This window comes from Saccopteryx leptura, chromosome X (genome assembly GCF_036850995.1).
Source record: "Saccopteryx leptura isolate mSacLep1 chromosome X, mSacLep1_pri_phased_curated, whole genome shotgun sequence".
In the NCBI taxonomy this organism is placed as follows: Eukaryota; Metazoa; Chordata; class Mammalia; order Chiroptera; family Emballonuridae; genus Saccopteryx; species Saccopteryx leptura.
The window spans coordinates 67,285,783-67,357,871 of NC_089516.1; the positions used below are offsets into that span (position 1 = coordinate 67,285,783).

A 72,089-nucleotide genomic window follows, 5' to 3' on the forward strand; every position below is an offset into this window, starting at 1 on the left:
GTCCTTGATATATGGGGATTTGGCAGAGATGGAATAGTTACCACTGGCAGAAGAGAAAATTGACCTGCATAATGACAGGATTAAAGCTTCAAAGAGAATGATTCAACTCTTACAGGATAACAAGAGGTCCTTGGGATAATTAAAGAAGCTCTCTAATTTTGGAAAAACAAAACAGGACTTTTTAAGATTGAGTTACAACTGACACCACAGAAATACAAAGAATCGTTAAAGGTACTATAAATATGCCAACACTCAACAATCTTGAAGAAATGGATAAACTTCTAGAAGCACATAACTTTCCAAGGAACCAGGACGAAATAGAAAAATCTAAACAGATGGATTACTACCAATGAAATTGAAGCAGCAATAAAAAAAAACCCAACGAATTATGTGATTATGATTGTGTGGCAAAAGTCAATGTTGTTTTCTCATATGCTTTAGTTAGGAAAATTATGTTTTTTTCTCAATGTTTGATTCCTTTCTTGTTCATTCTAAAAATTAATGCACATTTGCAATTATTTACACATTTTAAATTTAAATAAAAATATTTTCCACATTTTCAATTTTATTTCCAAAGGCAAAGTTCCAGTCAAACTCTTTCTCTCTTTTCCCCCTTCTCTGTTGTGAAATGTTGGTCTCCATTTCATGTGGAGTCATGGGAAGTGGCTCTTGTCTAGCACCACTTATCTTCATATAACAAGAACTTCGTATAGTTCCAGCCTTCTCTTCATCCCATTATTGGGAGGTCTGGCTACACATTGGAATCACTGTGGAGTTTGTTAACAATACTGAAGCAGGACTCCAACCCAGACTAATTAAATCCAAATCTCTGCTGGTCGGGCCAGACTGAAAACTCTCCAAGTGACTCTGTTGCACTTCAGGGTTGGGAGCCACTGATGCCACCCATCCTGGCAATGCTGAGACTGGCAGAGGCTGAGGATGTCTGCAGTTGGATTGGACTAAAGGGAAAAGATCAGGGCCTGCAGGAGTCAAAGGACAACATGTGGTTGATAGGACTACTTCCGTGGCACAGTCACTGTACCCTTTACTACCTTAGCACTACGGGTTTGTAACCTCCTCCAATCCTTTATGTATCTTTCCTATGCCCAAGACCAAGAGAGACTGGCTCTCCTTGTGGACATGTAGTGAGATAAAAATTTGAATGTCATTGTTCATCACAGCATTAATCACAGTGGCCTAGACATGGAAACAACCAAAGTATCCTTCAATAGAGGATTGGATAAAGATGTGGTACATATATACAGTGGAATACTACTCTGTCTTAAGAAATGATGACATATTGCCATTTTAAAAATTTATTCATTATTTTTTTAGAAAGAGAGGAGAGAGCTAGAGATAGAGAGAAGGTGGGGATGGAGCAGGAAGTATCAACTCCCATATGTGCCTTGACCAGGCAAGCCCAGGGTTTTGAACCAGTGACCTCAGCATTCCAGGTCGACGCTTTATCCTCTATGCCACCACAGGTCAGGCCAACATATTGCCATTTATGACAATATGGATGGACCTTGAGAACATTATACTGAGTGAAATAAGTAGATCAGAAATAGTTATGAACTGTATGATTTCACACATAAGTGGGATATAGAATTGAGACTCATGGACATAGATAAAACTCAGGGGTAGTCAACCTTTTTATACCTATCGCCCACTTTTGTATCTCTGTTAGTAGTAAAATTTTCTAACCACCCACCGGTTCCACAGTAATGGTGATTTATAAAGTAAGGAAGTAACTTTCCTTTATAAAATTTATAAAGCAGAGTTACAGCAAGTTAAAGCATATAATAATAATTACTTACCAAGTACTTTATGTGGGATTTTTGCTAAGTTTGGCAAAATAAATCTTTATAAAACAACTTACTATAGTTAAATCTATCCTTTTATTTATACTTTGGTTGCTCCACTACCACCCACCATGAAAGCTGGAACGCCCACTAGTGGGCGGTAGGGACCAGGTTGACTACCACTGGATAAAAGTGAAGCAGTTACCAGGAGAAAGGGAATGTGGGGGAAGCAGAAGGAGATTTGAATGAATGGGGATGAGGAGGAGGGTGGAGGACAAGGGAGTAATGAGGAACAAATCTATGGTGACAGAAAATCATTTGACTTTGGGTGAGGGGTACACAACATAATCAACAGTTCAAATGCGATAGAGGTGTTTACCTGAAATTTAGATATTCTTATTGATCAATGTCACCCCATTAAATTTAATTTTCTAAAGAAAATAAGAAAACCTTGAATTTTATAGTAAGCATATTATGGTGGCTGGATGTATAACATCATGTTATGCTGTGGATCCATAAGGTGTGTTTGACTGCTGTATTCTGAGCATTCAGCACAGTGCTTCACATATGTAATTGCTCCATAGGTATGTTTTAAATGAATGAATAAGTTGAATACAAGTAGGATATAATAAGTACCATGATTAAGGCACAATGTGTTTTAGAAGTACAGAAAGGACAAGATTGTTTTTGGTTTGGGAGGAGAGGATATGGAAGTCTTCATAACAGAAGGAGTATTTGAGCTGGACTTTGAAATCTGCGTGGGGCAGTGATAGACAGAAATGGAGAGAAGGAATTTCAGGAAGAAGAAACAATGTAAGCAAAGGGCAGGCAAAAGGCTACTGAGCTCATTCAATGAATGACCAGCAGAGAAATGTGGCTGAGACACAAGTGATAGCCTATGGTGGAAGGTCAGACTAGAAGGATAGGATAAAAGTACAAAGGGCCTTGGAAGTCATGCTAAGCAGTTTACACTTGATTCTACATGCCACGTGGAGCCATCTGATGTTCTTGATCATGGCTGTAATGTATTCACTTTAGGAAAATGAGATGTATAATTTATGGCAGCAGTTCTTTCAATAAAGTATTTATGGAGTGTCTCCTAAGAGCCTAAGCACACTGTTCTAGGAAAAGGTGGATTGGATCGGGAGTAATTGGACAAGAGATTACTTGGTAGGCCACTGCACTAGTCCATGCAAGAGCTACTGAGGGCCTGAGGTGGTAAGTGGGAGTCAGGGTGGAAAAGAGAAGGATTTGGCACATATTACAGAAGTGAAGTTGACTTGGTGACCATTTTAGGTGGAGATGAGGGAAAGAGAAAACATATTATTATGACAATAATGACAATCAGTATTCAAACAGCTGCTTAGTTCTAGCTATTGTGTAAAGTGATTTGTGTACATCATCTAATTCTCACAATAACCCCCCCCCTTTTTTTTTTACAGAGACAGAGAGAGAGTCAGAGTGAGGGATAGACAGGGACAGACAGACAGGAACGGAGAGATGAGAAGCATCAATCATTAGTTTTTTGTTGTACATTGCGACACCTTAGCTGTTCATTGATTGCTTTCTCATATGTGCCTTGACCATGGGCCTTTAGCAGACCGAGTAACGCCTTGCTTGAGCCAGCGACCTTGGGTCCAAGCTGGTGAGCTTTACACAAATGAGATGAGCCCATGCTCAAGCTGGCGACCTCAGGGTCTCGAACCTGGGTCTTCTGCATCCCAGTCCGATGCTCTATCCACTGCTCCACTGCCTGGTCAGGCAACAATAACCCTTTTGATAGATGGGAGGACATTAAGGCTCAAAGAAGTCAAGGAACTTGTGCAGTCATACCAGTAGGTGATGGTGGTACTAGACTTTGAACTCATACACTCTGGTTCTGAGAACCACTCCCTAACCTCCATGCAATGCTGACTTCAGAGGCATCAGGGGACTTGTGTTTCCTTGGCAAAGGAATTCAGCAGTCCAATGAGGACACCAGGTTCTCTCTTAGCGCATTCTCCCTTTCCCCATTTCTGTAAGAGGCTCTGCTGTCACCTTTCTAGCAGTTCTTCCTGAGTGCCTTTCACTGTTGTGCTGGGGAGGTGGGCTGGTGAAGCAGTGTAGGAAATGAGGCCAGTAGACTAGAACCAAAGGCTGCAACAAACGCGCAACACTAGTCGTCCCCAGGCTATGTGGGGCCTGCAGATGCATTTAGTCCACACCCAGTTTGTTTGTTTGTTTCTTTGGACTGAAACCAACATTTAGAATTTAGAAGGCTTTGTGCAAAAACCCTGAGTTTTAACTACCTTTGAAGAATGAGAAAACCTGGCAACATTGGGCCCACAATCCCGAAGACCGCCCTGAGCTTAAACTGTGTCCAGCATCCTGCATGTGTCATGTACTTCTCATTGCTCACAATGCTGAATGAAGTCTGCACTTCACCCCTGCCCAGGCTACTTCACTTACTCATACTTATCTGCCTAATCCCTGCAGGATGTTTAGTCACAATTCTTTGTCTAGAATGGCCTCCTACAGAGCTTCTCTTTTTTTTTCGCCTCAACACTTGAGCCATCAAAAGACCAGGTACAGGTTAAGCATCCTCTGGTTCTACGTCCATCTCCTCCCCAAGCCATAGATTTTTTGTTTGTTTGTTTTGTTTTGAGAGGGAGAAATGGGAAAGGGGAGAGATGAGAAGCATCAACGCATAGTTGCGTCACTTTCGTTGTTCATTGGTTGTTTCTCATATTGCCTTGACCGGTTGCTCAAGCTGAGCCAATGATCCCTTGTTCAAGCCAGAGACCTTAGGATCATGTCGATGATCCTGCACTCAAGCCGGCAACCTTGGTTTTGTTGTTGTTTTTTTATTTCCTGAAGTTAGAAGTGGGGAGGCAGTCAGATTCCCGCATGCACCCAACAAGGATCCACCCTTTGTGCCCACCAGGGGCCGATGCTCTGCCCATCTGGGCCATTGCTCTGTTGTGGCCAGAGCCATTCTAGTGCCTGAGGCGAGGCTATGGAGCAGTCCTCAGCGCTTGGTTCAGCTTTGCTCCAATGGAGCCTTGGCTGTGGGAAGGAAATAGAGAGATAGAGAGGAAGGGGAGGGAGAAGGGTGGAGAAGCAGATGGTCAGTTCTCTTGTGTGCCCTGGCCGAGAATCGAGCCGAGAACTTCCACACGCCGGGCCCCCTGAGCAAACCAGCCAGGGCCAACCTTGGGGTTTTGAACCTGGGTCCTCAGCATCCCAGGTCAACGCTGTATCCATTGTGCCACCGCTGGTCTGGCCAAGCCATTGACTTTCTCTTCGGGTACCACTTGACTCCACAGAACACAGCCATAAAGGGAGGGTTATCATCAAGTCTTACCATTTATTTTTTTATGGGGTTAAACAAGAGCAGAGAGGCCTCTGCCCCACAATGCAACAGAACAGAAAGCAGTACACATACAGTGACTCTCACCGAAACACAGAGGCAGGGGAAGGGGTACAACTGAATCATAGCTGTGTGAGGGAGGAAGGGACGGGGACTACGAGGAATCCAGCTTGGAGACTCAGTCATAGAAACTAGTGCAAGAAAGTCCTACTCATGAAGCACAGTGTAGAAAATGGCATAAGAAAGCTACCCAGTTCCACTGCCTGTGGCAGAGGGCAGGGAAGCTTGAGGGGTGGTGTAAGATCTGGGTGGTGGGGTGGATAGGGACAGTCAAATGACTTTGAGGTGGAGTGAGGTGCCCCTTTCGCCTGCCACTGGGCAAGGCCCTGGGCTGGTGTGAGCCAGGGGTCTCCTGGGCACTTGGTGAGGGGGAAGAGAGGATGGGAGTCTCCAAGGGTCCATTCCCTAGGGCCCTAAGGTCCTCCTTTACTTCCCAGTCCCCTTTTCCCCTCCTGAGGATGCAGGAGTTAGAAGGCAGTACCTAGGGTCTCTCATGTCTACATAAGCATTTCTGGAAAGGAGCCAGCACCTCTTTCCCTCCCCAGCTGAAAAGAGCACTCTAAGGATGGGGTATGTGGCTAGGCCCAAAGTGCTGAGGGCCAAACATGGGAGTGTGTGGGCAGGGCACATGGGTTAAGGGAGGGGGACCCTGTGAAAAATGAGAAAACTGGCAGGGAAGGCCTCCCCCTTCTCAAGAAGTCTATTTGGGACACAGCTGAAGCCCTTGAATGATTCCCTCTCTACAAGAATAGTGTCCCATTCATCCTCTCCCCTCAGTCAACAATTTCAGCTGTCTCTTTTCGATCCCCTTCTTTGTTTATCTAATGTGGCTCCAGGCACACCCCTCCACTTAACTCACTGCCATAACATCCTTTGGACATCAACTCTTCTGGCACCAAAGCCTCTTGGCCTGTCCCAGGCAATGTGGCCTCTCACTCCCTAGAGACCAGCATGAGACTAATGGCCCTTGGAGAGCTCTCGACGCCTCTTCTCTCACTCAGCCCTCTAACCTAGCTGAATAGTTCAAGTCTGTCAGCCAATGATGAAAGCACATTCTCTTTATTCAGTGGGTCCTTTTGCCAGTTTCCTGATGTTTTCCAGCAAGGGGCAGGGGTGGCTGGATCAGGTAGAGGGTAAGGAGGAGTCTGGTTGTTCCACAATTGAGATAATAACTCACGGGGTCAGGGATGGGAAGGGCGAATACTCTTTGGTAGGCTGGGGACAGGGCCAGGTTGGGGGTGAAGGAGGCTCATCTCTGGAAAGCCCTGGGGGAATGCCACCAGGTTCTCCTTCATGAAGGCCTGGGCTAGGACAAGACGGGAGAGTATGGGAACCCAAGCCAGGCCTGACCCACTTGAGCTTAAGTCCCTCCTCCCCATGGAGATCAGAAATGGAAAGGTCTTTGGCCCCAAGGCCAAGATCTTCAGGGCAAGAGTGGCCCTTGGGAGTGTTTGCACCTTCTGTAAGATATGGCCCTCCAGACAGTGGCAGTCTGACCACGTGCCCTCAGCCCGGTTTTAAGGCCCAACAACCCAGTTACTGCACTCCTTCCCCAGAGGGCTCCTTATACAAACTTTTTTGGTTTGGAGAGCTGTCCTTGAGCCTGCCTCAACAGTAATCATCCACCTCCCCAAACCAATAACCAACCCATTTATTCATCTCTCTAAGTCCTCTGGCCACAACTCTCCTCTCCCTCTTCCCTGTCTCCACTCTGTCACCACTCCATCTGCACCCCATTTCTACCCATCATTGCCTAGGGTAGTGGGTCATAGTTTAACTGGGTTCCAGACCCAGCTGTGACTGTGCAACTCTTTTCCCAGCCTGGCACTTCCTGTGGCGACCTCATGCAGGGCAAGGTGCGCTGGAGAGGGCCACTGCACCATCTGTGGCTGCCTTTAGGGGTATGGGCAGAAGGGAATTAAGGATCTTGGCAACAAAAGGAATGTGGAGGGGAGAGAGAGCTTCTCCCCTCTGAGCCCTCCAACATTCCCTGCAGGGCCAAGGCTGGGCATGCAGCCTCCTTCCCTGGGGTCAGGGCTCTAAACAGGGGTGGGCATTTCCAGCCCCCCATCTCCCTCTTTTTGTTTGCTAAGCCCCACAGATGCGGCCCCAGGAGGGGTGCCTGCTGCTCCTGCCTTTTTCTCCTGGATGAGTTTTGCAGCTCCCTGGGGCCCTCTGGCCAGTCTGTTGGAGCTACTTTGGGGGTGGCGGTAGGCTGGGGATGAGGTATAGTCCCCATTTCCCCCCGCCTCCACCTGGTACTATGTCTCCCAGAGGAGGAATCCCTTCCATCTCCCCTTAGGGGAGCTGGAGCTGATGTCAGTGTGTGGTGGAGGTTTGTCCTCCCTCCTTGCCATCACTCTTCCCGAGTCAGGCCCTCATCTAGGGCAGGCAGTGTCTCCAGGCCCAGTCCTCCACCACTCTGGTTGCTGGAGAAGGACACCATGGTATGGAGGAGCATGAGAACAAGGACATAGAGTCGGATCCTGCTGGGACTGAGGCGGGAGCCCCCAGAGACCGGCAGCAGGGAGGACTTGTGGCTGATGCGGCCTGGGGGGTCATGGCGGGGGTGGTAGTGGTGGTACTGTTGGTGGTAGTGGTGGAAATAGGAGTGGTGGAATTGCTGGTGGTGGGTTTTGGGGGCCTCAGACTCCTTGAACTTCTTCTTCTCCGATTCACAGGAGACCCACTGCACGTCACAGCACTTGCTCTCCGGCCGCTTTGGTGAAGTGTCCAACAACCCTGCCAATGGACAAGGAAGGTGTAATGGGCTGCTCAGGGGCTGAGGCCTGTGCTTTTCCCAGACATAAGCCTTTCAAAGCTGAGACTGACTGGTCTGGTAGCCGGGCCCAAGACTCCTTGACCCCTGCTCCTTCCCACCTTCCTTTTCCAGACTTCTCTCTCCCAGGGACCCCAGATAGGTTCTCTGGGATGTCTCCCTGGATGGGCATGTTTTGGATAGAGACGGCAACTCTGATTTCTGCCCCTATTCTAATTGCTCTTATCTTTGTTTGGGTACTTCACTGCCCACTCTTCCAGCCACCAACCTTCTTCTAACCTGACATGACTGTTGTCCTATCTGCAACCACACTCCAGACCTGGTGCCTGCCTTGGGCCCCAACCTCTTCCCACCTCCCCAGTGCCCTGCCTTTACCTGTACAGATAAAGCCAGGGAGCCCTCCGTACACCATTTCCTCATTGTCAGGGAGTATAAAGGGACACCGGGTCTGCACCTCCAGGCAGTACTGCTTGCAGGGCACCCAGCGCTGGCATTCCTGTTGGGTCACGCTGAAGTATTCTGAGCACAGCCAGGCCTTGTACACAGCCTGTGGGGAAAGAAAAAAGTGTCAGCTTAAGCATCAGCCCTTCCCACCTCAGAGTAAAAAGATGAGTAAGGGTGTGCCTGTAGTCTGTTGGGGAGTCATGTGCTCACCAACCCAACCCAGGATACAGCAGAAGAGTTTTGGTCAAGACCACTATTTCCTACTCTAAGTTCTCCCACCTCAGATCCAGGACTCCCGAGTCCCTGAGTCTGAAATTATCTAAGACTTAGGATTTGTTCACTGCTAAAAATTAAAAAAAAAATTACTCCTATGTCCAAGCTGGAAGGGGCCCCCCCAATCATTCCATCCAACCCTACCATTTACATTTGGCCCAAAAAGGTGTCCTGACTTGTCTGAGGTCACCTATAATGGGGTCAATTTCAATTCTATTCAATTCAGCAAACATTTATTTTGCTGATGATGGTAAATTTCTAAATTCAACAAGGAGAATAATCCTTGCTCTACTTCATTAGGGTGTGGTGTGGATAAAACAATGCAGTGCATATTAAAATGTTTCATATAGTCTAAAGTGCAATACCAATGTGCAAGGTTATTTTGAATAAACACAGAAATCTGCCTTACCAGGAACCACACGTTCTCCAAACTCTACCTCATCCATGCTCAACCCCACTATGGGGCAGATAGCATGTTTCACTGGAAACTTTGCTTTGCAATTTCACTTCATGGGTATACTTCTTGTTCCTCATTTACCCTGCTCCTGTCAGGTGCTGGGTCCTAGCTAAGAAAGGTTCCCTGCTCTGGACTCTTTGGCTATCATCCAGCCTAGAGTTTCTCAACAGTCACACCACTGGCATTTTTGACTAGATAACTCTTTGTAGTGGTCACTATTCTGTGCACTATAAGATATTGAGAAGCATCCCTTGCTTCTACATAGTAGTTGCCAGTTGCACCCCTCTTCAAATTGTGACAACCAAAAAGTGTCTCCAGCCATTGTCAAATGTCCACTTGGGGGGGGATCATTTCCTATTGAGAACCGCTGCTCTAGCTCCTTGCTACTGGAAGTGTGGGCCCGGACAAGCAGCAATACCATCTCCTACCTAGAAGTTCTTAAGAAGTACAGAATCCCAGGCCTTGCCCTGGACCCAGGTTACATTTGCATTTTCAAAGGATTCCCTGGCAACTCTTACGCTTGGGGTCAGAGCCCTGCCCATACCCAGTCCTCATCTCCTCAGGGATACCTTCTCATGGTTGCTTCTCACAGCAATGGTGCTCAGGCTTCAGTGTGTCTCAAAATCCTATTTTTGGGGAACTTATTAAAAATGCAGCTGGCCCGGCCCCTCCAGTTCAGCTTCAGGAAGATTGAGGTGAGCTCAGGGATCGGTGTTTTGAACAAGGGCCCAGGTCATTCTGCTGCCAAAGGCCTTTCGACCACACTCTGAGCAACACGGTCAGAGCTTCTTACAGCAACTTCAAACATTTACACTAAAGCCTGACCTGTGGTGGCACAGTGGATAAAGCATCAACCTGGAATGCTGAGGATGCCAGTTCACCTAGGCTTGCCTGGTCAAGGCACATATAAGAAGCAACAAGTATGAGTTGATGCTTCCTGCTCCCAACCCCCCTTCTCTCTGTCTCTCTCCTTTCTCTAAAATCAATAAAATCTTAAAAAAAACATTTACACTAAAATATAAATAGCTTTACTGTGAGCGTGAACTCTGGCAATGTAATTCCACATTGGTCTTTTTCAAAGCTATCTGTGATGAGTGATAGTGAGTTGTAGTGCAAATCAACCCCATGAGAAACAAAGCATTGATTGGGAGTGTGATCTCACTGTCATCTGAAATGTAACATGCTCTAAATCCTAAAATAAAGGTCTCATTTTCTTATAATTTCAAATCTTGCTCTTACCCCCCAAGACTTGGCCATTTCAGGTAAGTGTCATGACCATCTACCCGGGTGTTCAAGCTGGACACCTAGGTGTATGCCTTCATTCCTCTCTTGCCCTGCATCCCCACATGCAGTCACCTGAAAAGCATAACAATTCTCATTCCACTTCTACAGCTTGGTGCAGGCCACTGTCATTTGTTGCCCGATGACAGTTTCCTATCTGGCCTTCCCGCCTACTCTCTTGGTCTTTCCAGTACACTGTTCATACAGGAGGACAGATGATCTCAAAATGTGCCATCACATCATGTCACTCCCTTGCATCAAACTCTTTGAAGCTTTTAGACTAAAGTCTAAAATTTGACCACAAACTTTAAGCCCCTGCATAACTCGGCCCTTCTCTGTCTCTCCAGATTCATTTGCTACCTCTCCTTTCAAGCTCATCATGTTGCACATGCAGAGATTACCTTTCTTTTCCTTGAACATGACCTACTTCCTCCCACCTTGCAGCCTTGGCACATAATGTTCCTTTGGCTTGGAGTGCCCTCCCCCTACTTTGGCATAGCTGAGTCCTTCGCAACTTTCAGGCCTCAGTTCAAATATCACTTCCTCAGAGAGGGTCTCTCTGACCACTCTAGCTAAAGGATGCCCTCTCATCATTCTCTCCTTTTCCTAACTGTTCACCACAAGAATGACTTTGGCTACATTTTTTTTTGTTGTTTTGTTTTTCTCTGTCAACCTCACTAAAATGTCAGATGCATGAAAATAGACATGAGTTTGTTTTATTGACCATTGCACACTCAGCACAATATATGTAAAAAAATGTCTGGTCATTGAATGAACAAGACGAGTAAATGAGGACAGATGTCTACTCTCAGACAAATTCCAGTTTCGTGGGTAGAAACATCTAATTTGAATCTGTGGCATATGATTCAGACTTTGGAGAGGTTAGGCCACCGGAGGGAGGCAAATAGAAAAGCTGGGAAAGATTGCAGCGAGGGGATAATAGCTGAGCAAAGACTCACAGTAGGATTTTAGATGGTTAGGTAGAGATGAGACAAAAGAGCATTCCAGGCTGAGGCAACAGCTTCAACAAAGCTATGGAGGTGACTGAATGCATGGTGTGCTAAAGGAACAGAGAATGATTTTGTGTGAATGGAGTGGAAATGGTACTAATCTCCTGTGGATGGACTTTTAAGTTATTGTCTAGTTTTCACTATTATAACAATGCTTCAGTGAATATCTTTGTACACATGTCTCTTGGATACCTGCATTACATTTTATTTGTATAAACTAAAAGGAAAATTATTTGGATAAAGGTATGTGCAGCAGAATGAGAAGGTAGAGAAAGGAGGGTGGAAAAGAACACGTGAAGGTAAGAGGGAGGGTAAGGAGAGCTGGAAGGGTCAGAGACGGGCCGAGGAGTAGGTGACAGTGGCAGTGGGCTAAGAGGGTACAAAGGTGGAAGTATGTAAGAAAGAAAGCGTGGAAAGAGTAGAGAGTAAAAACTGGTGGTGAAAACGGGGGGGGGGTAGGAAAAAAGAGGGCTAAGGAGAAGGAGCAGGAGAATAAGAGCGGGAAGGTGTAAGGGAGTAAAGAGGTGCAGGGAGGGTGACAGAAGATGAAGAAAAGGCAGGAAGCAAGGGGTAGGGGTCAGAGGGGGTTGTGAAGATGCGGGACAAGAAAGAGGGAGTGAAAAAGATGAGGGTAAGATTGAACAAGGGAAGGAAGGTGGGTGAAGAAGATGGGAATATACAAAGCTAGAGGTAAGAAAGAGAGATAGGAGGGCAGAAGGATGATAGGAGAAAGAAATAAAAGTGAGGCAGGAAAGAAAAGGGAATTCCTAGAGCTAAAGGCCCCAGAGTGCCAAATGAAGCTCTCTCCACAGTCCCTGCCACAGTCTCTGCAGCCTGAACCCGGCGTCCACCTCCAGCCTCATTCAAACCGAACCATGAGGAATCAGCCCCTCTGCCATCAGAGGGGTTCAGAGGCCCCTAGGGTTCTTCCTGAGCTCTTCCAGTTCAACATTTCTGTGCCTTGCCTTGCCTTGGTGAAGAGACTCCACTGGAGTTCCAGCCCTTCTCCCAGGGCAGCTGCAATTGGCCTAATGACATGCTGTGGAGCCTAGGCACTCCCTGGCCAGCTCAGGGAAAGAGGAGGGACGTCCAGGTAGGGAGAGGGAAAGCAGTGGGGAGAGCGCTGGCTTGACCACGGCAGTGCAGGAGTGAGGACTTTCTCCTTAATTAGACGACCCTCCCTCACCCCCCCCAGCCAGAGTCACCATGGCAACAAGTGGGCGAGCAGATTGCCTAAAGAGGACACCAGGCTTGTGGGTGGTGAGGCAGGAACAGGCAAGGAACTAATGAGGGGAATGGAAGAGGAGCAACAAGGGACTGAGAGGTAATCCATTTCCTTGAACCCACAGACGGCCAGCTGAGGCCATTGCCGGCCCCCTTCCCCCTCAGGTGAAAAGTCTGGCTCTCAGCGCTACTGCCTGGGCAGCAAGCCTGCCTGAGTCTCTGCAGCCTTCTCCCCTAGATAGGCCTAAGGAGCTCGCCTTGTCTCATCAGTGTTAGGACTGCGCCAGAGAGGCCCTGGGCACTCATCCATAAGGATGAGGAGAAGGCAGGGTTAGGAGAGCTGAGGTGATTGCTGGAGCTGGAGCGTGCAGGGAAAAGGAAATGTCTTAGAACCAGACAAGTCAGTTCAGAGACCCACCGAGCCAACACTCAGGGCCAGAGGGTTAGAGATCTTTTGCTCTACTTTCTTGACTCTGGCTACATATTAGAATCACTGAGTCTTTAAGATGCTCCTGTTTGGCCCACATAACTCTCCACACCAATTAAGTCAGAATCCTTGTGGATGGGGCCCACATAACTGTAGTTTCTGTAAACACTGCAGGTAATTTTAATATGCAGATAACTGTCAGTTTAGCCCTATTACATCACTTTATGGATGAGGAAACTGAGGCCTAAAAAATTGGGGAGGACCTGTCTCTAGTCACAGAGAATTGTGGCAGAGCGAGGAACTTGAAACCTGGTTTTTCAACTCCAACTCCAGGGGTTTTCCTACTGGGCAATCCTACCAGTGGCTCTGAAATTCAAAGTCAGAAGGCAGGACACAAGGGCATGGGAAAGGGAGGAGAGAGCTAAGAACCAGGCCTGCTCTGGGCTTTCAGGCTCTTTAAACTCCAGCCACCGCAGAAAAAACTTTTGCATCACACCCTATTCTCTGAGCATACCCACCCTAGACCCTCGGGTAAGTACTACAGGTTGGGTGCGGTGGGAAGCCTTGGCCTAGAAGTGCCTTCCTTTCCCTATAGAACCCCGTTTCCCACTTCAGTCAGGGCACCGCTGGACTCAATCAACTTCTAGCTGCTAAATCCAAGTTGCTATGGGAACTGGGAGGGGATGGAAGCAAGGAGTAACTACAGGGAACACCAATTAACCCAAAAAGGAAGCTGGAAAGGCTGTCCCACCCCTCCTCCCAGCTGGGCTGCTAAACCACTCTGGAAATGCAAGCTCGCAGCAAGATGAAGGGGATCCCCACCCCTCCCTGGCTCTGCAGCTGCCAGTTTAGGGAGGAGTGGAAGGACCTGGAAAGCCTCACCTTCCTGCTCCCTGGCTTGAGGCCCTGGCCAGGGAGTTCTCATCCCTGATTTCTGGCCCTGGTGCTGCATGAATGCACACAGGTGTATGCATACACACACAGCCCATAGCCAGGATTCAGGGCCAGGTGTTTATAAATAGGAAGTTATCCTGGACTCCTTGGTTTGAGGGCTGGAAAACCCTCTGGAGAAGAGAGCTCAGTTCCTGCCACCTAGGAAGCCAGCCTTCTTGGATTCCAATGGGCTCCCCTCCTTAAGACCTGTTTCCCTATCCAAATCCCCCCTGCAGATCTTGTCTTCATGGCTGCTTGTTTTCTTAATGTACCCCTCGGGCCCTCAGTCAGGGGTTGCAGCTGCAGGGCCTGTGGAGGCAGAGCAGCCATCTGAGCTGGGCTTGGGAATGAAGGCCACTGTTCACAGCACAGATGTAACCATCTCGTCCCCAGATTTTACCTAGGGGAAAGCTGAGGCTCAGAAAAGCCAGGGTTAGGAGGGAGCTATTTTTTAAAAATTATTTTTATTTATTTATTCATTTTAGAGAAGAGAGACAGAGAGAGAGAGAGAGAGAGAGAGAGAGAGAGAGAGGAGAAACAGGAAGCATCAACTCCCCATATGTGCCTTGACCAGGCAAGCCCAGGGTTTTGAACAGGTGACCTCAGCATTCCAGGTCAATGCTTTATCCACTGCGCCACCACAGGTCAGGCGAGGGAGCTATTCTGATGACTAATCTGATGCCTCTGCACTGCACCCGTCACCACACGTAGAACCTAGAACTGTAGAACCGTGCTCCTATTCCTGATTCTGGGCTTTCAGAGGGTTAGATCAAAACAGGGTAAGGTCAAAGTCACACTCTCCAACCCAGGGGAAGTGCCGTATTTCCCCATGTATAAGACGTGACTTTTTTCAAAAAATCCGGGGTCGAAAAACTGGGTACATCTTATACAGTGGTTGTGGCATTTCAAATGCCATAGATCAGTGGTCCCCAACCGTTTTTGGGCCACGAACCGGTTTAACGTCAGAAAATATTTTCACGGACCGGCCTTTAGGGTGGGACAGAATAAATGTATCATGTGACCGAGATAAGCGTCAAGAGTGAGTCTTAGACGGATGTAACAGAGGGAATCTGGTCATTTTAAAAAAATAAAAACATCGTTCAGACTTAAATATAAATAAAACGGAAATAATGTAAGTTATTTATTCTTTTTCTGCGGTCTGGTACCAAATGCCCCATGGACTGGTACTGGTCCGTGGCCCAGGGTTTGGGGACCACTGCCATAGATGGAACTGAGGAGGAGGCAATATATGAAAACAGTGATTTGTCATCGGACACAGATGAGGACAAGCTAATGGATGGGAGTTCTGACAGGGATGAGAAGTTCTATGAGTTTTATGATGAATAAAACTTGGGTTCAATAACTTTATGTAATACATTTTTTTAAAATTTTGGGCCCCAAAATTAAAGTGCGTCTTACACATGGGGAAATATGGTACATCACGGACATAACTCTGGTGATAGCAGTTCACTGGGATTGGCAGAGTCATGCTGGGATTAGAGGCATTATGGGGTAAATCCAGGTGTGTGACATGGCTTTACTTAAGTGACTATAAAAATAAGCAATAGCTTTCCTGCTTCTGAGAATGAGCAGTTAGGAGTCAAAGTGGCCAGGACTGGCTTGAAGGAAAGGTGAAGGAGATGGCTGGAGATGTGGTGAGAACTTACAGCAAGTGCAGTTCCAGAGGCATCAGGGCCTCTGGAACTCTTAGACCCTCTGCTCAAAGGCCAGTGGCTGGGTGGGCCTGGCCTGGCCAGCACCAGCCTAATCAGTAGAGAAGTGGTGGTCCTAATGCAGGGGCAGCTCTTAAGGAGCCTAGATGATCCATATCAATCAGGTGAGCAGAGGAAGCAGGTTAATGAACACTCCAGAATGGAAAGGACTGTGGGAAGCATCATTCCACTTTCCTATCTGCTGTTGGAATTTCCACTCCAACATCACTGTCAAGTTCTATCCAGCTATTAATTGTGAACCTCTTGTCAAGGGGTACTCGCTGTCTGCTAAGACAGCCCGTATCTTCAGATAACTTTAGCAGTTAAAGTTCTTCCTCCTTTTGAGCTGAGATAATGCCTCTGTGGCTTTATTCATAGCTCCTACTAGCTCTTCTGGAACCATACAGTATAATCAGCTTCCTGTTCCTCATGCCAGCCCTGTAGGTATTTGTAAACTTCCAAGAATCAGGTCTTCCCACCCATTTGTTTGTGCGGTTATCACTTTCTGAACATCTTCTGAGTACCTGACACTGTGCTAAGGAGCTACAGGTCATAGAGATGAGTAAGACAAGGTTGCTATCTTCAAGGAGCAAGAGACAACCCATGTGAATCAGTCATTATCAGTCACAGTGATATGCAGAGAAAGGCCATGGCCTTATTATGATAAATTCTGGTTGCAGAGGGAGAGCCTTTTACAAATTTTAAGTAATGGCTTTTTAAAAATCAGCTAATAACTTCATGACTAACTTTTCAGACTATATGGGGAGTGTAGGTATCAAGACTGGAGGAAGCAAGACCAGTTAGAAGACGTAACTTATGGATCTGGGGAATGGGGGAGAAGTAGGGGTCCAGGGTGACTACCAGGTTTCTAACTTGAGTGGCAGGATGAGTAGTAGTTTCATTCATTAAGGAAAGGAAGAGGAATAGATTTGAGGATAAAGAAGATGAATTCAGTTCTGGTCATGTTGACTTTGAAGTATATGTGAGTCAGCTAGGTAGAAATGTCAAGGAGGCAGCTGGACATAATACTGTGAGATCAGAAGCAGGGTCTGGGCTAGACATCAAGGTTAGAGAGTCCTGAGGAGCTAAGGGGTTAATCATTAGGAACATAGTAAGACTTTACTTTCCCATACTTTTTTTTTTGTATTTTTCTGAAGTTGGAAACAGGAAGGCAGTCAGACAGACTCCCGCATGCGCCCGACCGGGATCCACCCGGCATGCCCACCAGGGGGTGATGCTCTGCCCATCTGGGTTTCCGCTCTGTTGCAACCAGAGCCATTCTATTGACTGAGGCAGAGGCCATAGAGCCATCCTCAGTGCCCGGGCCATCTTTGCTCCAATGGAGCCCTGGCTGTGGGAGGGGAAGAGAGAGACAGAGAGAAAGGAGAGGGGGAGGGGTGGAGAAGCAGATGGGCGCTTCTTCTGTGTGCCCTGGTGGGGAATCGAACCCGGGACTCCTGCACGCCAGGCTGACACTCTACCACTGAACCAACCGGCCAGGGCATTTCCCACACTTTTTGAGGTTAGGCATGGACAATGAAGTGTAAGTTTAGTGACATAGATCACTCTTGGGAGAAGGTCTAAGAGCTGGTATGATTTCACATATTCTCTCCCCTCTGCTGCTGAATGTGGAAGCAGTGTTGAGACGAATCCTTTTCTAGCCTGAGTCTCTTGGTTTGGACATGAATTGTGAGCAAGCAATAACTGTTTGTTGTGGTAAGCCTCTGCTATTTGGAAGTTTTTTGTTACCAGAGCAGAAACTAGATTCCCCTGAATGATAAAGCAACAGGGGAAGCCAAGGAAGTGGATGGACACAGAGAGAAAAAGGATCAACAATGGATAGTTGGGAAACACTGCCATTTGAAGGGAAGATGGAAGAAGGAAATCTGATAAAAATCAAGGAGTGGTTTAAGAGACTGCAGGAGAAACACAAGAAAGTGACATTCTGTAAATCAAGGAAGGATAGAGTTTCAAAGAATCGAATGTGGTCAGCAGTTGAGGGCTTAGACAGGATCATGTCAGTTTCTCACTATGGTGAAACAGTTTCAGTGGGACAGTGGGGACAGAAAGCAGACTAGCCAATTTAAAGGGGAGTGTGAGGGAAGAGAAATGGAGATAGCTAAGTGTAGACTACTCTTCCAAGAAGCCAAAGAGTCCTGTTTTTTCAACTACTTCATGGGATTTGGCTTCTAGTTCCCTCTTCTATCTTGGGTATTCACAATCAAACAAGTTCCTATTTTTCTGTGTCCCTTGCAGCTGAACACAATCTCCAGGTAGACTTTATCAACACAGAGTCAAGTAGAAGTATCAACCCTCCTGTCCTAGAAGCTCTGTTTCTGTTAATGTAGCCTAAGACCACATTTGCTCTCTGGGGGACAGTATTGTATTCTTCTGGTATTCACTGGACATAGAGAAGGGAAAACCTCCCTGGAGTGTGGGATCAAAGATAGCTTAGATAAAAGTCCCTGCAGGGCCTAACTCGGCAGTGGCACAGTGGGTAGAGCATCGGACTGGGATGTGGAGGACCCAGGTTCGAGACCCTAAGGTCGCCAGCTTGAGTGCGGGCTCATCTGGTTTGAGCAAGGCTCACCAGCTTGGACCCAAAGTTGCTGGCTTGAGCAAGGGGTCACTCGGTCCCGGTCAAGGCACATATGAGAAATCAATCAATGAACAACGAAGGAACCACAATGAAGAATTAATGTTTCTTATCTCTCTCCCTTCCTGTCTGTCTGTCCCTATCTGTCTCTCTCTCTGACTCTGTCTTTGCCACACACACACAAAAAAAGTCCCTGCAGGGAGCTCAAGCTTTCTGGTGAGATATCTGTCTAAATTAAACATCCTTGAGAGAGTAGGCTCCCTGAAGACAAGGATTGTACTTTATTTATCTGCATTGCCCTCAGGGTTTCACAGGGAGCTGAGTATAAAGAAGAGGTGCTTGTGGGAGTGAACACAACACAACACAGGGTACAGAAGTGTAGTAGAATTGTACACATGCAATCTGTATAATTTTGTTAACCAGTGTCACCCAAAAAAATTCAATTAACAAAAGAGGTGCTTACTAAGTACTTGAAAACCAAGCCTCCATGATCTAGCCCACATTGGAAAAGGGTGAAGCGCTCCAAGAAAATGGTGGAAATAATGAATTAATCATTGTGTTTGCATGGACTTTTATAGCTGTGATGGTGAAATTGAAGATGCACTAGCAAAACATCATAAAAAACAAAAAAAGAGGCAATTATGAACTCCAGGAAAACAAGTTGACCAAGGAAAAAATGTAATCACAGTATTCTACATGACTCAGCTGTGAACAATGTTTATAATCTTAATATTGTAAACATGAACTACTGTTAAAACAAGAAATTGTGATATGTCCATATTGGATGTCTGAGGGGAGGGGAAGTATGTGTGCACATAAGATACTGTTTGTAGTAAGAAAGCTAAATCCTTTAATAAAATGAAAAGTCAATAGATATTTAAAACAGAGAAAAAATTAAAAATAGCAGCATTGGCATGCCATTTAGAGATATGGAGGTAAATATCAAAAGAAACATCTAAGAGATTTGCAAATATTTAACTCTGAAGAATGAGGCTCAGGGGTAAAGCAGAGGCTTTTAATTATAAGCATTGATATCTATATTTATATTTAAAAGACAAGTAGTACAAGCTACAAGGATATATATCACATATATATTAGCATATGCATATGCTAACAAGGATATATGTAGGATAGATATACACATGTGTACATATGTATTTGTATATACACATACACACAGTTATTTAAAACAAAAAAGTCAAGAAATAGCAGTATTGCTATACCATTAGAAATGTGGTCATAAATATCAAAAAAGAAAAAACTAAGAGAGTTTCAAGTGTTTAATTCTGAAGAGTGAATACATATATGTAGCTTATAAATATCTTCTTAAATTATGAAAATATATTATTCTGATAAAATAAACTGACTTATAGCCATGAACCTCAAAAACAATAAAGAAAATCCCTAAGACTTGACCTGGGCAACCTCACCAGACTCAGCTCCAAAGTCTGAAAGCCCCAGGCCCTGCACTGCCCAGTCCTGGATGACTGCTCCATCATCACTTGTCTGGACCAAGGCGTGGGCCTGGCAAGTTTACATGCCAAAAGAATGAGTGAATGGTCCTATCACTAAAAAGAGGAACTAATCTAAGAGAAGGGGCTTCTGTGCATGATGGTTGTGTAGGCCACCACAGGAATGCTGCTTATGTGACAGTGACAACCATCGCTCCTTTGAGCTGAATACAGACATGCATGGCATAAAATCCTACTGCTCATCTCAAGCACGCTTGTCTGCCATGCATTACTAGTCCTGAGCCAAGTTCCCAGAAGTAATCTCCAGTCTTCTGCATTGTGAAACCAGCTTCCTGCCCCTGCCATACCTCCTTCCCCAAATGCTATGCCTTGCTGGACAGATGAGAGGCCAGGGAGAACAGAGGGTTGCTAAAAGGACCTGTCAGCTGTGCTTGGTCTCCAGAGCTTAGGTAAATCAAAGCATTGGCCCACCTAAGCATGTGTTTGTGCCCTCACTCACTAGAATCTCTCCAGTTGCCTCTGGCTCCTGGATCCCATCCCCACATCACACACTTCACCCCCTGCTCCCAAATTACCTTTCTTTTGTTTTAAGCAGACCACCCCAGTGCTGTCAGTCTCCATTGGGTTTTAAGCAGTCATTTGGGTTAAACATATCCAAGTAAAGTGAGAATAATAGGTACCATTTATTAAGTGCTTATTGTATACTAGACTTTGTTATAAGCAACTGACACTTATTAATTCACTGAATCCTCAGTAACCACTTCCTGAGGTGGAGTTATATTTACAGGTGAGGACAGGAAGGACAAGAGAATAAATTGCCCAATGATGGGCACATGATGCAGTGTGCAGATGATGTTTTGTTGATTTGCACACCTGAACCTGTACCCCAACATATTCAGTTAAAAATATATATATTAAAAAATAAATGAACTTGGTCAAGGCCACGCAGGCAATAATTACAATGGCAGTTAGAAGTTCTTGAACACTTTGTTTCAGACACTGTGATCTTAAGAGATTAGCATGCTGTATGTCATAATGACCCCATTTCTTAGTTTCAAATACAAAGAAAGTGAGGTTTCAAAAGAGATGAAAGAAAATATTCAGGGTTTTAACAACTATGTTATGGAGAAGACAGATTTCAAACTGGAATTTGAAGCCAGGTGTACCTGGACTTCAGTGCCCAAGCTCTTGTATGCCATATTGCTCCTTGGACAGTTCCTCCAATTTCACTATCATTGTGGCAGTAATTAGCTTTTCAATTAAACACGTCTTTTTGATGAAATTTCAGATCAAGTTGGGGGAGACATTTCTAGGACTGGATGGGAGGGTACTTTTCTAAAATCAGTGTATTCAGCCCATTCTCTGTATGATAAGGTTTTATTTGTAAGGGTGTATGTGGGGGATATTTGGGTACTAGAGGCTACAAGATGACCACTTCCCCCCATCAATGCACTCTTTTCTTCTTTCCTTTAAACACATACACATGCACACACACGCGCTCGCGCACCCCTGTACCACTGGTAGATAGAGATGTTGGAAAGAGGCAAATGTTGCCTTATTTCTTCCAAACCCATCAGCTACTTATTTGGAGCCCCGGGCTCACTAGTTCTGCTATAATCTTTGGCAACTGGTGAAGGGAGGGCAGCTGTCTCCTTGTGGAAAGGTTTTCCTGCCTTTGGCCATGAGTTCTCCTGTCCCAGGTCCTATTATTCAGGGACTTCTGGAACTGCCTTGCTCTGGAAGACTCCAATGCAGAGTCCATTCATTCACAAAGGTCTCAGGGCAGCTTCACACTCTACCTCATTGCTCCTTCTCCCCAGTTGCCCCATAGATGTTCTTCATTGCAAATCCTTTGCTCCAGTTATAATGGACAGTTAGCCAGAACTGGGCTCAGATTCTGGGCCACTAACTAGCTGTGTGGTCTTGGACAAATCACCTACAAAGAGACAGGGACTCAGCCTCTAATATGCCGTGTGACTGTGAGCAAAGTACTTTCCCTCTCTGGGCCTCAATTTGGATCTAAAAAGATGGTTCCTAGGCTGGCAGCATATGGGGAGAAAACAGGGTCAAACATTTTCCAATTCAAGCAGTCATGCTCTTACCAGCTATGAAACCTCAAGCAAGTTGTTTAAATTCCCTGATCTACACTTTCCTCATCTGCAAAATGGAGAGAATAAAAGCACCTATCCTTACCTTTCTGTAAATGATGTCTGTAAAGCAACTAGCACACGGCTTTATCTATAGCATAATTACACTAACACAGATTGGGTAGTACTATTGCCTTCTGGCAATCAAATCCCTGGATTTGACCTGGATTCAAATCTCAGCTCCAAGTCTTACTAGATGAATGACCTTGAGCTAGTTATTTAACCTCTCTGAGCCTGTCTTCTATGTCAAATGGAGATAGATACAAATGCACCTCACAAGGCAGTTGGAAGAATTAAGTGAGGCAAAGTATATAAAAAGTGGCTGAGATAGTTCCTTTTTCCTATTCCCTCCTTTCATCTCTATGATTCAAATAACAAATGAAAATAAAACTGCCATATATGTGATGAGAAAAAGTTAAAACCATTAATACATAGAAAAGAGTACACACAAATCAATAAGAAAAACACAAGACATGAACAGACAATTCACAAATCAGACAATACAAATGGACTACAAACAAGAAAAACAAATATTTGACCTAAGGCATGCAAATTAAAAGCCAACACTGTACCATTTTCAACTCCAAATTAGTAAAGCTTCAAAAATATGATACTCAATACTTAAAAAGAGTGATACATTAGGTCCATAATTTTGGCGAGGGTGTAAACTAGAATAATTGTCTGGAAAGAAATTTGGTAAGAAAGAAATCTGCATGTCAAAAACCTTAAAAACGTTAATTCTCTGATTCTGTAAGACTAGTCCCAAATGTTCATCCTTACGAATTAATGTTTATCCTCCTATTTGTATGCAAAACAAAAGCAAGCCAGGCATTTTGTGTGCAAGTATTTCTGCAGCCCTTGAGAGGGGTTCCACAAATTCTTAACATCAGTAACCTCAGGGCAGCACACTGGGAGCGGAGGGACTGGGAGGATTATTAATGTTTCTTTATAAGCCTCTGTATTGTTAGACTTGGTACAATGAGTATGGATTATTTTGTGATTTAAGAAACTCAGCAAAGTAGAGAAATAAGAAAAAAATAACTGAAATAGTATTTATTTTAGAAAGAAAACATAGGTCTGGCAAAGATTTATGAGCAAAGATATTCATCACAGCATTACTTACAATAGTAAAAGTTGGCGGTAAACTAAATATCTAATAATAGAGGACTATATTGCATTATATATAAATTGCACTATGTTCATGTGATAAAGTATTGTGCATTCATTAAGAATGATGTTTATAAATACATGACTACATGGAAATATACTCAGTATAACTTTTAATAAAACGTTTAAAAGAGCAGGGTAAAAAGCTATATGATTTCAACTATGTAAAAATATACAGTCACACCTACTACGATGGCGATTATAAAAAATAACAAATAAATAACAAGTGTTGGTGGGGATGTGAAGACACTGGAGCCCTCCTGCACTGCTGGAGGGAATGGATAATGGTACGACTGCTATGGAAAGTGGTCTGGCAGTTCCTCAAAGAGTTAAATATAGAATTACTATGTGATCCAGCAAGTCCACACTTGGGTATATACCATAAGATCTGAAAGCCGGGGTTCAAACAAATATCTGTATACCAATGTTCACAACAACATCGTTCACAATAGACAAAAGGTGGAAGGAAATGAAAACAATATGTCCACACGAAAACTTGTTCATGAATGTTCATGGCAGCTTTATTCATAATTGCCTCAAAGTGGAACCAACCCAGGTATCCATAGAGATGAATTGATAAACAAGACAAACTAATATTACTGAACCATAAAAAGAGATGAAGTATGGATCCATATTACAATACGGATGCACCTTGAAAACATTATGTTAAGTGAAATAAGCCAATCAAAATGGACAAATAGCGTACGATTACCCATATATAAAGTACCTAGAACAGTCAATTTCATAGAGATAGAAAGTAGAATAGAGGTTACCAGGAGCTGAGGAAGGTAGGGAAGGGAGTTATTGCTTAATGAGTATAGAGTTTTTGTTTAGGAGAATAAAAATGTTTTACAAATGGATAGTGGTGATGGTTATACAACATTGCAAATGTACTTAATGCCACTGGATTTGTAGATGTAAAAATGGTTAAAGTGGTAAATTTTATACACACACACACACACACACACACACACACACACACACACATATATATATTTTACCACAATGAAAAACGAAAAGGATTATATATCTATATCTGCCACAAAAAGACATATCAAAAGGAAATACACTATAACAAGAGTGCTTCTGCAATCTGTTTCCTTTTATACTTCTATTTTCCAAAAGTTCTCAAAAACCTTTTTTTTTGTAATTGGCAAAAAGTTATTTTAAAATGATTCTGAGCCTATAATAAATCTGATGGACTAACATGTTTGGAGGTTTTAGTTCAATACCAAGCAGATATGCTCACCTTTCACAGACCAGCCAGGTAGCCATAGCATCTATTGAAAACCAAACAAAAAGACAGGTACCCCCCACTACTACCACATGTCCTCCTCCAGGCTAAACTTGCTGATGTGGCACTTCCTTATACCCCTAAGAGAAGCATGGGAATTAGATGTCCAAAGTTCAGGCCAGGTCTACACAGGCTCTGGAGTGACAAGTTGTCACTGTTTCCCCTTTCAGCTCTCCCACCAGGTGCTAGACAAGGCTCAGGCCCATACTAGGCCTGCCTGGGGGACCTTTTCTCCTCTTGCCCCAGTAGATCCTTCCAGCAGATTGAGGCTGAGGCTACAGCAGATCCCTTCTCTCCAGGTAAAAGGAGCCCAGATCCTCCCATCTCACTTGCAGAGCCTGCAGAAGGAGGAAATCAATACCCTCCTTCCTCATGCCTTCCTCCATCACTATCCCAAAAGCATACTAGGTCTCAAGGACATGACACTGGGGTATTGAACAAAAAGGATGCGAGTAGGTTCCCACTCTGGATCTGAGACACTCCAGTGGCCCCAACAAGCTACCAGAAGGCTCTGCTGGACTTCACCTGCCATCAGTTCAGCTTCTCACCCCAGTCTCTCAGCAGCCAGCTGGCAGGCATTGCTTCAGATGGCTTAAGGAAATTATGAACATTTTTATACATGTGTGCACTGGGAAAAGGGCTGACAGACCTGGGTGAGTATCCCAGTCTTCCCACCTTTCAGCTATGTGGCCTGGGTAGGTCACTTTTCCTCACTGAACCTGTTTTCTCAATTGTAAAATGGGGACAATGCTAGGATGCCTGTCAGAATAAAATGAGTTTATGGACCCACACAAAGACCTGGCATCTCCCAGGCACTCAAGAGCTTGGTGCTTCCTTTTCCCCTCTTCTTTTCTTATCGCTTTCTTCTTTGGCACCAGCCTGCCCAGCCTTCTGGCCCAGAGACTTGTGGTTTAGATTCCAAGTCCTTTCTCCAGAATCCCTTCAAGCAGGAGCTTTGGTCTGGGAAGCCCATTGCTTCGTACTAACTGCTTCCCTTTCCAAAGCCAGCGCCAGCACAGCTGGTGCACTTTCTCTCTCCTCTAAGGATCTGCCAGGCTCAAGGTGTGTGTCAAAAATGTAGGCTATTCTGAACCACCCCCCCCCTTATGCCCATGGAGAAAAGTCTAGTCAAGCGTCTCTGGCCACCTGCACACACATTGGTCTGCATAACCACAGACACATGACATGTCTACACCCCAGAAATTTCCAAGGTCAGCAGCAGAGAAGGATGCTTCTGAAGGCCCATATTTATCTAGACCCCTCAGAGGCTGCCCCTGGCTTTCTAGCAAACACCTGCAACTGGAATCTGTCTGTGGCTGAGGGATAAGCAGAGCAGGGACAGGTCTCATGCCCAGTCTTCAGGTAAACAGCTTCAGGGGATGGGAACAAAAAGGAACTTCCCCAAGGGAGAAGTTGTTCTAGCACAAACTTTCACCCTTGAGCCTGATGTGTCTCCCTACATACCTACCTACATACCATGTAAAGGCTGCAGGTACCCTATCCCTGAGGTAACAATGCCTGGGGAGGAGACTGACATGCACCTACACAGCTTAGAAGCACCCAATGTCTCCTGCTTGTGATGTGCTTGGAGGTGCCTGGTCCTCCTTTCATCTCAGCATCACCCACTGTCTTCCCTGTCCTCACCCCCTACCTCCACTGTGTTCAGCAGACTTGCAGCCAGACCATTTAGCTCCCCCTACCCCAACATTAGGAGATACCAGTGTATCCTTCTTTGAGATTCCCGTTGCCATGGTGACGACTATAGTAGTCAGGATGCCTGTGGGAAAGATGGGGAGTAGCCATGAAGACTGTGTGTCTGCAAGTCTATATGTCTAAGTGTGAGTGCATGCACACATGCACATGTCTTCCCAGAGTGGGGAGGAGAGAAAGAAAGCAGAGGATAAAGAGCAGAGAGGAAATGTGAGGGATAAAGGGAATGAGAAAAGAAGGATCAGAGGAGGAAAAGAGGCAGGCGGATGGGGAAAGGTGAGGGGAAGTATGAGTGCAGTGTGAGGGATGTGAGGGGCGAGGAGGATGGGGTGTCAAGGGCAAGAGGTGCAGTGTCAGGAGGGTTCAGAGTAAGGACTTGAGGTAAATGCTGGGAAGGGTGTAAGAGGTGGGAGATGAAAGGGGTGGAGAGGGATAGGAGATGGGAAAAGACTAACTGTTACAGGAGCAGGGCAGGGATTGAGGGGGACGGGAGGGTGGGAAGGGATAGAGGAAACTATTGGGAGGAGTGGGAGTGTGCGGAGTGTAGGTGTAGGGGCAAGAGCTAGACCAGTGGTAGTCAACCTGGTCCCTACCGCCCACTAGTGGGCTTTCTAGCTTTCATGGTGGGTGGTAGCAGAGCAACTAAAGTATAAATAAAAAGATAGATTTAACTATAGTAAGTTGTTTTATAAAGGTTTATTCTGCCAAACTTAGCGAAAATACGACATAAAGTACTTGGTAAGTAATTATTATCATATGCTTTAACTTGCTGTAACTCTGCTTTATAAATTTTATAAAGTTACTTCTGTACTTTATAAATCACTATTACTGTGGAACCGGTGGGTGGTTAGAAAATTTTACTACTGAGATACAAAAGTGGGTGATAGGTATAAAAAGGTTGACTACCCCTGATCTAGACAGTAAGGTGTAGGCGCAGGGGTCCCCAAACTTTTTACACAGGGGGCCAGTTCACTGTTCCTCAGACCGTTGGAGGGCCGCCACATACAGTGCTCCTCTCACTGACCACCAATGAAAGAGGTGCCCTTTCCGGAAGTGCGGCATGGGGCCAGATAAATGGCCTCAGGGGGCCACATGCGGCCCGCAGGCCGTAGTTTGGGGACGTCTGTAAGGGTGTGGCTTGGAAAGGGTCTAGACCAGTGATTTTCAACTGCCGGTCTGGTGCCGGTCCACCAGAAATTTTGTGCCAGTCCGTGAAAGAGTTAACCACCCTGATGTGTATGAAGACTATAGTCTGCATACCTGCACTGGTCTAGGGTGATTTTTGAGTAGAAGATTGGGAAGTTTGTGGGGTCTTTAGTATGTGGATGGAGGGTGTTGAATGTGGCCAAAAATTTGGAAGAAATATGGGAGATAATAGTGGGGAATGGGTCAGGATGAGGTCAGGGGGTCTGGACAGGTGTGAGCAGCATGAGGCTACTTTCCCAATCCCACGCTTAACCCACTGCACCCTTGTCTAAGCTAGAAACATCGTCTCTTCCTGTCCCTGCCCCTTCTAGGAAACCAAACTCTCAATTCCTGGGCAGTAAGCTTCTGCGGGGCTGGAGGCCCCACCCCAGAGGAAACTGTGCCCTCATTCCCAGAAGGTGGCTTCTTGACTGCCACCCTCTTCTTCCATCCCCAAACAGGGGTCAGGAAACCTTTTCTGGCCCCCAAAACCCTGGGTCAGGAAGGCAGACTATGGGCACTGCTCCTTGCTTGTGAGCTTGGGTGACATCAGCGACCATTGGCCAACTTGGGGCTCTAGCCCTTTACCTAGCACCCTGAGTTCCCTGCTCCTGGCACCAGCATTAGCCCAGGAGTCCTGCTTGGCAAAAGAGCTGTGGCAGGTGGGAGGAGAGAGCAGGACAGCGAGGCATAAATGGCTGCCAGCCAGAGTGGAGGAAGAGAAGGGCCCCCATGGGTACAGGCAGAAGGCAAGGTGCCGGCCCTGACAGTCCCCTGCCCCATGTGTGGGGGTTAGGCCTCTTTCCCCAGCCCTTCCATTCAGTGCTGCTGTTCAGGGAGCAGGCTCTGATCATGGGCCTAAACTGTGGTCTGAAATAGACCTCAGAGGTCACCTGGTCCAATTCTCCCCATAATCTGGTATTAGAGTTATCTCCACAGCATTTCCTCCAGGAGTCTGCATGAATCTGGCCAAACATTTCCTGGAAACGGGACCTCACCTCCTTTAGGGCAATCTGGTACTTCTTTGGAAGAAAAATACTATTAACTGAGTAGTAACTCTGCTGTGCCAGGCCTAGGTACTGTGCAGACTTCTCATTAATAATGACCTCACAGCCCTGGCTGGTTGGCTCAATGAATAGAGCGTCCACCTGGCATGCTGATGTCCTGGGTTTGATACCCAGTCAGGGAACACATGAGAAGTGATCATCTGCTTCTCTCTCCCTCCCTCTCTCATTTCTCTCCTTCTTCTTCTCCCACAGCCAGTGGCTTAATTGGTTCAAGTGTTGGCCCCAGGCACTGAGGATAGCTTGGTTGATTCGAGCATCAGCTCCAAATAGGGGTTGCCAGGTGGATCCTGATAGGGGTGCATGCCGGAGTGTATCTATCTTGCCTCCTCTCACTTATAGAAATAATAATGACCTCACAGGGCTGAGGTTTATTTTATAGATGAGAAAAGCAAGCTTTAAGGAAAAAAGATGTCCCCAGCTCAAGGTCACATAGTAAATAAAAGAGCTGGGTTTGAACCTGGGACTTTTAACTACAAAGAGCCCCTGGAGTTAAGCAGGATATGCCTCTTCTTTTGCACCACAGCAACTCTTCTGAGGTCTGCAGGAAGAAACCACAGCCTTCTGAGTGTCTTCTTCTCCAGGTGAAACAGCTCCTTCAACTGTGTCCAGGAGAACTTGGGTTTCGACCTCCTCCCGACCTGCTCCATGTGAGATCCAGAACCAAACACACAGTCTTCCAGGTGGGTTTGGACCAGCTCAGAATAGAGAAGAACTATCACATCCTTCCTTGGCACTAACCTTTACTGCTGTGGCCCAATGGTTGGTAAGAGCTGAAAACTGTCCTTCTCTTGGGCAAGGCAAGGGGCTTCTAGCCCCTCTTGGATGAGAGCTATGAGAACAGAGGCTAGGGGTTTGTTCCCATCTCCACCACTCCCCTCAGTCGGAATGGCGTGTATTAGAGTAGGAAAGCACAGAGGTAGAGGAAGAGGCAATCAGAATCAGGCAGGAGCATGGCAGGGCTGTGAGGACAGAGAGTTGTGGGGAGTGAGGTGGTTGTCTAGTAACTCTAGGCAGGGCCAGGAGGGCAAAGGGGAGGGGGAGATAGGTGTTTTGGGATAGGGGGTATTCACAGGGAAATTAGGGAGGGGTGGAGCATAAGGGGTGGCAGAGGCCAGGATGGGGATGAGCACAGTCTGCCTCAGTTAACATCAGGAGGAAGTCAGTTGCACATTTAAAAAATGTTGCAACTGGTACTAAATTGGGAGGTGTCACAGGCAGCAGTGTGGATGGGTCTGATTCGTGGGGCCCTGTTTGGCCAAAAACAGAGGCAGACATTGCAAAGGGAAAGAATGGGGTTTTGGGGGCTGCCCCCAAAAATATCTGACTGAGGCACTCAGGACAGGGTCCCAGGTATGAGGGTCACCTGGCCCTGAAGCAGTTCCAGGCTTGGTTTCCAGAAGTAGAGGAAGCCCCCTCATCCTGGCCTGGGGCTGTGGGCTCTCCACCCAGGAGAAGCTTTGAGGATGGTCATCATCTCCAAGGGATCCCATTTGGGGTAGGAGCTGAGAAGACTGTCTTGGAGTCCGGGGACAGGATCAGAGATCAGCAGAGAAAGCCTAGGATGTAAGTGGGGTGATGCGGTGAAGAGAGGGGCTTCAGGAAAGAGGAGAGAAGGCTTGTCTTTTCCCTTAGTGACCATAATACAGCTGGAATCAAGAACTCCTTAGATCTAGGCCTCAGTTAGGGAGAGAGCATTGGAGAGGAGTGGGAGAGAGAAAAAAAAGCTCTGGAGCTGGCACTGCCTTCTCCTGGAACAACAGGCAGCAGGAGAGCAGGTGGAGTGCACTTGAGATGGAGAGCAAGAGGAGAGCAACAGCGACAAGGAGACAAAGGAGCGGAAGGAGTTGTCCTGGCCGCAAGGAATTTGCTGGGAGGCCCTGGAAAAAATATGAGCTTAGCACCAGAACATGTGGGTTGGAGGCCTGGCTGAGTGACCATGGGGCAAAATGCTTGATCTCCCTGCACCTCAGTTTCCTCATCTGTTAAACGGGATAATGGTGCTGGTATTACCAATCTCCTTGAGCAGCTGTGATCTCATAATACATGCGAAGGAGGTTAAAACCCTATCCATTACATCAATGTCAGGTGTTATATTATTATTTCAAAATAAGACACGCTACCTCCTCCCACTTGAATCTCACACAAGACTCAGGATGTGGGTAGAGCAGGGATTATTATTCCTGTTTTACAACTGAGCAAATGAAAGTTAAGAGAAGTAAAGCAACATGCCCAAGGTCACATTGTTAACAAGTGGTAGAGGCTGATAAGGTCCAAATCCTGGAGATCAGTGGTCTTTCTCCTACAGCAAACTGCTTGGGAAAAATAATCAGCATGAATGACTATTATTTAGTGTGCGATCAGACACAGCTTGAAGCCAATTGTAACGTGGGAAAAACCCCATGGGAAAGCTGGGGTGTGGTCTCTCATTCATCCTGATGATTGAAGAAATCTTGAGGGCATGGGGTTGAATTGAGGACCACAAGACACACATTCTTTATGCCTTCTGCTAATAGATGATGTCTGTCTGTTCCCACTGAGTGTGTATATCTGTGGCTCACACTGAGGCTGGGTGTCTCTATCTCTGTATGACAAAATGTGTCCTCCATGTGACAGGACTTCTGCCTTTGTGCTCCTGACATCATGAGGAGATGTACATGTGTGACAGGGTATCTGCTTTTATGGCACTGCTTGGTGTGACAACCTCTCTGTATCTCTGTGTGACTTTGCCCAGAACAGTGGTGGTGGTGGTATATGGCAATGTGTGAATGTGTGTGTGTGTGTGTATGTGTGTGTGTGTGTGTGTGTATCTGTCTGTACATCTTTAAGAAACGGAATATCTCATCTGGTAGTGTGAGTGAGGCAGTGAGTCAGCTGAGGCTGAGGGAAGCGGGAAGGAAACAGCTAGGTTACGAGAACAGGAAAAGGGAGAAGGAGAAAGTGAAGTGAAGGGTAGCAAAGAGCTATCCTTTCCGCAACCCCCTGCCTAAATCCCTGAGGAGCCCATGAAGAGCATAGAATTCTGCAGAAGTCCAAAGGGGTCATGTTGGATGAAAAAGGGCACTTTTTGCCCCTCTCCAAAGCTCGGGTAGGAGACAAGCTAGACTGGGAGGCAACTATCTCCCTCTACAGCTCTCAGCCTCCCAGGCTGAGGAGGGGTGAGGCCACCACCCTACCCTGTGTCCTTGTCACTTGACCCTTTGACCTTGTTGTTCTTTCTTCCCAAAGGCAGGCCACCTGGCCTGGCCAAGCCAACAGGGCCATGGCACCACGTCCTGAATGTTTACAGCCCCCACACACCTACCGTCCAGAGCGACCCTGCTGAGGGTCAAGAACTTTCTGAACTCAGCTCTGCCCTAGGCAGGCCTGTTCTGCAGTGGCCTCGCTTCTCCTCGGGATTCCTGTTCCAGCAGTGAGAAAGCCAGCTGGCCTCCGGCTGTCACCCCAGGGTGCCCGGGAAGCACTGGGAGTTTGGAAATGCACCAACCTTCAGTGGACCTCCCACAAGTCGCTGTGCTCCCTCTTTTGTCAGGGAAGAGGATCTGGCAAGGGGCTTCCCCTTGGAAGAAGACAGGGACCCCTAGGCTCTATCTGCCGAGGTTCAGAGCCACCACCTCAGGTCATATTAGGTCAACAGTGTGGTGTGCCCCACCAGCAGGGGTGTCCCTCCTCTAGCTCACTCTCAGCGGCCAAAGGGCGAGGGCTGGGCTTCCAGATAGTCTCCCCTCTACCTTTGGTCTTTCCTCTGCACTAGCCAATCCCGAGATTTCGATTCCGGCCCAGGAAAGGAAGAGGACCCCGCTGGCCGAAGCCGAAGGCTAGGGGAGCCAGCTTCCTCTTTCCACCCCTTTGCCAGCCCGGGGCCCCGTGACCCCTCCCTCCTCAGGCAGGGCAGCGTGCCAGGAGGCCCCAGTCAGACCTTGCCCAAACCAGGAATTAATAGAAGTTGGCCAGGTGGTGACCTGACCTGGATCCCTGAGGCCCCTTCTCCGGGGCGGGTCCCAAAGTGGCACTGTAGTGCAGCACCGAGAGCGTGGGGCTAGTGGGAGGGGGTGTGGTAGGCAGAGCAGAAGACCTCCTTTCTTCTCCGGGCTGCCCTCCGCACACACATACACACACCCCGCCGCCGCTCCCAACCCGTGGCCGCGGATGACAGGTCCTACCTTACAGCCTTTCGTGCAGGACCGAATTGAGTACTCTTCCGCCTGTAAGTATTTATGCAGCACGAGGTCGAACTCATCATATTTTTCCTGAGCATGTCGGTCCAGCCTCTGATACGCCTCGATACAGTTGCTACATACCTCCCAGGCCCCGGAGCCCGGGCTGGCCACGACAGCCAGCAGGTCCCCCAGCAGGGTGTCCAGGCTGCAGTCCAGGCTGTCGGGGCGGTCCATGCCCAGCAGCAAGTCCCAGACTGTGTAGGTGTCGCAAAAGGAGAGAGTGAAGTTCCGAAAGTGGCCTTTGAGCAAGTTTTTTTTGGCGGAGGGGAACTCGGCCGGGGCACGGGAAGTGGAGTCAGGGGGCCGCAGAGGGGGGGCTGGGGTACTCGGTTCAAAAAGTCTCTGCAAAGATTGCAATTTGGTGCAAGCTGCGTCCAGCCCCGTGGGCTCGGGGACGCCGCCGCAGTCTGGCCCGGGACTGGCGGCGGGGGCGGTTTTGGTCAGGTTGCTGTATAGGGGACCGCAGGTGCCCGGCGGCGCTTTGGGCTCGTTGGGCGGCGGCGGCGGCAGGGACTGCACCGCACGAGGAGGCGCAGGCTGCCGCTCACGGTTGGTCCCCCAGGGCGGCCGCATGGGGCTGCTCAGCTCTCTGGCCCGGGGCCGGGCCCCCGCGCACAGCCACAGATGGTCAGCGAGCAGCACGGTGAAGAAGAGCAGGGACGCCAGGGACAGTCGCCATCGCTGCGCCCGCTCGGAGTCGGCGCAAGGTTTGTCGCTCGGCTTGGGAGCCCAGCAGCAGCAGCAGCAGCAGATAGTCAGCGCGGCGGCGTCTTTCCCGGGACACATCCAAGCGCCCCTGAACATATTTCAGGGGGGTCCGGGCAGGAGGGAGCAGGCAGGCGCGAGGCCGGACGGCCGTCTCGGGCGGGCGAGCGGACCGCGCGCCGCTCCGTGCCCCTCGGCGCCGTCCAGGCTCTACCTTGGGGGTCGCATGGCGAAGCAGGCCGGCCGGCCCGGGGCTCCCGCTCAGGCCGGAGTCGCGGGGCGCTCTCGTGCAGTCCCCGCGCCCTCCCGCGCTCCCTCGCTCGCAGCCCGGGCGCGGCCGCCCGGCCCGCTAGGCACTGCCCGGCGTCCCGGCGGGGGGCGGCGCGGGGCACTGGGGCGGCGGCGGCTGTGGCGGCGGCGCCGCGCTCCTCATAGTGTCGAGGTCCTCAGTTGTCCTCGGCCCCGCGACACTCCGCGCGGCGCCGGCGGCCGCCCGCCTCGCGCTCCGTTCTGGCCGTCTCGGCTCCGCACAGCTCTGCGCGCTCAGCGCCGCCGTGCGGGCCCGGCCGCCGCGCTCCGCTCGCTCGCTCGCTCGCCCCGCGCCGCGCCGCTCCCACCCGTCTGCCCGCCGGCCGCTCCCTGCCTCGCTTGCGCCCTCCTAGGCCGGCCGCCCGGCCCGCTGCCCGGCCCTTCGGGCTTCGTCCGCGCTCCGGCCGTTCGCCGGGGCCGGTCCCGGGCCGGCTCCTCTCCGGCTCCCAGCCCGCTGCTCCCGGAGTCCCGGCTTGGGCTGGCCACCTGGCTCCTGGCGGCGCCACTGGCGCCGGACGGGGACGCCGGGCTGGACTTAGTGCGCTCCTGGCTTCCGCCTCTCGTTAGCACCGCTGAGGCTGCCACCGGGCGGCACGGCCCCGTGCTTCCCGCTGGCCATGCCCCCTCAGTCTGTCGCCATCTTCCGCTGTGCGGAGAACACCTTGAGAGCCCGTGTGCGAGTGTGTTTGAGGGGAGCTGGGCGGAGAAAGAAGGCACGAAAAGGAGGAGGGAGCGGGACTGGGGCTCTGACTGCGCCTGCGCCTCAGGACTCTTGCCCCCCCCCCTCCACCTCCCACTCCCAGCCCCCGCCGGCCACAGGCTGTGCTGTTTGGGGATGTTTCCAGTCCACCCCCAACTCCATTCACTTCAGCGCCTCCGTTCATCTGCCCGCCCCCCGAGTGCACACGCCACACGCTGAGTCCCAGGCCCTGGCGCTCCTCCTCCCCCGCCAACCCGGGAACCCGCCTCCCTCCCCAGGGCGGCTGCTCACTCCCCCCGAGGCCTCGGGGGGCTTTATGAGGGGGATTTTTGGAGGAAGGGGACATCTAGTAGCTTCTTGGTTCCTCCCTGGGTCGCCTTCCCCATCCCCGTGACTAGGCTACGCTGGAGCCAGCTGTGGATCCGACCAGTTCCCATCCCTAACTCCGCTGTCCTGCCCGAGGCCAAAACGGCCCCTGGTGCTGAAGGACAGCTCCCAGCTTAGCAGCAGTGCGGAACAAAGCTTAGAGAGCCTCCTGGAGGGGGCAAGACAGTGGACTAAAATGGGTAGTAGTGATGGGGTGTTGTTTCTGCCCTTAGTAAGGTTTCCAGTGCCTCTCCCTTGTCCTAGCTTCCTGGGTCCCCCTATAGGCTGCTGAGAATAGCGGAGCGAGAGTTAGGGAAGCGGTGCCTCCCAGACGAAACCATGTGCTTGGGGCCCCCACAGAGTCACATGGCACTAGGAACTCAGAAGAGCAAATGGCCTGCCGCGCCACTAACCTTGTTTGGATTCCACCAAATCTCAGAGTGGTCGGATTGTCTACTTCCTTTCTCATTCCGTCCCACTCCCAGTAACTCCCACATTGTATTTCTAAATCAACCATTACCAGTAAAGGTTTGTTAATATTAAGAATAATAACAGTAATAACAACAATAAAGAAAATACTCTTTGTTGTATGTATACTAGGTCTTCGGTTACTGCTCTAGGCACTACACATGCATTATTTCATTTAATCTTCACAACAGTCTTATTTTTAAATCTTATTTAGAAAATTAAATTTAATGGGGTGACATTGATCAATAAGAGTACATATGCTTCGGGTAAATATTTTTATAGCATTTGAATTGTTGATTGTGTTGTGCGCCCATCACCCAAAGACAACAATCTTATGAAGCAGACACTACTCTTATATGCATTTATGTATGACGAAGCTGAGACTTACCATGGTTAAGTTGCCTAAGGTCACACAGCTAGTAACTTAGAAGCCAAGAAAGAAACCCAGGCATTCTGGCTTTAGAGTTGTCTTACCACACAAGTAAAGCCCTGGAAAAATGAAGGGGTGGAAGACACAGTCTTTCCTGCCTTACAAGAAATTATGATCTACATGAGGAAAAGAGGCATACATGTGGGGTAGTGGGAGGATTCATGGACTGGAGACTTGAGTTCAGGTAATAGTTCTACCACCGAACATGCCATGTGCCCTTGAGAATCCTTTCTCTCTGAGTATTGATTTTCCCCTGAGTAACATGAGGGGATGCCAAGGGTGAAATAAGGTGGATGGGAATCATTAGCCATACTCAGAGCTGGGTCAGGGTGGGCTGGGATGAACACAGGAATAGTTTCTGGAAGACAGAGAGTATAAGCTAGTTCCTAAAGAAGTAGCAATATTTGGGTGAGTGGGTGAGTGGGGAGGGCAGTCCACATGAGAGGAATGAAGGTGGAAAGTTTCAGCGATGAGGAGCCTTGTACAGTTGTGTGACAGTTTGGCGGCATTGGTGCTGGTAATTTGTGGGGAAGTGGGACAAGGGACAAAAATGTCGGCACTTAGGAGGCCTGTTCATTCATTATGTTCCAACCACTATGCAGGAGACTAGGGAGGAGACCGAAGTGGATTAGACATGTCCCTGCCCTCAACACACTCATGGGTGAATTAAAGAGGCAGACATTTCAAAGGGGGTATTGCAACCCAGTGGAATAAAAATGATATGAATGAGAGGGCTCCTTCCCATAGAAGGTGGCACTGATCAATTGTCAGCTTCTTTCAGAGATAATTTTGTACACAGCCACTTGAATTGGGGGCATTCATTCATTTATTTATTCAACAAATGTCTATTGAGGATCTGTTATATTCCAGATGCTGTCCTAGGCATCCAAGATATAGAAATGAGTAAAATACATGTGTTGGGCTGAAGGAGTTTAGTTGAAGTCTTAAGGGATGAGTAAAAATTAGCTAGACAAGAGAAAAGGTGGTGTGTGAAGGATGTCCCAGGCAGGAGGAATGTCATGTGTAAAGGCTCACAAGAAAAGCTAAGAATGGCATGCTCAGAAACCTGCAAAGTAGTTTATTGTGACTAGGCGTGAAACAGGACTTCCAAAAATGAGGTTGAATATTTGGCAGGAACAATTCATGAAAGGCTCTGGGTGCCATGCTAAGTAGTTTGGACTTTATCCCAAAAGTACTAAGAGCCACAGAAGAGGTTGAAAGATTTTCAGCTGATTTGTATTTTTAGAAGACTGATTTGGCTGCAGGATGGAGACTGGATTGGAGTGACATTTGAGAGGAGAGTTGAGGCAGGGAAACTGGTTAGGAGACTGGTTAGTAATCTGGGTGACAGGTGTTAAGGGCTAAACAAAGAATGCAGCATTAGGGGTGGAGAAAGGAAATGCACAGGGGAGAAAAATAACAGGTAGAATTGAAAGGACATGGGAGTGGCTTAAATGTAAGGTATAAAGTGGAGACAGGGCTTGAAGGAGGTTAAGACCAAAGGGTTTGTTTTAGTGACCCAGGCATCACTGCCCCTGCCCACCTAGCAACAGAATTCTTTCCAGAGCCACTCTTTGTTCAGTCCTTGGAGGTTTCAGTGTTCTGTTTAATAAAGAAGGCTAATCGCTTACAGATACCTAGTTCAGATTGGCAAGCCACAGTGATTGACACCCTCGATTGCCAATAGAAGATCAGCTTGCCAGGACTCAGCTATCAGCTCTGAGAACCTCTGAAGCTTTCTGTGAGAAGTCACTCAGGCAAGACTCCTTACTTCTCCCTCAGCACACAGGGCAAAAAGTGTCTACAAAGGTGCATTTATCCCAGGAGCACAATATAACAACAATTTAACAACACAGTACCTGCTGCACACAGAAGTAGCACACCAGCAGTCAGAAGAAGCTCTCATTCTCTTCCTCTCAATAACACAAGAAATTGAGATGGGGGAAGGGAAGGCATTGGCCTCTAATTCGGCCCCTGGAGCAAAATAACCAGGTGGGAACAGGGTTGCTCCCCAGAACTGGTTGATCCTGGCCAGCCCTCTTCTCGGCCCTTTCTCTGTATTCACTTCCAGGTCAGCAGAGGATAAAGGTGGCACTTCTGAGGACACTCTGAGTTCCCAGGAAGAATAATGGAGTGATCTGAGATCGGGCAGGGGGAGGGTTCCTTGGAATAGAGGAGGAGGAAAAGGTTTTCAGCAGTGAAAATCTGACAAATTAGAAAGAAGAAAAAGTGGGAGTTGTTTAAAGAGACCAACATGGTTACACATTTGTTAACTCTCTGTTAAGCTCAGATCTTAAAAGGTCATGGGCAAAAGATGGAAACAAGGAATTAAGGGTAAATCTAAGAACCTGTAAAAAGAGTGTCAAGATGGCTAAAGCACAGCTTGAGTTGAAGCTTGTTGGGCTGTGCCTGGGTCCACTCTCTGTTCCCCTCCTCCATTGTTGGAGTAAAATTTCCCCACCTGCAAAATACACCAGTCCTAAAACAAGAAGGATTGAAATACTCCCCCCCCACACACACACACATTGGAACTCAGCATCAAGTAGTTCTTTTGCCACCAGTCCAAGTTTGACCTCTTTTTTATTGAACCTCTACCATATTGTGCTCAGTTCTGATCCCTGCCCATCTGTCTTATGTCCTCTGTCTAAATCCCCCCATCAGAGACCCTGCCTGACCACCAGCCAGTCCCTTGTCAAAGCCTAGGCCCAGTCATACTCTTTAGTCTACCATCTAGACAGAGTCCTGTCCCTGAGCCCCACCCAGTGCCTGAGGCCTGATGGTCTAGTGATAGACTCCTCTGATGCCAGCTGCTCACTCGTATTTATTAATGTTTAGATTCTGTAGTCATGTTTATGTTTCAATTGGATCCCCAGTTTGCCTATGTAATTCTATTTCAGTTAGGTATACTTTTAGCCACAGATAATAAATAGACAATAGTGGCTTAAATAGATAGGGATTTATTTATCTTATGCAACAAAAATTCCCTGGCATGGTCCAGAGCTGATAATGCAGTTCAACAATGCCATCGAGACCCTCGCTTTTCATCTCCACTCCCCTTAGGGCAAGATTTTATCTATTTGCTTTTTGTCTCATGGTCACAAGACAGCTGCTGCAGCTCCAAGACTCATGCTGCATTATAGATAGGAAGAAAGGAAAACAGCCACAGGGCAAGAAGGCTAGTACAAAGGACCTTCTAGAGAGGTTTTGCCTTTTTATTCAGAATGAATTGTTCTCTCCAATGTCATCCCCCTACATCTCTCTGATTAGAATTGTGTCACATGGACACTCTTGGACTCAAAAGAAGCTGGGAAATCTAGTGCTTTTAGCTGGGTACATTATAGCTCTGAAAAAAGTTGGGATTCTGAAACTCATAAAGAAGAGGGAGATTCTTATTGGGCAAGCAACTGATAGCATCTGCCATGAACCCCAACTACCAACTGCTTGCCTATACCACCTTTCCTTTCTTACTAAACCCCTCAGATACTGGCCTTTGACTGCTGAACAAACTTTCTCCCAGCAACTAGCTGGGTTGTTCTTCTAGCACAGGATAGAAGAGACCTGTCTGGTTTAACAATGGCACAGTTAAAAAAAAAGACCTTGACTTGATTGTAAAGTCAATATGAGCCAACAGAGTGATGATGCTGCCAAAAGAGGTAATTAGGTTGTAGGCTGCATTAATAGAAGTATAGAATCAGAACAAGGGAAAAGATGGTTTGACCTTCTCTACACTTGTCACATCCCACCCAGAGAGCACTGTGGTCCATGTAAACAGGGATACAATGACAGAGTGCAAAGTATTCAAACATGAGTCACTAGGATGGTACACAAGCAGCCACATTATATGAAGAAGAGTTGAAGGACCTGGGCTTATTTGACCGAGAAGTAAACTGACCCAGGGAAGAGCCCCCACAGGGGAAGGATCAGCAGTAGTTAATCAAGTTAGAGTTCAGAGCCCAGGGGACTTCAGTAGGGTAGTATCAAGTGATTAAGTGGAAGGATGGGAGAGTAAATTAATAACAGTAAAAACAATCACTTACATAGTTGTTACTTATGTATCACAAACTGTTCTAAGCATTTACATACATTACAACACTTAATTCTCCATTACAAAAATTCTTTGAGGTAGGAACTATTATTGTCTCTATTTCCCAGATGAACAAAGTAAGGGACAGACAGGTTAAGTCACTTGTCTAAGGTCATAGAAAATTTGAATACAAGAGGAAGAATTTGAATAAAAGAATTCATGCTCACTTTACCTCCACTCAGAAGATGTCAGTGATTCTGTATAACTGCCCAGATTTATACCAGAAAGAATTTACAGCTTTCTTGATTGGCTGTGGTGGCTGAATTGGCACACCTTGGGCAAGAGATAAAAGGCCCAATTTTAAGACCTGCAACCTAGCAGATTCCTCTCAGATACTTCAATACCTTCTCAGTTAAAACCAAGAGAAATAAATGTCCATATTTTAGCCCATTTTAGACTTTCCTTCTCACTTCTAATTTCTAGCATGAAGAATCCAGCCTCATCCCTCAGTAATTGACACAGTGACTTCATCCTAGTCACAAAGGTACAAAGGTGACCTCACTGGAGCCACTATTCTTCTACAGCTTATAGTGTGCAGAGCCCGCATCCCCCGCAGCTGCCACCAACCCTGGCAGAGAGAGCTATTTTCAGGCCACAAGGCCCAAAGACTGATAACTTCTCAAAGATACTAGGACTAAATCCACTCTGCCCCACATCTCCCAAAGTTGTTATTACACTTCCTAATTTTAAGTCTCACTTCTACCCTCACATTGATTCTCATGCTGGTCTGTGTTTTCTTTTTCTTGGCCCAATCCATCCCTCCCCAAGCCTCCCACCAGAGCCCTGTCAACCATCTTATCAGCACTATCAACCTCTTTTACCCAAAAGAAAGCTAGTTCTACTCAGATGGCTATTTCTTCCGCTGCCTTCTTATGTGAGGCTGCTTGTCTTCTCCAGTATCATAGGGTCAGGAGATGGGGTAGGGGTCTTCTTTGCTCCTCATTACTTTCAGATAATTTGTTTTTCTCCCTGTTGTAAAACCTAAAGCTTTCTTGAGGCTTACATTATTTTGATACAACACTCACTCCTTATTGTTGTCAAGTGCAGACCTCCTAGTCGTATCCTCTGTAATGAGTTGAATTGTGTCTCCCAAAAAGATATGTTGAAGTCCTAGTCCCCAGTACCTGTGAAGATGACTTATTTGAAAATAGGGTCTTCAGAGATGCAATCAAGTTAGGATGAGGTCATATTGGATTAAGGTAGGCTCCTGAGTGGTGTCCTTACAAAAAGAGAGAAATTTGGACCCAGAGACACACACCAGAAGGAAGATGTTCATGGGATGACAAAGACATAGATTGGAGCAATGGGTCTACGAGCCAAGACAAACAATGCCAAGGATTGTTAGAAACCACCAGAAACTAGTAGAGATGCATGAAATAGATTTCCCTCAGAGCCTTTAGAATGAACTAATCCTTTCAACACCTTGATTTAGGACTTCTGACCTCCAGAACTGTTAAAGAATACATTTCTGTTGCTTTAAGCAACCTAGTTTTTTGTAATTTGTTATAGCATTCTAGGAAATGAATATACTCTCTTTCTCAATGAAAACTTTGGTTTCTGTCTTACTGGCTTCCCCCCCCCACACACACACACTGTAAGTTCTGCCATCATCCTAGGGGATGTCAGTGTCCATGTTGGTGACTCAGCTATCACTTGAACCTCCTGCTAAGCATCTTCATCTTTTCCACCAACAGCTGAGGTGAACTCAGCCAACTATTCACATTGTCCAAACTCAATCTGCTCCACTGTAAATCACTAATGTCAATTGAGCCCTCAACATGGCTTCACAATTATACTTAGGTACTAAATTGTTTTAAGACCTCTCACTTTCCAGGATGACTATTTCAAATCTTCTCTTTTTTCTTAAATCTCAAGTCTCTATGTCCACCCCTCTCACTTTCTCTCATAACCAATAACCTCATCATTTACTTCATTAGGAAGATTAAAACATCAGGCAAGGCCTCTGCTTCCAAAATTACCTCATCCCTTTGTAGGACTTTCCTGGTATAACAGAGCAGGATGTGTTTGTTCTTCTCAGAGGACCATTTCTTCCACTGGTGTTTTGTAGTTTATCCTTTCCCATCTTCTCACATTATCAATGATCCTTTTTTTCTCCTATGTATTCAACCTCTTTCTATCAACTGGACCCTTCTCAATAGCAGGTAAAACAGTCTCTTCCATCTTAATATAATGTCCCCTCAACTTCAAATGCCCCTCCAGTTATCATTCATTCTTCCTCCCTTCCAAATAAAATTCTCAAAAAAGTTATCTATATTTACTCCTCGCCCGACTCTAATCACACTTCTGCCTCATTACTACCCTGAAAGTGCTCTCATTCAGGTCACCAATGAACTTCATGACATTAAATCTAAATTATGCTTTTAATTCTTAATTTACTTGACTTCTCTATGGTATTTGACATGATTGACTACTACCTTTTTATTGAGACACTTTCTTCTGTTAGCTTCTTGCTTTTGTTTTTCTCTGACCTCTCTGAGACTACCTTGGTTTCTTTTGGGGCTCATTTTCCTTTAACTACCTTTTAAATGTTGGAGTTCCTCAAAGTTGCCTTATCCTCTCACTTTATACTCTCTCACTAGGAAGTCTCATCCACGCCCATGATATGGATCTCATGTTTATATCTATACCGAGATGACTGAAACATAATTCAAATTCAACATATCCAAGAACAAACCTATGGTCTCCTCTTTGAGATGTGATTCTGTACTAGGTTCCTCTTTTTCAGTGAATGGCAACCTCAACTGTCCAGTTATGCAATTCAGAAACATAGGAGTGAGATCAGTACACAAGCCAGTGTAAACTTAGTGACCATTTCCATAGTTGTTTTTCAGAAATAGCCATCATTTAATGTTCACCTGTATATACTCACTATAACTATATGTGTAATTCAGTTACTGTTCCTGTCTTCAGGTTCTTTAAAAGTAGTCTGTATTGAGGAAAAAAGATGGTGATGGAGTAGGCAGACATACCAACTTCCACCTCCCAGAACCAAAGTGGATTACAACTTAATTTTAAGAACCATCATCTGGAAAAACCAACTTTGGACTAAAATAAGAGGACTCTTCAACCAAGGAACACTGAAGAAGGCACACTGAGACTGGTAGGAAAAGCAGAAATGCAGAAAGGGCTCCCCGGCTCCCCAGAGCGAACGGCAGCTGAGAGAGATTCATGTGGCGGTAACTAAGTTTAGCAGAGAGGAGAGGGTCCTGAGTCCCAGGAACAAAGCCCCAGCCTGTAGCCCCAGAGCCTAGAAGAGGTGTATGGACAGTATTTAGCTGGAAACAAGACAGGATACTGTTTGTGAGAAAGAGACTGATTTCTCAGACCAAGCATTCCTCTTAAAGGGGCCGCGCAGAAAACCTCTCTCACAACCACTCACCTGGGGCTCCGGGAGAAAGGGAGAGAGGAGAGGACCAGAGTAGCAGGAAGAGAGTGTAATCTAGGAGGCACAGGGAGAAACATTTTGAGAGACAGCCACCCTAACCTCTGGGACAAGTCACTCCCAAATCTTAAGTGAATATTTCCCCTGGAAACAGCAATACCAGCAAAGGGAAGCAGGACACCAGCCAAATAAGCTCTCCCTTGGCACTCAGAGCAGAGTCACTTAGAAGGAGGGAACTTTGGGGACTACAGTAGTGAGTGTTAGGGTCTGAGCTTCAGCGCCCCCACCCACATGGCTGAAGGCCCGCCTGAGGGCAGGTGGCGGGACGCAGAAGTGTGGTTCTGTCGTCAAGGGCTGAAGCCGGCTGGCCAGTACTGAGGCCCAGGTGTGAGCTCAGTCTTGCCTGGCTGGGGAGGAAGGGACACGGTAAAAGTGGTCAAGCCCAGCTATGGGCTTCCTGCAATCCAGCCTGCAGGGGAAGGGCAGGAGCCCTGGAAGGGGCAGAGATCTGCCGTTCAGCAAGGGTGCAGAAGCACAGCCCTGCCCTGCCTGCTGAACTGAGGCTTGTGGCCTAACTTGGGAGCCAGCTCCTCCCGTAGATGTGGAGCCAAAAGCCCAGAACAGATGGAGTCCCGCTACTAAGCATGGGCATGCTGTCCTGCCCTGCCTGTGGAGCCAAGGCTTGCAGCCGTTCCATGAGCGGGCTCCTCCTGCAAGGGCAGGGTGAAAGCCCAGAATCAGGCAGAGACCCACAGCTGAGTAAAAGTGCTCACCCTTGCCCTCAGGGCGGAGAATAATGCCACCCACGGGGGCAGGGCAAAGGCCAAGGCCACCAAGGTTTGTACACCTGAGCACGTAATCACAGCCACTCCCATGAAGAAGAGGCAGAAACCACAGCAACAGCACCAGTGGGCAGGCACCAGCAAAGCCCATACCTGAACTCAATAGGCAGCAACAGCAGAGATGGTGGCAGGCCTGCAGACAGACCACACCTAGGGAACACAGAGGCCACACCCAGTGGAGTCCAGTGGCCAAAACCTTCTTTTACAAAGGCAAAATGAGAAGGCAGAGAAATGCAACATAAATGAATCAAGAGAAATCCCCAGAAAAGGACCTGAATGAGTCAGATATAACCAAATTACCAGATGCAGAGTTTAAAATAACGATTTTTAGGATTCTCAAAGATATTGGAAGAACAATAGATGGTCATTACGAACACCTAAACAAAGAAATAACAAATATAAAAAAGGACATTGAAATAATAAAAATGAATCACTCAGAAATGATAGATGCAATATCAGAAATGAAGAACACAATGGAAGGAATTAAAAGCAGGATGGATAAAGCTGAGAATCAAATTAGCAAGTTAGAGGACAAGATAAATAATAATGTTAAATGTAAATGGATTAAATGATCTGATCAAAAGATATAGGGTAGCTGCATGGATAAGGAAACAGGACCATACATATGCTGTCTACAAGAGACACACCTTAAAACAGAAGATGCACATAGACTGAAGATGAAAGGATGAAAAAAAACTATTTCATGCAAATGGAAATGAGAAAAAAGACAACTTTAGTAAGAGATAAAGAAGGTCACTACATTATGATAACGGGAGCAATCCCACAGGAAGATATAACCATTATAAATATCTATGCACCTAAAATAGGAGCACCTAAATATATAAAGCAGACTTTGATGGATTTAAAGGGCGAGATCAACAGCAATACTATAATAATAGGGGATTTCCATACCCCACTAACGTCACTAGATAGATCCTCAAGAAAGAAAATTAACAAAGAAACAGCAGACTTAAAGGACATACTAGATCAACTCGATTTACTAGATATCTTCAGAACCTTTCACCTGAAAGCAACAGAATATACATTCTTTTCAAGTGCTCATCGTACATTCTCTAGAATAGATCACATGTTAGGGCACAAAAGCAGTCTCGACAAATTTAAGAAGATTGAAATCATATCGACCACTTTCTCTGATCACAATAGCATGAAACTAGAAATCAATCACAACAGGAAAACTGAAAAATACCCAAACACTTGGAAACTAAACAGCATGTTATTAAATAATTAATGGGTTGACAATGAGAAAAAAGAAGAAATTAAATAATTCCTAGAAATGAACGATAATGAATATGCATCAATTCAAAATTTATGGGACAAAGCAAAAGCATTCTAAAAGGTAAGTTCATAGGATTACAGGCATCCCTCAAGAAGCTAGTAAAAGCTCAACTAAACAACTTGACCCTGCATCTAAAAGAACTAGAAAAAGAACAGCAAGTAAGGCCCAGAGCTAGTAGAAGGAAGGAAATAATAAAGATCAGAGTGGAAATAAATGACATAGAGGATAAAGAAACAATACAGAGGATCAATGAAACCAGGAGCTGGTTCTTTGAAAAGGTAAACAAGATCGATGAACCTTTAACCAGACTCTTCAAAAAAAAAAAAAAAAAGGAGAGGACTCAAATAAATAAAATTAGAAATGAGAGTGGAGAAATAACAACTGACACAACAGAAATACAAAATATCATAAGAAAATACTATGAAGAATTATAGGCCAAAAAACTAGACAAACTAGATGAAATGGACAAATTCCTTGAAACATATAATCTTCCAAAAATTAATCTGGAAGAATCAGAAAACCTAAACAGACCTATTAGAACAAATGAGATTGAAACAGTTATAAAAAATACTCCCAAAAAAGAAAAGTCCTGGGCCTGAAGGCTTCACATGTGAATTCTTCCAAATATTCAAAGAAGAACTAACTCCTATCCTTCTCAAGCTATTTCAAAAAATCCAAGAGGAAGGAAGACTTCTAAGCTCCTTTTATGAGGCGAGTATAATTCTGATTCCAAAACCAGGCAAAGACAACACAAAGAAAGAAAATTATAGGCTGATATCCCTGATGAATTTAGATGCTGAAATCCTCAAAAAAATATTAGCAAACCGGATCCAGCAATATATGAAAAAAATCACACACCATGATCAAGTGGGATTTATTCTTGGCAGGCAAGGCTGGTACAATATTCGCATATCAATCAATGTGACTCATCACCTAAACAAAAGAAAGGAGAAAAACCACATGATAATTTCAATAGATGCAGAAAAAGCATTTGATAAAATCCAGCATCCATTCATGATCAAAACTCTCAGCAAAGTGGGAATACGGGGAACATACCTCAACATGATAAAGGCTATCTATGACAAACTCATAGCCAATATCATACTCAATGGCAAAAATTAAAAGCAATCCCCTTAAGATCAGGAACAAGGCAGGGTGCCCCCTTTCACCACTCTTATTCAACATAGTTCTGGAAGTCCTAGCCACAGCAATCAGACAAGAAAAAGAAATAAAAGGCATCCAAATTGGAAAAGAAGAGTAAAACTATCATTATTTGCAGATGATATGATATTGTATATAGAAAACCCTGAAGTCTCAGTCAAAAAACTACTAGACCTGATGAATGAATTCAGCAAGGTGGCAGGATATAAAATTAATACTCAGAAATCAGAGGCATTTCTATACACTAACAATGAACTGTCAAAAAGAGTAATTAAGGAAGCAATACCCTTTACCATTACAACCAAAAATATAAAGTATCTAGGATAAAATTTAACCAGGGCGATTAGACTTGTAGAGGTTCTTCAACTTCCAAAGCTCTCTCAGTTCCATCACTTACTGTCAATATTGCTTCTAATTTTTGTCTTTCTTGCTTAAACTCAAAGCTCTTTCTTCATGCTTTCAATAGCAAGGGTAGAAGTATATTGTCCCAGCTGTATCCAAAACGTTTTTTAATAAAAGTTATTGTTTTGGGCTAAGTGCAGGTCCACACATTTCACAGTACATAATATTTGGGTGCCATTTGTGATACTGTATATGGTTACTATATTCAGATGCTAGGGATCCTGTAGTGATGAAGTGCTGTCAGACTGTGAGGCCTGTACAGGCCAGAGCCATGCCTCTCAAAGTAGAGGATTGGCTCTCACCTGAACTATGAGAAAATAAATAATATCAATTATAGTAGAGTCCTGAAGATCACCTGAAAAAGAAATCTATTTATCAAAAAGGAAACCAAGGTTGAAGAGGAGGCCTCTAAGAAGTCTAGAACTCACGTTTTTCTTTTTTTGTTTGTTTGTTTGTTTGTTTGTTTTTTGTACTATCTATGGAGAGAACCTAAACCTCAAATACTTGATCACTGAGGTTTGAGGTAAGTGGTACCTGCCTTGTGAGCACAGGCCAGGGGCAGAAAAGCAAGGAACCAAGCTCCTGCTACATCAGAGCCTGGATATAGTCCAGACAGTATGTGTGCCCAGAGAGGAGTTAGCCATGGTTGACTCAGAGATGTGTTATACTGCGGAAGCTGGGCTGTTTGGACTTCTGGCATTGCCTTGTGCTTTCCCAGATGTTTCAGGAAGTTTTTTGTGCAGATGCTTCCTGCTGTATCTATTGTGCCCAGGGAAAACCAAAAATGGGCTTTGTAGCCCCCTCAGGCCAGAGTGTTAAAAAGAGAGTGGCACATGCTTGGAGCTGAGTATGAGGCAGCAGTGTGTCTACTAAGGGAGTCCTGAGAGTGAGAATTTACCTCCTGCATGTTTCCTTCCCCAAGTCTTCTTTACTGTAATCTGTGAGACTTTTGTGTTCTGTTTTATCCTGAGGGTGCTAGTGTTAAGTCTGAGTAAAAGCCAAGTCCTTAAAGGGAGAGAGGAGATTCAAAGGGCCAGAGTTGGGAGATCACCACAGCCTTTTGCCCCAAGGAGATTCTCTTCTCAGTGTAATGGGTTTCTCCTAACCCGGGAAGCAGTTTCTTTATTTACTGGGTACTTTCTAATGAGTCAAGAAAAGACCTACCTATAAAGACAGAGGCAGGTTTTCCAGCTGGCAGTGGAAAGATGGGGCCTGTCCAGTACTGCTTTTCAGATCTTCTCTAGAGCCAGACCCCTAGGCTGGGAAAGGCCTTGGCCAAAAGGCTCCTAATCTGGGACCTGGTGTAGATTGCTTGTGATGGTCAGAAAGCCCCTCTCTGCAGCTTTTTGCCTCATTGTGAAGATGGAGAAAGGTGGGCCCAGCTTGTTAGGAAGGACCCCCATCTGCACAACTCAATACCAACTCATTGTCTGCTTCTTCCACTGCTGATATACAAGTAACCAAGTGGTGATCTTAGAGCAGCAGAACTGGACTGACCACTACAGTCCAAGTCACCATGGATTGTGGTCTATGATCGATCTTGGACTTTAACCCAAGAAAGGCCTGGGTTGCCTAGACTTGAGCTTCTCCTTCTTCTATCCTATAACTTGTTCTTGCACTGCTTCTGGGTGGGCATCCCAGACCCTGGCATGTGCTGCACTTGGGCTCTCTAGCTGTCCTGTCCTCTGGAAGGTCTGTGCTTCCCTTCCTGGGGATTTGGGGCATGATGCCACGATCTAGAAGTAGCCTCTTTCAGCTGGCTTTGCAAGCTTTAGTCGGTGACTCTCACCCTCTTTGGGAAGCAGCCCCTTGGTAGAAGAAACAGCATAGGCTTTGGAACCAGGCAGGCCTGGGTTTGCATCCTGGCTCAACATTTCCAAGTGCAAGTGGTCAGAGCCTACCAGTGTCACTATCAGTAAAACAGGAAAAATAGCTCCTTCATGAGGATATTGTCTAGATAAAATGTCATGATGTCTTTAAACTGCCTCATACACAGCCCTCATTATATGAGTACACCCTGAAGTGTTCTTTCTATAATAAGGTACACATCCTCCTTTTCTTCTCATTTCATAGTGATTTTCTATTCTGTTCCATTGCTTAAGACACAAAACCAGCAGATTATTAAGTCTGGTTCTCTGCTGGGAGGAAATTCCCAGAGGGGATAATTTCTGTGTGAAACAGAGGCTTGTGGGCTAGATACTTGCTTTCACCCCCCAGAGCAAACATCCTCGGAGATGCAGAGAAAGTGTGCCTACATGCCTTGCTTCTCGGGTCTGAACCTGACAGGTGGTCTGGGAGCTGAGGAGGGAAAGCACATCAAGCCTCACCAGGGTAACCCTCAGGGAACCTCAGCACCTTCATGGTTGGTCTAAACTCGCATTTGGACCTGTTTATTCTATCAACTACGTGATCTCCTGAGTGAATGCCATCTTGGGCTCGGATATGTCCATTAACAGGTTTTCTCTTTATGTTCTGAAGTCTGAGATTTCTTCTCACAAGTAGGGACCTGTCTTTCAAGAACACTTCCAGCTTTAGGCTCATCTGCAGGATGTGGATGTCCAATGTCTTCCGAGTTTAGTAATTAATCAACCTAGCGTTGGTTACTGGACTAACACTTTTCCTTAAGAAATCACTGATGACTCACCATCTTGGTGTGTGGGGGATGTGAAACCCTTCCTACGGCCCTGGCTGGTTGGCTCAGTGGTAGAGCGTCGGCCTAGCGTGCGGAGGACCCGGGTTCGATTCCCGGCCAGGGCACAAAGGAGAAGCGCCCATTTGCTTCTCCACCCCTCCGCCGCGCCTTCCTCTCTGTCTCTCTCTTCCCCTCCTGCAGCCAAGGCTCCATTGGAGCAAAGATGGCCCAGGCGCTGGGGATGGCTCTGTGGCCTCTGCCTCAGGTGCTAGAGTGGCTCTGGTCACAACATGGCGACGCCCAGGATGGGCAGAGCATCGCCCCATGGTGGGCGTGCCGGGTGGATCCCGGTCGGGCGCATGCGGGAGTCTGTCGGACTGTCTCTCCCTGTTTCCAGCTTCAGAGAAACGCAAAAAAAAAAAAAAAAAGAAACCCTTCCTACAATCTCTGAATTGTAGTCCTAAAAATCTGGGCACCCTAAATTTATGGATCAGAAAAGTGGGAGGGTGCAGGCTAGCATGGTAGACATGAAAAGAAAATCTATTACTAGAGTGATCTGTGGGAGAAGATGAGGTAGCTGTTCTGAGCAGGAGTTCTTCTGGGCTGGGAAAGTCAGCCTAGAATATCAAAAGTTGGGGAAGAATGTTCTATGTGAAAGTCAGTTGTGGAGGGAGATACTTCTGTACTTATACATAGTAAGAACTAAAATTAATCATATGCAAATAATTCTCTTCTACTCTTGCCATGTTTTGGACTTCTTTGTTGTGGCATTTTGAGTCCCCAAGGTTGCTCCACTGTCCTGGAGGCTTTCCTCCTCTCTGACTTCTCTAGCTGTTCTTTGGACTTCCCCCACTCCCTACATAGGGTCAGGTTTGGACTCGCCTGCAGGGTGATGATGCTGCCTGGGGTTTAGCTAAACTGGGCTAAGTATGACTCCTTCACAGATGCAAACAGATTCTAACCCAGGAGTTCTAAGTGAATGGTACTGTAAATTGGCCTCTGCTGCCCCCCAATGGCAAATGAGATTACTTTTCCTCACCTGAGTTGATTACCGAGAAAAAGCTGTTTGAACTCCAAATCATTAGCCACTTTCCCCAGCTTCTGATGGCCAGCCCCACCCTCTCTGCAGTGTTGCCAGGAACATAGGTTTTTCTTGGGACAGTGGTAGGACACAACTCAACCAAGTCCTGAAACTAGTGAGGTTCAGGCCATGACTGGGAGGTGATGCCACCCTCTTTGGCTTGTATGCAGACTTCCTACCTGATTTCTTTTAGGGATGTGGGAAGTGAATAGAGAAAGAGGAAATTCAAGAACTGGAAATGGGATGATTTTTCTCAAAGTGTGTGCAGCCTTGAAATCACCAGCCTGAAGCCTCCTAAGATTTCCAAGGCACCCATCTTAAAGTCTAAGAAAACAATCCTTCCCAAGTATGCCTTGAAGTTAGCACAGGAGCTGTGACTCAGCTTCTATTGCTTTTTTCCAGGTGTCCCCAGAAGGTCAGAGGTGGCCCACAGCCCACCTCCCACCCTCTGGACTCTGCACACCTTTGAGCATTAAGGCATGGATAGAAGACAAAACAGACTTTTGATCTGATGTAGAAGATGCAGGATTCCCCACAGACCTCAGGAAAATGTCCATTGTTCTCAGAGAGAGTACCACTCTACCTACACAGCCCCAAAATAGAATGAAGGCCAAGCCTGACCACCCAGGCAGAGATAAGAAGCCAGGTTTAGAGAGTATGGCTCTCTGACTATGAGCTGGCAGAGTGAAGATACCACTGGTACCCCACCACCCAGCTTAGAATTGTGTGAGAAGAGGTCTATGAGAAGTAGATCTAGCAACTTTTATCCTAGCCTCCAAGTCTGTCCCCTCAGCATGCTGGAAAACTCATCCCCTCTTCTGACTCTTTTCTTTGGGTTTCTCTTGTGCAACTCTTTTGTGTATCCTAGAGCACTATCCCATCTCAAAAGCAGAGCTTGACCTGTTCTGAGGAGAAGCTAGAAAAATCTAGAGTCATATAATAAAGTCTTCTAGGTATTTTACATGTATTATTTCATCAATCTTCATAAAATACTTGTGAAAGAGGGATGATTATTACTATTATTATTTTACACAGAAAGAAGCATCACTTTAGTTGTTCATTGATTGCTTCTCATACCTGACTTGACATGGGGGCTCCAATTGAACCAGTGACCCCTTGCTCAAGCCAGCGACCTTGGGCTTCAAGCCAGCAATGATCCCATGCTCAAGCTGGCGACCTTTTGGTTTAGAACCTGGGTCCTCAACATCCCAAGTCAACAGACACTCTATCCACTGTACCACCACTGATTAGGTGGAGTCATTATTATTTTTACAGATGAATAAACCAAGGCTCTAACATGTGAGATGATGGCCAAAGAATCCTACAGGAATCTCTTCCAAATCTATCTGGCTTTAAAGTCAGGATTCTTAAGATATATTGGCCTTAAACAAAACACTAGAGAACCTGGATATGATAGACATCTACAGGACATTTCATCCCAAAGTGACAGAGTATACATTTTTCTCCAGTGTAAATGGATCATTCTCAAGAATTGACCATATGTTGGGCCACAAAAATAACATCAGCAAATTCAGAAAAATCGAAGTTGTACCAAGCATATTTTCTGATCATAAAGCCTTGGAACTAGAATTCAACTGGAAAAAAGAGAAAAAAAACCCCACAAAAATGTGGAAACTAAACAACATACTTTTAAAAAATGAATGGGTCAAAGAAGAAAAAAGTGCAGATATCAAAAGATATATACAGACAAATGAAAATGACAATATGACATAACAGAATCTATGGGATGCAGCAAAAGCAGTGATAAGAGGGAAGTTCATATCACTTCAGGCATATATGAACAAACAAGAGAGAGCTCAAGTGAACCACTTAACTTCACACCTTAAGGAACTAGAAAAAGAAGAACAAAGACAACCCAAAACCAGCCAAAGAAAGGAGATAATAAAAATCAGAGCAGAAATAAATGAAATAGAGAACAGAAAAACTATAGAAAAAATTAATAGAACAAGGAGCTGGTTCTTTGAAAAGATCAACAAAATTGACAAAGCCTTGGCAAGACCTACCAAGGAAAAAAGAGAAAGGACTCATATAAACAAAATCCGAAATGAAAGAGGAGAAATCACCACAGATATCATAGATATACAAAGAATTATTGTAGAATACCTTGAAAATCTTTATACCACTAAATTCAACAATCTAGAAGAAATAGATAAATTCCTAGAACAATACAATCTTCCTAGACTGATTCAAGAAGAAGCAGAAAGCCTAAACAGACCAATTAGTAGGGAAGAAATAGAAAAAACTATTAAAAACCTCCCCAAAAATAAAAGTCCAGGCCCAGACGGTTATACTAGTGAATTCTATCAAACATTCAAAGAAAACTTGGTTCTTATTCTACTCAAATTCTTCCAAAAAGTTAAAGAAGAAGCAATACTTCCAAACACATTTTATGAGGCCAACATAACCCTCATACCGAAACTGGGCAAGGACACCACAAAAAAAGAAAACTACAGACCAATATCTCTAATGAATACAGATGCTAAAATACTAAACAAAATACTAGCAAATCGAATACAACAACATATTAAAAATAATAAACATGATCAAGTGGGATTCATCCCAGAATCTCAAGGATGGTTCAACATACGTAAAACGATCAATGTAATAAACCATATCAACAAAACAAAGAACAAAAACCATATGATCTTATCAATAGATGCAAAAAAAGGCATTCGATAAAATACAACACAATTCTGGCCCTGGTCAGTTGACTTGGCGGTGGAGCATCGGCCTGGTGTGCGGGAGTCCCGGGTTTGATTCCCGGCCAGGGCACACAGGAGAGGTGCCCATCTACTTCTCCGCCCCTCCCCCTCTCCTTCCTCTCTGTCTCTTTCTTCCCCTCCCGCAGCTGAGGCTCCATTGGAGCGGGGATGGCCCGGGCACTGGGGGTGGCTCTGTGGCCTCTGCCTTGGGCGCTGGAGTGGCTCTGGATGCAGCAGAGCGATGTCCCGGAGGGGCAGAGCATTGCCCCCTGGTGGGCGTGCCGGGTGGATCCCGGTCGGGCGCATGCGGGAGTCTGTCTGACTGTCTCTCCCCGTTTCCAGCTTCGGAAAAAATTGAAAAGAAAAAAAAAATACAACACAATTCTATGTTTAAGACTCTCAACAAAATGGGTATAGAAGAAAAATATCTCAACATAATAAAGGCCATATATGATAAACCATCAGCTAACATCATATTAAATGGCACAAAACTGAAGGCTTTCCCCCTTAAATCAGGAACAAGACAGGGTTGTCCACTCTCTCTACTCTTATTTAATGTGGTGCTAGAGGTTCTAGCCAGAGCAATCAGACAAGACAAAGAAATAAAAAGCATCCGTATCGGAAAAGAAGTAAAGGTATCACTTTTTGCAGATGATATGATCCTATACATCAAAACCCCCAAAGAATCTACAAAAAGACTACTAGAAACAATAAGCCAATACAGTAAGGTCACAGGATACAAAATTAACATACAAAAGTCCACAGCCTTTCTAATATGCCAACAATGAAACATTTGAGAATTCAAAAAAATAATCCCCTTCATGATTGCAACAAAAAAATAAAATACCTAGGAATAAACATAACAAATAATATAAAGGACCTATATAATGAAAACTACAAAGCACTGTTAAGGGAAATCAAAAAAGATACAATGAGATGGAAAAATATTCCTTGTTCTTGGATAGGAAGAATAAATATAATCCAGATGGCCATATTACCCAAAGCCATATACAAATTTAATGCAATTCCCATCAAAATTCCAATGACATTTTTTAAAGAAATGGAACAAAAAATCATCAGATTTATATGGAACTATAAAAAACCCCGAATAGCCAAAGCAATCCTAAAGAAAAAGAATGAAGCTGGGGGCATTACAATACCTGACTTCAAACTATATTATAGAGCCACGACGATCAAAACAGCATGGTATTGGCAGAAAAATAGACAATCAGACCAATGGAACAGAATAGAAAGTCCAGAAATAAAACCACATATATATGGTCAAATAATTTTTGATAAAGGGGCCAACAACAGACAATGGAGAAAAGAAAGCCTCTTCAACAAATGGTGCTGGGAAAACTGGAAAGCTACATGCAAAAGAATGAAACTCGACTACAGTTTGTCCCCTTGTACTAAAATTAATTCATAATGGATCAAAGACCTAAATATAAGACCTGAAACAATAAAGTGCATAGAACAAGACATAGGTTCTAAACTCATGAACCTTGGTTTTAAAGAGCATTTTATGTTCCATCTATATATAGATTCATATAGTTCTTAGTTTTTTCTGATTTACTTATTTCACTTCGTATAATGTTATCAAGGTCCATCCATGTTATTGTAAATGATCTGATGTCATCATTTCTTATGGCTGAGTAGTATTACGTAGTATATATGAGACTCAGAGACATGGACAAGAATGTGATGGTAATGGGGGGGGTGGGAGGGATGGGGCGGGAAGGAGAGAGAGAGGGTGGGGGAGGGGAGGAGCACAAAGAAAACCAGATAGAAGGTGACAGAAGACAATTTGACTTTGGATGAGGGGTATACAGCATAATCAAATGTCAAAATAATCTGGAGATGTTTTCTCTCAACATATGTACCCTGATTTATCAAAGTCACTGCATTAAATTTAATAAAAAAGAGCATTTTATGAATTTGACTCCAAAGGCAAGGGAAGTGAAGGCAAAAATAAATGAATGGGACTATATCAGACTAAGAAGTTTTTGCTCAGCAAGAGAAACTGACAACAAAATAAACAGACAGCCAACTAAATGGGGAATGATATTTTCAAACAACAGCTCAGATAAGGGCCTAATATCCAAAATATACAAAGAACACATAAAACTCAACAACAAACAAACAAACAATCCAATAAAAAAATGGGAAGAGGACATGAACACACACTTCTCCCAGGAAGAATGGTCAACAGATATATGAAAAGATGCTCATCCTCATTAGTTATTAGAGAAATGCAAATCAAACTGCAATGAGATACCACCTCACACCTGTAAGATTAGCTATTATTAACAAGACAGGTAATAGCAAATGTTGGAGAGGCTGTGGAGAAAAAGAAACCCTCATTCACTGTTGGTGGGATTGTAAAGTAGTACAACCGTTATGGAAGAAAGTATGGTGATTCCTCAAAAAACTGAAAATAGAACTACCTTATGACCCAGCAATCCCTCTACTGGGTATATACCCCCAAAACTCAGAAACATTGATACGTAAAGACACATGCAGCCCCATGTTCATTGCAGCATTGTTCACAGTGGCCAAGACATGGAAACAACCAAAAAGCCCTTCAATAGAAGACTGGATAAAGAAGATGTGGCACATATACACTATGGAATACTACTCAGCCATAAGAAATGATGACATCGGATCATTTACAACAAAATGGTGGGATCTTGATAACATTATACGGAGTGAAATAAGTAAATCAGAAAAAACCAAGAACTGCATTATTCCATACGTAGGTGGAACATAAAAACGAGACTAAGAGACATTGACAAGAATGTGGTGGTTACAGGAAGGGGGAGGAGAAAGGGGGGGGGGAAGGGGAGGGACACAAAGAAAACTAGATAGAAGGTGACGGAGGACAATCTGATTTGGAGGGATGGGTATGCAACATAATTGATTGACAAGATGATCTGGACATGTTTTTTTTGAACATATGTACCTTGATTTATTGATGTCACCCTAGTAAAATTAAAAATAAATAAAGTCAAGATTCTTACAGAATATCACTCTGCCAGGTTTTGTTGTTTTAGATCCCTTCCTCTTTCTGATCCTTTGTATCCTATCAGATTCCACATTTATAGATCGTACTTTAAAAATAGCTCTTATATCTGATTTTCCCGTTTCCTTTTCTCTCTCCCTCTCTTCCTTTCTCTTGTTCCCTATATAGTCTCTTAATTGAAATAAAATTTACATATAGTAAAATGCACATATCTTAAATGTACAACTCAATGACTTCATGAATGTATACACTGTATTTCTACCATTCTAAGTCAAGATTTAAAGTCTTTCCATCAGACATGAAAGTTATCTCATTTCCAGTTTTTGTTAATCCTTGGTCCCCAAAGACAAACATGAATGTATTTTTTGTTACCAAAGATTAGTTTTCCTGAATTTCTCTTTTTGCCTTAGGTATTTTAGATTGCCATAATATTAAAAAGTATATATTTTATATGATTAGCACTTTTTAATGATATGACTTGATGTTATAATTTAGAATGTAATAATGGGAAAGGGGGCTACTTAATTCCGTTAGTCTTCTTTTTCATTGATAATTTATTAGGTACATTTATATTTCTTTCATTTTCTTTTTTATTTTTTTAATTCAATATTGTGCTTTTAGTAACAAAATATAAACTCTAAACTACATGTTCTGAAAATATTTTTTACATGCATTTGGTTTAGAAGGGTAGGTGTACACTTTTAGAATACAAAACAGCCAAAGGTTATTGCAAACCCATTTGTTTTCCATTTTCATGTACTATATGGCCAGGTAACATTTTAGGTAAAATTGGTTGACTCAATAAAAACTTACAATGCATACTGATTGTATATTTAAAAGCCTTCTATATGACAAATTAAAGAAAAAAGAAAATAATGATGTTTTATGGTGTGAGTGGTAGAGAACCGAGAAAGAGGATGCTCACAGTAATGTTAATAATAGGTAGCATTTACTATTTGAAGTCACTGTTTTGTATACTTTATATCAATTCATTTAATATTGAACAATTCTCTGAAACACATGCTATTATTATCATTGTTATTTTATATATGAGAGAACTTTATTGTAGAGATATCAAATTGTTCATCCAATATCACACACTTAGGAAGTCATGGAGTTTGAACTTGATACCAGGCGGTCTGACCACAGAGACCTTTCATTTAATCACTATACTGGTATTCTTGATTGCTAATAGCTCTCCTTTCTACTTGATATAATTGTCCTCAGCTGGAGAAAAACACTCAGGGGAGAAAGTAACAGAATCCTAGGGACAAAACAGCCCCCAACTCTTGGAGATCCCGATTTCAATAACAGTGTGTGTGTATGTATGGGTATATGTATTAATACATATATACATATTTATGCAAAGTCATTTATTTATTCTTGCCTTGATAGTTTCATATAGTATTAATAAATATTTAAATATATAATGGTGGGAAAGTAATCAATTGCCAATAACAATAGCAAGCATAGAATATTTAAGAATATAAATTTTACAAAAGTTCAACACTCGTGAAGAAAAGTATAAATACCCAAAAATATAAATTTTACAAAAAGTGTGCAAGACTTATATGAAGCAAACTATAAAGACTTATATGAAGCAAACTATAAAATTCTGCTGAAAAACAAAAGAAGATTTTGACAAATAGAGAAACACACCTTTTTCTTCAACAGGAGGACTCAATTTTGGAAAAGTTGCTCGTTCTCTCATGATTAATCTGTAAATTAAAAACATTCCCAGTGAAAATTCCAAGAGTTTGAAGGATTGTTCTTATTTTTTTGAAACTTTACAAAATTATTCTGAAGTTGTGGAAGAATAAATATTAAGAAATATCAAGGGAATTTTGAAAAAGAAAACTAATAAGAGGATTTGCCCTACCAGATATTAAAATTTATTACAAAACTACAATAATTAAAATTAGTACTATCCTAGGAGTAGAGAGGTAAGTCAGTAAAATCAAAATAGAAAATTCAGAAACAAACCCAAATATTGAATTCATTATGTTATAAAAGAGTCATTGCGATTTACTAGAGAAAGAAATATTTGATAAGTACTATTGGAATGAAATAAATAGGGCTAAATTAATGCCTTAGTTTTTACACAAATTTTTTTTTACAGTGACAGAGAGAGAGAGTCAGAGTGAGGAATAGACAGGAACAGACAGACAGGAACGAAGAGATGAGAAGCATCAATCATTAGTTTTTCGTTGCACATTGTGATACCTTAATTGTTCATTGATTGCTTTCTCATATGTGCCTTGACCATGGGCCTTCAGCAGACCGAGTAAACCCTTGCTTGAGCCAGCGACCTTGGGTCCAAGCTGGTGAATGTTTGCTCAAACCAGATGAGCCCACGCTCAGGCTGGCGACCTTGGGGTCTCGAACTTGGGTCTTCTGCATCCCAGTCTGATGCTCTATCCACTGCACCACCGCCTGGTCAGGTTACACAAATTTTTGATACAACAATATAAAATGTGGAAAAACAAAACCACAAAATCAGTAGAAGGCAATACAAATGAACATTTCTATAATCTCAGAGTATCAAAGGTCTTTTCAAGCGTGATATAAAATGCAAAATAACAGTAAAAGAAAGATTGACAGATTTGACTACAGAAAAACAAAAAAACCCTTCTGTTTAGCAGAAAATATCATAACCAAGATAGGAAGACAAATGATAAATTGGAAAAGTGCACATATGACAGATAAAGTTAATTTCCTTCAGCTAAAAACCTATTAACAAAAAAGATAATACTCCATTAGCAAAATGGACAAAGGATAAGAACAGGAAAATCATGAAAGAAATACATAGATAATGAACTTAAAAAAAATCCGTTCAACATCACCTTTAATCAAAGAAAGACTGTTACCTTTTGCTTTCTTAATTATTTTAAAATAGGCTTTCTTTTTTAAAAAACTCTTAAATTTACAGAAAAATTGGGAAGATATTACAGAGATTTTTCCATATACCGTACACTCAATTTCCATTATTATTGATGTATTATATTATATAATATGGTACAATTTTGTTTTACAATTGATGAACCAATAGTGATACATCATTATTAACCAAAGTGCATAGTTTCTTCAGATTTCCTTAGTTTTAACCTAACATCTTTTTTCTGTTCCAAGATCCTGGTTAGGCCACCACAGTACAGTAGTTGTTATGTTTCTTTAGGTTTCTCTTGTGAGGTAGATTCTCAGACTTCCTTTGACAATTAGGAGGATTGGTCAGGTGTTTTGTAGGGTGCCCCACCATTGGAATTTCTCAAATATTTTCCTTATACAGGTGATAAAATAACACTAGCGTGATAAATAATTGGGAGGAAGAACACAATTTAAGTGTCATTTTTATCACAGCATATCAATGATACATATGATAAGCATAATTTATATCTGTTGATGTTGATCTTGCTGAGGTGATGTTTATCAGGTCTCTCCACTGTAAACTTCTCATTTGCTCCCCTTTCCACACCGTACTCTTTGGAAAGGCGTCACCATGTGCAGTCCACAGCTGAGGAATGAAGTATTACGCTCCCTTCCTGAACTCAGAGTATCTACATAAATTATTTGGAATTTTTCTGCTCAAAAAATTTGTCTCCCCCACCTATTTATTTATTTATTTATTTCAGTATGGATTTATATAAATTCATTTTACACTTTTGTTTATAATCCAGTATTACTTACTTATTTTGTTGCTCAAATTTTTCTAACTTTTGCCACTGGGAGCACTGGATTTTGTTTTGTTTTGTTTTTAGAAATTAAATTTAATGGGGTGACATGGTCCAGAGGAACACATGGGTTTCAAGTATACATCTTCATAGCATGTGAACTATTCATTGTATTTTGTGCCCATTATCTAAAATCAAAACACTTTTTGTCACCATATATTTGACCCTCTTTACTCTCTCCTACCCACCTCCCTTCCCCTTGTAACCACTTCACTTTTGTCTATGTCCATGAGTCTCAGTTTTATATCCCACCTCTGTGTGAAATCACACAGTTCTTAGCTTTTTCTTTTTTCTTTCTTTTTTTTTTTTTCTGAAGCCTGAAACAGGGAGAGACAGTCAGACAGACTCCCGCATGCGCCTGACCGGGATCCACCCGGCACGCCCACCAGGGGTTGATGCTCTGCCCACCAGGGGTCGATGCTCTGCCCCTCCGGGGCGTCTCTCTATTGCGACCAGAGCCACTCTAGCGCCTGGAGCAGAGGCCGAGGAGCCATCCCCAGCGCCCGGGGCCATCTTTGCTCCAATGGAACCTCGCTGTGGGAGGGGAAGAGAGAGACAGAGAGGAAGGAGAGGGGGAGGGGTGGAGAAGCAGATGGGCGCTTCTCCTGTGTGCCCTGGCCGGGAATCGAACCCGGGACTTCTGCACGCCAGGACGACGCTCTACCACTGAGCCAACCGGCCAGGGCTAGTTCTTAGCTTTTTCTGACTTACTTATTTTGCTTAGCATAATAATCTCATAGTGGTACTTATATACAATAGAATACTACTCAGCCATAAGAAATGATGAAATATTGTCATTTGTGACAATATGTATGGACCTAGGAGGGCTTTCAGTTGGCTTCTATGTTCCTTTAATATATACCCATCATTATGTCGTTTTTAATTACTTCTTTACTTTTTGGCACTATAAGATGCCAGGCTTAACTAAATGGGAAATGATATTTTCAAACAACAGCTCAGATAAGGGCCTAATTTCCAAAATTTACAAAGAACTCATAAAACTCAACAACAAACAAACAAACAATCCAATAAAAAAATGGGAAGAAGACATGAATAGACACTTCTCACAGGAAGAGATACAAATGGCCAACAGATATATGAAAAAATGCTCAGCTTCATTAGTTATTAGGGAAATGCAAATCAAAACTACAATGAGATACCACCTCACACCTGTTAGATTAGCTATGATCAACAAGACGGGTAATAGCAAATGTTGGAGAGGCTGTGGAGAAAAAGGAACCCTCATTCACTGTTGGTGGGACTGTAAGGTAGTACAACCATTATGGAGGAAAGTATGGTGGTTCCTCAAAAAACTGCAAATAGAACTACCTTATGACCCAGCAATCCCTCTACTGGGTATATACCCCCAAAACTCAGAAACATTGATACGTGAAGACACATGTAGCCCCATGTTCATTGCAGCACTGTTCACAGTGGCCAAGACATGGAAACAACCAAAAAGCCCTTCAATAGAAGACTGGATAAAGAAGATGTGGCACATATACACTATGGAATACTACTCAGCCATAAGAAACGATGACATCAGATCATTTACAGCAAAATGGTGGGATCTTGATAACATTATAAGGAGTGAAATAAGTAAATCAGAAAAAAACAAGAACTACATGATTCCATACATTGGTGGAACATAAAAATGAGACTAAGAGACATGGACAAGAGTGTGGTGGTTACCAGGGGTGGGGGGAGGGAGGACGGGGGAGAGTTAGGGGGAGGGGGAGGGGCACAGAGAACTAGATAGAGGGTGGCGAAGGACAATCTGACTTTGGGCGAGGGGTATGCAACATAATTTAATGACAAAATAACCTAGACATGTTTTCTTTGAATATATGTACCCTGATTTATTAATGTCATCCCATTACCATTAATAAAAATTTATTTAAAAAAAAAAAAAAAAAAAAAAAAAAAAAAAGATGCCAGGCTTATCTTGAATATTTCCTGCCCCAGTTCTAGAGTCAGCTATTTATCCAAAAAACCCTCATTCCTTTGATTGTAGAATGATATTAGAAACCAAGATCTGGGTGCTAGATGTGCTCTTTGCTCCTATGGCCTTGCTGTTTCTAGGCTCTCTTAGCAAAGAAATATATGTGTGTAATTAACCTGTCCATATATATATATATATATATATATATATATATATATATATATATATATAAACACTTCTATATATTATTATCTGTGCCTGTGTTAAGTTAAATTTGAGTTAATAGTGATGTCTCCAACTGTAATCCATTACCACATGGATCATTTGAGCCTCTTTTCTTTGCTTATCTATAGATTTCCATGCCAACAGTGAAAAACCTGGTTCCTACCATCTGTCATATATTTATCTAATTGTTTAATTCCAGTATTTATGTATAGCCTCAGGAACTGTTAATCCATCCCCCATGGGAAACAAACTTTATCAACTAGATTACAATGCATACATGCAGTTTCTTGAGCTTTTAGTCTTACAGATTTATCTCATTTCCGAACTTACTTCGGTCAGGACCTATTCCTACCCATTCCCTATGCTGTTATGCTCTTATACAGGTATTTTCTTCCTTCCTTCCTCCCTCCCTCCCTCCCTTCCTTCTTCTTTTTTTTTTTTTTTTTTTTTTTTTGAGACAGAGTTAGAGAGAGGGACAGATAGGGACAGACAGACAGGAACACAAAGAGATGAGAAGCATCAGTCATCAGGTTTTTTTCGTTGTGACACCTTAGTTGTTCATTGATTGCTTTCTCATACATGCCTTGACCGCGGGCCTTCAAAAGACCCAGTAACCCCTTGCTCGAGCCAGTGACCTTGGGCTCAAGCAGGTGAGCTTTGCTCAAACCAGATGAGCCTGCACCCAAGCTGGTGACCTCGGGGTCTCGAACCTGGCTCTTCTGCATCCCAGTCTGATGCTCTATCCACTGTGCCACCACCTGGTCAGGCTCTTTCTTTCTTTCTTTTACAGAGAGACTGAAAGACAGGAACAGACAGACAAGAAGGGAGAGAGATGAGAAGCATCAACCCATATTTCCTTTGCTTTAGTGTTCATTGATTGCTTCTCATATGTGCCTTGACCGGGAGCTCCAGTTGAACCAGTGACCCCTTGCTCAAGCCAGCAACCTTGGGCTTCAAGCCAGAGACCATAAGGTCATGTCTATGATCCTGTGCTCAAGCCAGTGCTTGCACTCAAGCCAGTGGCCTCACGATTTCAAACCTGGGTCCTCAGCATCCCAGGTCGATGCTCTATCCACTGCACCAACACTTGGTCAGGCTCATACAGGTATTTTTTTTGCCCTAAGAATCACCTGTGCTTTATTCCTCACCCTCAGGGCCTCTGGCAACCACTGACCACTGATCATCGTATCTACAGTTACGGCTTTTTCAAAATGTCATGCAATTCAAATCATACAGTATAAAGCTCTTTCTTCCTGGCTTATTTTACTAAGCAATATGAATTTATAGTTTGCCATGAAATTCTGTGGCTTGATAGTGCATTTATTTTTAGCATTAAGTGGTATCCCATTGTATAAATTTACCACAGTTTGTTCAACCATTCACCCACTGAAGGACACCTTAGTTGCTTCCAGTTATTTTTCTCTTTTTATTGATTTTAATTTATTGTGTTTACATAGATTGTAGTGTCTTCCCAAATGCATCCCCCCACCCTTGTATTCCCTTCAATATCTCCCTTGCCCCCTCCCTTCCAGTTTTTGATGATTGTTAATAATGCTGCTATAAACATTTACGCAGGTTTTTGTGTGGGCTTGAGTTTTAACTTAATTTTTATTTTAAATATATTTTATTTTTCCAACATGTCAGAAGCTGTTCACTTTGGAGAACTGTTGTAGATATGCGTTGGGCCCAGCAAAATATTTACACCTTCTCTTCTGGATGTTCCAGGGCCCACAAGTGCTCACCAGATGCTGTCAGAAATGCAGTGCTTTCCAAATGGGTATAGGTTATTTTATTTTATTTTTCAATTACAGTTGACATTCAATATTATATTAGTTTTGGGTGTAGAGCAGGGGTCCCCAAACTTTTTACACAAGGGGCCAGTTCACTGTCTCTCAGACCATTGGAGGGCCGGACTATAAAAAAAACTATGAACAAATTCCTATGCACACTGCACATATCTTATTTTAAAGTAAAAAAACAAAACAGGAACAAATACAATATTTAAAATAAAGAACAAGTAAATTTAAATCAACAAACTGACCAATATTTCAATGGGAACTATGCTCCTCTCACTGACCACCAATGAAAGAGGTGCCCTTCCAGAAGTGCGGCGGGGGCCAGATAAATGGCCTCAGGGGGCCGCATGTGGCCCACGGGCCGTAGTTTGGGGACCCCTGGTGTAGAGCATAGTGATTAGACAATCTTATGCTTTACAATCTAGTACCTATCTGACACCAGACATAGTTATTAGAATTTTATTGACTGTGTTCCCTATGCTGTACTTTACATCCCTGTGACTATTTTGTAACTACCAATTTGTACTTAATCCCTTCACAGGTTTTTAAATCAATTGGGTAAATCCCTAAGAGCAAAATTACTAGATCAAATGACGAGACTATGTTTAGCTTTGTAAGAAACTGCCAAACTGACTTCTAAAGTGGCTGTACTGCTTTGCACTCCCACCAACAATTAATAAGTTCCTGGAGTTCGGCATCCTTGCCAGCACTAGCCATTCTCATATGTGTGTAGCGGTATCTCATTGTTTTTATTTGCAATTACTTAATGAGGTAGAATTTCAAGCATTTTTTTTATAAAGTAGGAGAAATTGCTCTTGCCTCAAATCCAGACGACTGTGAGTCTCTGCCACCCTCTGAGTCTGTCCAGACCCCTACTCCTTGGCCAAGGCTGCTGTCTCATAAGCAGGACCTAATCTCCACAGGGTGGGGTGAGAGAGATTGCTGAGGTGAGACAGTTGCTATTCCCCAGGCTGATGCCACACAGAAGGGAGTGCTCTGCCCAAGAAAGATGGTGACTGTGGTACTGGAGAATGACTCAGCACAGGGATTCTGGTGGCTGTCCCCCACCGTGTCTCTCCCCAGAGCAGAAAACCTCAGACATTCCTCCTATGTCTCCAGTCCATTCAGTCCTCCTTCCACTGGAATACAAGATAAGTGGCTGTGAATTAGATTTTTGTGTTGGCCCTTTAAGAAGGTGCCTACATCTCGGCAGACTTCTGTCTCTTTCTGGCACACAGAATCCTTACTGCTTTTCACAACCGAATGCTATGTGGGCATCTTTTCTCAGCTCTGGTGCTCTAGAATGGGGAGCCCAGCTTGGGTTTTAAGCTCCACAGTTCTCAGAGTTAAAATCCCTGCAGCTGAAGTATATACCTCTGGAACCTCAGATGCTGCTCATAGGAGCAAGACCAGACCTTTTTGTACTTCCACCCTTTCTACCAGTCTCAATGTGGCTTCTTCTGTGAATCTTCAGTTATAGGTTATAAGACTCCTCTTCATTTAATCTTGAGTTGGTTTTTCAGGATGATTGTTCTTAAATTTTAGTTATAACTCCAGATAGGTCCTGGAAGGAGGTGAGTGTAATATCCACTTACTCTAGTGCCATCTTGGATCTCTGCTCATTGATTTTCTTTCTTTCTTTCTTTCTTTCTTTCTTTCTTTCTTTCTTTCTTTCTTTCTTTCTTTCTTTCTTTCTTTCTTTCTTCTTTTTTTGAGAAAGAGATAGAAGAAGGGAGAGAGAAAGAAGCATCAACTCGTTCCACTTAGTTGTACCATTGATTACTTCTCATATGTGCCCTGACTGGGGCTCAAACTGGCATCCTCAGAGATTGAGCTGGAGCCCTTGATAACAAGCTGCCAACCTTGGGATCAGTGACCCTGGGATCGAGCTTGCAACCTATTCATGAGCCGGCATCTCTGGAATTGACCGGATGACCCTGGGATCGTTCCAGCAATCTCAGTGCTCCAGGATGGTGCTCTACCTACTGCATCATATGCCAGGGCTCTCTGCCTATTCCTTAATTGATTTGTTTGTTTTCTTATTGTTGAGTTTTAAGAGTTCTTCATATATTTTGGATACAAATCCTTTATCACATGTGTGGTTTGCAAGTATTTTTTTCCCAATCTGTGGCTTATCTTTTGAATTAAAAATATTTTTTATTGATTTTTCGAGAGAAGGGAGAAAGAGAAAAGGGGAGGGAAAGAGCAGGGAGAAGAAGCAGGAACTCATAGTAGTTGATTCCTGTATGTGCCTTGACCAGGCAAGCCCAGAGTTTCAAACTGGCGATCTCAGCATTCCATTTTGATACTTTCTTTATTCACTGTGACACCACAGGTCAGGCCTCTTTTGAATTTTATTGATGTTTTATTTATCCATATTTCTTTCATGGGTCACACTTTTAGAGTTATATCTAAAAACTCATTGTCATTCCAATATCGTGTAGATTTTGTCCTATGTTCTGTTCTGGAAATTTTATAGTATTGCACTACATATTAAGGTTTACAATCCACTTTGAGTTAATTTTTATGAAAGGTTGAAGAACAGCATCTACTTCTTTCTTTCCTTCTTTCTCTTTCTTTCTTTCTTTCTTTCTTTCTTTCTTTCTTTCTTTCTTTCTTTCTTTCTTTCTCTTTCTTTCTTTCTTTCTTTCTTTCTTTCTTCCTCCTTTTTTTTTGTATATAGATGTCCAAATTTTAAGCACCGTTTATTGAAAAAACTATCTTTGCTCCTTTATAAAATATCAGTTAACTATATTTGTATGGATCTATTTCTAGGCTCTCTATTCTGTTTCATTGGTCTATTTGCCTATTCTTTCATGACTACCATACTGTCATGGTTATGATAGCTTTATAGTCAGTTTTGAAGTTCAGTAGTGTCAGTCCTTCATCTTTGTTCTTCTCCAGTATTGTGTTGACTATTCTGCTATTTTGCTTATCCTTATAAACTTGAGAATCAGTTAGTAGATATGCAGAAAATAGCTTGCTAGGATTTTGACTGAGGCTACATTGAAGCTATTGATCAAGTTGGGAAGAATTGAGATCTTAGTATCAAGTTTTCCAATCTGTGAATACAGAATATTTCTTCTATTATTTAAATCTTTTATTTATCTTTTTCATCTGAGTTTTATAGTATTCTGTATGTAGATCCTATAAAAATTATGTTACATTCATACCTATTTGGGTGCTATTGTAAATGGTATTGTGTTTTTAATTTCAATTTTCATTTTTTTAAAAAGATTTTATTTGTTCATTTTAGAGAGAAGAGAGAGAGAAAAGGGAGAAGATCAGGAAGCATCAAATCCCATATGTGCCTTGACCAGGCAAGCCCAGAGTTTTGAACCAGTGACCTCAGTGTTCCAAGTCAACAGTTTATCCACTGCACTACCACAGGTCAGGCATGGTTTTAATTTCAAATTGTAATTGTTCATTTCTGGTATATAGGAAAGCAATTGAATTTTGTTTCTTTTTTAATTTACTTTTTATTTATTTAAATTTTTTATTTATCAATTTTAGAGAGAGAGGGAGAGGGAAACAGAAAGAAAGAGAAAGAAATAAAAAAAGAGAGAAACATTGATTTGTTGTCCCACATATTTATGCATTCATTGGTTGATTCATGTATGTACCCTGACTAGGGTTCAAACCTGCAACCTTGGAGTATCAGAATGATGCTCTAATCAACTAAGTTACCTGGCTAGGGTGAATCTTGTATATATTAGTTCCAGGAAAGGTTGTTTTTATTGTTGCTTTTTTTTTTTTTTTGGTCTATTCTTTGTGAATTTCTACATGGAAAATAATGGCATATGTGACGAAAGGAGTTTTATTTTTCCCTTTCCAATTTGAATATTTTTATTTTCTTTTCCTCTCTTATTGCATTAGTTAAAATTGTCATCCAGCACAATTTTGAATGAGAGTAATGAGAGGATACATTTTTGCCTTGTTTCTGATCTTAAGGCAAAAGCATCCAGTTTCTCATCAAGTATGATATTAGCTGAAGAATTTTTGTAAATATTCTATTTTTCTTTCTTTTTATTAAATTTATTGGGATGACATTGGTTAATAAGATTACATAAGTTTTAAATGTACATTTCTATGGTATGGTGTCTGTATAGTGCATTGTGTATCCACCACCCAAAGTCAGATGATTTTCTGTCACCACATATTTGACCTCCTTTACTCTTTAGTACCCCCCAGCCCCTTTCCCTCTGATAACCACCATACTGTTTTCTGTGTCTATGAGTTTTTTTCTTGTTTTTCATTTGTTGCTTTCCATTTATATCCCACATATCAATGAAATCATATAGTTTTAATTTTTCTGACTTAATTTATTTAGCATGATTCTCAAGGTCCATCCATGTTGTCACAAATGGCAGTATTTCATCAATCAAAACTACAATCAAATGTCACCTCACAATTGTTAGAATGACTGCTATCAACAAGACAAGTAATAACAAGTGTTAAAGAGGTTGTGGAGAAAAGGAACCCTACAGCTACTATGGAAAACAGTGTGGAGGCTCCTCAAAAAATTAAGAATAGGATAGATATTCTTTATCAAGTTGCAGAAGTTCCCCTATAGTCTTAGTTTGCTAGAGTTTTTATCATCACTGGATTTTGAATTTTGTGAAATGTTTTATTATGCATCAAATATTATGATCATATGATGCCTCTTCTTCACATTGTTGATGTGGTTAATTATATTAATTGATTTTCAAATGTTGAACCAGCCTTTCTCTCTAAGTTTCCTTGCATCCAACACATTTTGATAAGATGTATTTTTATTTTTGTTTAGTTTAAAATTATTTTAAATTTTTCTTGAGACTTCTTTGACTCATGTTATTTAGAAATGTGTTATTTAATCTTCTAATTATTTTAGGATTTTACAGCTATCTTTCTGTTACTAATTTCTAGTTTAATTACACTAGGGCTTGAGAACATACTTTGTATTATTTCTATTTTTTATATTTTTCAGATGTGTTTTATGGCTCATAATGTGGTCTGTATTAGTAAATGCTCCATGTGAGCTTGTAAAGAATGTGTGTTCTGCTGTTGTTGGATGAAGTATTCTATAAATGTCAATTAGATCCAGTTGATTGATGGTGCTGTTTTGTTCAACTATATCTTTACTGATTTTCTGCCTGCTTGATCTATCAATTACTAAAATGAGTTTCTTGAAGCCTACACCTATAGTAGTGGATTTTTCTATTTATCCATGCAGCTCTACAAGTTTTTTTTTTCCTCTTGTATTTGATACTCTATTGTTAGACACATACACTTTAAAGACTCTTATGTCTTTTGGAGAATTGACTCCTTTATTATAATGTAATGCTCATCTTTATGCCTGATAATATTCCTTGTTCTGAAGTCTTTGTCTAAAATTAATATAGGTACTCCAGCTTTCTTTGATTAGTTTTAGCACGGTATACAGGCATACCTTGGAGATATTGCATATTTGGATCCGAATCACCACAAAAAAAGCAAATATCACAATAAAGCAAGACACATGAACTTTTTTGTTTTCCAGTGCATATAAAATTTTTATGTGTACACTATACTGTAGTCTATTAAGTATACAATAGCATTTATGTATAAAAGGAAATAGTGTACATACCTTAATTTAAAATGCTTTATTGTTAAAAAATATTAAGCATTATATGAACTTTCAGCAAGTCATAATCTTTTTTGCTGGTGGTTGCCACAAACCATCAATTTATAAAAATACAATATATACAAAGTACAATAAAACCAAGTAAAATAAAATGAGATATGCCTGTATCTCTGTTTAATTTTTTTCAAGTTAGCAATCTTGGCTTTATTTATTTTTTGCATTTTCTTATTGTAGTAATACATATAATATAAATTTCATGGTTTTAACCATTTTGAGTGTACAGTTCAGTAGCGTTAAGTACATTAGCAATGTTGTACACCTGTCACCACTATCCATTTCCAGAACATTTTCATCATCCCAAACAAAAACTCTGTACCCATTAAACAATAATCCCCTACTACTCCCTTCTCTTGGCTTCTGGTAACCTTTATTCTACTTTCTGTTTCTATAAATTTGCCTGTTCTAAGGACCTGATATAAATGGACTCATACAATATTTGTCCTTTTATGCTTGGCTTACTTCACTTAGTATAATTTCTTTTTTGCCTTCTTCTTTGTTTTTCTTTTACTTAGTATAATGTTTTCAAATTTCACCTGTATTGTAACATATATCAAAATTTCATTATTTTTTAAAGCTGCAAAATATTTCCTTGTATGTATTTACCACATTTTGTTTATTCATTTATTTTGTTGATGAATGCCTGGGTTATTTGCACATTTTGGCTATTGTGAATAATGTGGCTATAAAGATTGGTATATAAGTATCTGTTTGAGTCCTGTTTTTGTGGGGGGGTATACTCAAGAATGGTATTGTTGGATTACATGGTGATTCTAAGAACCACCAAACTGTTTTCCATAACTGCTGCATCATTTTACTTTCTCATCAGTAATTCACAATGGTTCCAATTTCTCCACATTCCTTCCAACATTTGTTATAACCTGTTTTTTCATAATAGCCATTCTAAGGAGTATGAAACAATAACTCATTGTGGTTTTCATTAGTGTTTTTCTAATGATTAGTGGACTTGAGGATCTTTTCATGTAGTTGTTGACCAGTCATGTATATTCTTTGGAAAAAAAATGTCTACTCATGTTTATTTCTTTTGTGGAGTTCTAGGAGCCATATATATGTATGATATATTTTGGCTATTAATCCTTTACTTGTAAATGTGATTTACCAATATTTTCTTTATTCTGTGGGTTATCCTTTACTCTGTTAGTAGTGTTCTTTAATGCAGAAAAGTTTTAAAATTTTATGAAGACAGAGACAGACAGACAGGAAGGGAGAGAGATGAGAAGCATCAACTCATATTTGCATCACCTTAGTTGTTCATTGATTGCTTCTCATACATGCCTTGACTGGGAGGCTCCAGCTGAGCCAGTGACCCCTTGCTCAAGCCAGCGACCTTTGGGCTCAAGCCAGTGACCATGGGGTTATGTTTATAATCCTGCACTCAAGCTAGCAACCCCACGCTCAAGCAGGTGACATTGGGATTTCAAACCTGGGACTTCAGCAGCCCAGGTTAATGCTGTATCCACTGTGCCACCACTTGATCAGGCATACCTATAAGTTTTTGACTTTTGACTCCATTTACCCATTTTCCCTACCTGCCCACTCCCTGCCTCTGGTAATCACCAATCTGTTCTCTGTATCTATAAACTTGGTTTTTCTTTTTAGGTTTGACATACAAGTGAAATTATACAGTATATGCCATCCTTTTTCTGACTTATTTCACTTAGCATAATGCTCTCAAGGTCAATGTTGTCACAAATGGCAAAACCTCTTTCTTCTTATGACTGAATTATATTCCTCTGTGTGTTTTTTTTGTGTGTGTGTGTATGTGTGTGTGTGTGTGTGTGTGTGAGAGAGAGAGAGAGAGAGAGAGAGATTTTCCTTTTTCATTTATCCATTAATCCATTAATAGACATTAAGGTTGCTCCCATGTCTTGGCTATTGTAAATAATGCTGCATTGAACATGGGGTTATATGTATCTTTTTGACTTAGTGTTTTCATTTTCTTTGCATAAATACCCAGAATTGGAATTCCTGGATCATATGGCAGTTTGATTTTTAATTTTTTAGGAAACCTCCATACTGTTTTCCACAAGGGTTGTACTAATTTACATTCTCACTAAGTGCACAAAAGTTCCCTTTTCTCCACATCCTCATCAACATTTGTTATTTTCCATCTTTTTGATAATAGTTATTCTAACAGGATATGAAGTGATACTTTGTTGTAGTTTTGACTTATATTTCTCTGCTGGATAGTGCTGTTAAGCACCTTTTCACATACCTGTTGGTTATCTGTATGTCTTCTTTAAAAAAATGTTTATTCAGATACTCTGCCTATTTTTTAATGGATATTGTGGGTTTTTTGTTTGTTTTTTTGCCATTGAATTATATGGGTTCTTTACATATTTTGTATATTAACTCCTTATGAGATGTATATGAGTTGGTTTTCTCTCATCAATGGGATTTTTTCCTGATTCAGGGGGTAGTCTTTTCATTTTGTTAATGGTTTCCTTTGTTGTACAGAAGGTTTTAGTTTGATATAGTCTCACTTGA

General features: G+C 43.5%; 1 protein-coding gene and 1 non-coding gene across 2 annotated transcripts; one reads left to right on the forward strand and one right to left on the reverse strand.

The window, feature by feature from the left end:
- Positions 1-5,167: 5,167 nt before the first annotated feature.
- NALF2 (NALCN channel auxiliary factor 2) lies at positions 5,168-33,560 on the reverse strand. The gene is made up of 3 exons (XM_066357211.1): positions 32,550-33,560; positions 8,366-8,537; positions 5,168-7,953 (listed from the first exon to the last, which is right to left on the reverse strand). The coding sequence occupies exons 1-3, from the start codon at positions 33,408-33,410 to the stop codon at positions 7,568-7,570; spliced, it is 1,419 nt and encodes a 472-aa protein (XP_066213308.1). The 5' UTR covers positions 33,411-33,560; the 3' UTR covers positions 5,168-7,567.
- Positions 33,561-49,454: 15,894 nt separating this feature from the next.
- TRNAA-AGC (transfer RNA alanine (anticodon AGC)) lies at positions 49,455-49,530 on the forward strand. The gene has a single exon. It is a non-coding gene; the product is annotated as a tRNA-Ala (tRNA).
- The last annotated feature ends 22,559 nt before the right edge of the window (positions 49,531-72,089 follow it).

Bases quoted from the DNA above. Each gene is read 5' to 3' on its own strand.
- NALF2 (XM_066357211.1), bottom strand. From the start codon at position 33,410: ATGTTCAGGGGCGCTTGGATGTGTCCCGGGAAAGACGCCGCCGCGCTG. The intron at 8,538-32,549 runs GTAGGACCTGTC...CTTTCCCCACAG, and splicing joins CCTGCACGAAAGGCTGTAAG to GCTGTGTACAAGGCCTGGCT. The intron at 7,954-8,365 runs GTAAAGGCAGGG...GTCCATTGGCAG, and splicing joins CCCTGGCTTTATCTGTACAG to GGTTGTTGGACACTTCACCA.